This window comes from Mobula birostris, chromosome 13, assembly GCF_030028105.1.
Source record: "Mobula birostris isolate sMobBir1 chromosome 13, sMobBir1.hap1, whole genome shotgun sequence".
Classification (NCBI taxonomy): domain Eukaryota; kingdom Metazoa; phylum Chordata; class Chondrichthyes; order Myliobatiformes; family Myliobatidae; genus Mobula; species Mobula birostris.
The window spans coordinates 38,670,127-38,742,215 of record NC_092382.1 but is presented as its reverse complement, the minus strand read 5'-3'; the positions used below and the strand labels follow the sequence as shown (position 1 = coordinate 38,742,215).

At 46.9% G+C, this 72,089-nt stretch overlaps 1 protein-coding gene across 5 annotated transcripts; it reads left to right on the top strand.

The window, feature by feature from the left end:
• Positions 1–27,739: 27,739 nt before the first annotated feature.
• Positions 27,740–61,592, top strand: LOC140206734 (NACHT, LRR and PYD domains-containing protein 12-like). 5 transcript variants are annotated; one of them, XM_072274929.1, is made up of 12 exons: positions 27,740–27,822; positions 38,338–38,430; positions 39,957–40,111; positions 42,153–42,324; positions 42,424–42,474; positions 50,696–52,433; positions 54,934–55,020; positions 55,176–55,346; positions 55,502–55,672; positions 55,826–55,993; positions 59,932–59,976; positions 60,670–61,592. In XM_072274929.1, exons 2-12 carry the CDS (start codon positions 38,370–38,372, stop codon positions 60,755–60,757), a joined length of 2,907 nt encoding a protein of 968 aa, XP_072131030.1. In that variant the 5' UTR covers positions 27,740–27,822; positions 38,338–38,369; the 3' UTR covers positions 60,758–61,592. The 5 variants fall into 5 exon arrangements, with proteins under 5 accessions (XP_072131030.1, XP_072131031.1, XP_072131028.1 ...); XM_072274930.1 differs by lacking the exon at positions 27,740–27,822 and adding an exon at positions 28,718–28,841; XM_072274927.1 differs by lacking the exon at positions 27,740–27,822 and having other exon boundaries at positions 38,283–38,430.
• Positions 61,593–72,089: the final 10,497 nt, after the last annotated feature.

The window sequence follows — 72,089 nt, the reverse complement described above, 5'->3', positions numbered from 1 at the left end:
TGCTGCGTTCACCAGCAACTTTTATGTGTGTTGCAACAAAAAACGTATCGGCCGCTGCAGTGTCCTTCAGTCACCACATGGTGGCTCCCCGCCTCTCAAGGATAATTCAGCTGTAATTTTGACATTTCTCGCTGTAGATTAGTTCTTCGCCAGTCTTCGCCAATCTTCCGTTCTCGTCACTCTCGCCAGAACGTTAATTGAAGGAAATAATTCATAGACAACAGAAATAGCATCTGTAGAGTCAGAAACCAATGTCTTTCGCCCCGCCTAGTGCACAAGCGAGCTATTATTAAACACACGATCACACTAATGTTTCATTAATTCCATCTTAATCTTCATTTTCCAATCTGTTCCGTCGTATCTGAACCAGACCCACTTATCTGCGGATAATCAAAGAACCTCTTTTGGATGGAAAATTATATTAATCACAATAACCATCAGGAAGCGAGCCCCGTGTGACAGGAGAGCGGGAATGTGAGCATTTTACAGCAGCGCTGAGTCGGTCACATCAGAGGTCGCAGGTCACAGAGAGCCTGAAGGATCTGATAATCGGCATGTCAGTAGATTTGGTGGAGGGCTCCATTCTTTAACAGCAGCTTGGTAAAGCAAGTCAGAAATCGGATTACACTGGACATGGAAGAACTGATTTATAATTCTGCTCCAGAATGGAATCGTCTCAACTGCAGGTTTCAATAGTTTAGTGTGAAAAGTAACCAAGGAATTGCACATTTCCGGACCTTTCAGTTTTCATTCCGTGCGCTCACCTTGTATTGTAACGACAGCCGCAATGACATGGATAATTCCTCCAGTTTAACCCCATGTCAGGGTGCTGGAAGGTGGATTTTGATACTGTCCTCCAAGCATTTGCGGCGCGGCGCGTATGCTGGGTACATCGCATGTCGCGCGGTTTCACTGGGTAACTGATAGCTTGCATATCGGCCGGGACTCCACCTTTGATTTAATGTCATGTACAGCAGGAACAAATCCATGCGGGGTTTTATCGGGATTATTGTTTTAATTTACGCTGGCAGATCAGTGCACATATTTATTACGTGAGTGAGACATGGACGTGACTCCGTTCAATGCAGAGGTAATTTTAGCAACGTGGAGAAACTGTAATGGTGTCTCTATCGCATGTTTCAATGAGGGGCGGACTTTGGTGGGCAGAGAGATTCTCTCCTCGACCTGTTCTTTTACGTTGGGTTCACCTATGTAAAGAACAGATTGGCTTCAATGATGAGAGCTCCGGCCAGTCTGTTTGGAGAGTGGATGGTCAGCTCTTTCCAAAATTAATTACAACATGAGGACTCCACTTGTAAAAAACAATCTACGTTCAATTTAGTGACACAATCTTAGCCACTGTTTTACTGCGCTGGGGTGGAAGGAGAATCGATGTACGGGATCATCAGAGGTATGAGAGATTTCTGTTACAACTGTAGGTTGGTGAATGTCGGTTGCGACCATCCGCCCAACGACAGCTTCTCGAAAAAGCACAGGGGGACATTCGAGCCGTGGCTGTGTTGTGATTCGAAGCCCCTTCACTTTAAAGACTGGAGACAGAAACCCCTCGGCTACACTACCCGTGAGCAGATTACATGATGATCTGAAATTGATTGCACACGGTTCATGTATTGAAGTTCCCAACAGAAAAAAAACACGCATGGAAAGCAGTGAAAACCAGGTGGAAAAGTGACAGGTAGGGGGAGTTGTCAGCAAGAGGGATAGATGGGGCGGGGGGGGGGGGGTGGCAGGGTGAGCGCAAGTGGAAATTATGAAGTAAGGTAACCCGAATATAACGCTCTGACGGTCACTTGCGATCGTAAAAAGTAGATCCTGTGTCTCTGGGAATCATTTTGTGTCTTAAGACTGCCAATGCGAGTAATCTTTGCATTTGGTCTGCCACGTGGGAATTAATGGAGACTTACTTTGCTTTCTTCAGGTTGCTGGTCCGAGGTGTTCGAGGGCGGTAGTGTAGACAGCGTCACTGAAGGCCGTCCACTGTTCCTCAACGCTGGTCCCGTCATCCTGTGGTGTGTCTGGCAGTCTGCCTTCAAGGTCATCGACGAGTTCTTCTGCAACCCTGCTACTTTTCAGCTTGGAGACATTCAGCCTCTTTGCAATCTTCTGCCCTTGGGGTCTTCTCATGGGCAGAATGCGAAGCCTGAACTTGGACACAATGAGGCGGTGGTCGGTCCAGCAGTCGGCACCACACATGGCTCTCGTCACTCTGACACCCATCCTGTCCCTCTTCCTGGTGATGATGCAGTCAATCACATGCCAGTGCTTCGAGCGTGGGTGCATCCATGACGTCTTCTTGCGGGTGGGTAGGCGGAACAGGGTGTTGGTGATGACAAGGTCGTGCGTGGCACATGTCTTGAGGAGCAGAAGGCCGTTGTTGTTACACTTGCCAGTGCCGTGTCTTCCGATGATCCCTTCCCAGGTTTGGGAGTCTGTCCCTACTCTGGCATTGAAGTCCCCGAGAACGATGAGCTTCTCTGACTGTGGGATTGCTGAGATGAGGGCGTCGAGTTCTTCATAGAACTTGTCTTTAATGTCATCTGGGTTGGTCATGGTGGGAGCGTAGGCACTAATCAGCGTAGCACTCTTCTTGTTTGCAAGTGGGAGCTGAAGTGTCATCAGGCGGTCGTTGATGCTCTCTGGGTGCTTGGTGAGTTTACGGGCGAGGTTAGAATTGATGGCAAATCCCACGCCTGCTTCTCGTCGTTCAGCGCTGCTGCGACCGCTCCAGAAGAACCTGTATCCACCACTACGTTCTGTCAGCTGGCCCTTGTCTGCTAGGCGTGTTTCGCTGAGAGCTGCTATGTCCACGTTGTAGCGAGCTAGCTCTTTTGCAACCAGTGCAGTTCTTCTCTCTGGTCTGTCTGCCTTCACGTTATCTCGCGGAGTTCTCACGTTCCATGTGCCAAGGTTGAGCACCATCACTTTCTTCTTCACTGTCGTAGGTCGACCGCTATGAGGGATCCCCACCAGCCGCGGTAAGCTGGCCAGGGTGAAGTGAAGCAGACTATGTTTGACGCACCTTTTCTAGCCCCTTCCTCCATGGAGGTGAGCAGAGCGATCCTAAAGAGGGCTGCTCAGACACCCAGGGGGCTGCCGAACTGAACTGCTGCTTTGGTCCAGTACAGAGCGACCCTATGCCCTGGGCCGCCTGTGTGCAGGTTTGTGTCTGCAGCTTCCAGTGTATCCGTACCTGCCGCTTCGCCACTCCCCCATCGCCACAGGACTTTAGGCTGCGCGTTGGGTTTGAAGTCATGACTTGTGCTTGACTTGGATTAAAGTGAGGGAGAGTTGCGCAGGTCGTCAGCCTCACTCTCTCGTCCCGGCCCATCTGGACCCAGTGGCAAGACATAGTCGAGACGGCTGGAGATAGGTCAGGATGCAGTGGATGGCCAGCAGTGTTCTGTGTGTCTCACTGTGCCCTCTTAGCGCTCCACGACGCATTGCTGAGAATCGCCTTTCTGCCCGTTGAACCAGTGATGGTTTCCTCCGCGCAGTCCGCCGAATCCAGACTTCACACGCTAGGTAGACAAGCCCTGAGTGTTGTGGGTCTACGGCAGTTCTTGCGGCGTGCTCGCAAGCCTCCCTACCCATTGTTGGGCATCCTCATCCGCCTTTGCAGCCGTTGGGAGATGTCTCCTCTTCCGCCTGCTCCGCCGTTGGGATGATCACCTTGGTTACCGGCCTATGGAAGTGGGCTCGCAGCTCGCCGCCGCGCTGGCCGTACCAGGCGGCGGGGGCGGGCGGCGGCGGTCGCGACGAGCGGCAGGCCAGCTTCAGGCCTCGGGCCTCGCCCCCTCCGCCCGCCGCCGCCTCGCACTGGCTACACGCCGCCGACGGTGCGGTGACGGCGGGCGGCCCCGGGCCGGGCCCCGGCCTCGGCCTCACCAAGAGGCGGCATCAGGGTACGCACCTGCTGGGACCGCAGCTGCTGAAGGACGGCGGCCATGTGGTCCACCTCCAGGCAAACGTGGTGGATGCCGCCGCCAGAGTATCATTGATACTCATTTGGTGTGACCACGTTAATGTAACAATTGAATCTGCACGAGCACTCGCAGACTGTGAGTCGTGATAGGACATGCAGAGTAAATTTGATGGCTCTGGGTAGTGTAGAGAAAGCTCAGGTGTATTTTTCCCTAAACGTGCTGCCACATATAGACAGACAGGAAAGGCAAGCTTTTGTCACGGTGGTTTTCAGGAGTTGGCAGGTCAGGATCCAAATGTGCAATACGCTAGTGACACCAAATCGGAGTTTTATGTCCAGCCTTAATTAGCCGGCTATATGAAAGATGACAATACTTTTGGATGTAGTGAAGTGGCAGTGTGTGGAACTGTTTCTAGCACAGAGAGGACTGCCAGACAATCCACGGGGTGATTTTGTTGTTTGTCGTTGAGGAGGGCAAGGAGTGACATTGGAGAAATGTGCAATCATGAGGACCTTTGTTAGATTGAATGCATTAGAGTTTTCTTTCTTCCAGAAAGCTTGACAACTATTCCACACAAGTGGTGTATCTATGTAAAACGAACAACCAGGCGAATTGGCTGAGGCAGGGGACATAACAACATTTAAAGACTGTTGCACGAGTCCATAGATTGGAATAGTTTAGAAGGTTTTGCGCAAACGCCGGTAAATGCGGCGAGTTGGGAAGAGCATCTTAGTTGACATAGAAGAGTTGGACCGAATACCTGCTGCTGTCCTCTATAACCCTGTAACTCTATTTGATCACGACACAGGAACACGCACATCTAATCGTCCGGCTGTCGGAGTAAACCCAATAATCCCACTCCGTCATTGGAACAGAAACCAAGATTAGATGAGTAGGGTTAGTATATTAACAGGATTACGGTTCTGAGTAGCCGACTGCTGTTTCAATTTCCCTTTCACTTTCTTTCCCGTGGCCGATGATACAAGTGTGTCGAACGGCCGCCTGCAAGGCTAGACACGAACCATCTCCGTTGATGAGACGCTGAACCATCACCAGTCACTTTCGAAGTGTTGGACAGCTGTTGTGTTGCATTTATCGAAGCTTTTCAGACTGCGGTATTCACCAACCAGTCTCATTTGGTCACAATCATAATGTGTAAAAATCCGTCATTTGTCCTGCAACACTTCTAAACACGGTGGACTCTGAATGAATTAGTTTTCAGATTCCGGCCGAGCAGCAATAAGAGAGCAGCGGCACCGATCAACAGTAACTGGACAGGATGTGGTGCAGAGGAGGAAGGGTCTAAACAACATAAATATGCTCGCCAGTTTCCCATCGAGAGGTGCTGACCGATCGTTTGTGATGTTTCCTTACTATTTATTGATCGTGCAGAGTTAACTACAGCGGATTAAATATGAGATATGCAGTACTGCTGGAGAGTGAACCTGTGTACTCGTTTGGAGCGAGCACGTTAACGTAACGAGAGAATGTTACCGTCAGTTCTGTGGGAAAGGGTCTGAAATCAAAACGAGTATATAATATTAGGATGGGACCATCACCCTTAACGCTTGGTTAGATTCATCAGGAAAAATGGGAAAGAGGATACATCATCAAAGACCTGTAGGCAAAAATAGCCGAAGCAATACAATAAACTTCAGCGCGAGAGATCCCCACAGAGAATAATAGATCCATTTATTGAATGGTGGAATGGCGTGTTTGTTGAATTAATCTGAGGCAGCAGGAAGATCAGATCGGCTTGGAGGTATGTTCCCTCCAGGAACACTGAGCGAGAGCTGGAGTCACTTCCTGGGGTTGCGGTGGGGGGAGGTGGGGATAGGATCCGTTTGGAATGTGAATCATTGCAATTCTTATTAGACCCGGTCGACGTGGAGCCATAAAATCCCCTCTTTTTTGTTAAGTGACTCTAATTAACACCACCTGTACACACATTTTTCCCACTGAGGATTCTGGCTTTCTATAAAACGGGAGGGTTTCAGGATCTCGTCTGTACTCTGACGTGAACGACAAGACATAATCAAATTCAAACGCAATTCGTTGATGACTCGAGCCCCGATGCTACAGACGAAAGATGTTTGCTACCCGATTCTAGCGGTCTTTGCTTTGCCCGGTGAGTTAAAGTTACACATTGTCTAACAGTTTCCGACCATTTCGCAGCTCGTTGCTTTTCTATATTGCAGTGGGTACAGATAATGCATCGTAAAGTACCGCATGTAAGGATATTAAATAATCCAGGGAGGTTGGGCGGTGCAGTAACATCGGTCTGTGCAGAGCGTGGGTACAACAGCTCGATCTGTGCAAAAGGAATATCCTCATCCCTGATGCCGACAACAGATCATTCAGTAAGGGAGATTTTGTGAATGGCCGTCAAACCCTGAAAAAAATTATTGTAAATGTATTGTTCCATTTGACGCTGCATGCAATCTTGTACATGCACACACTTTAAACTGTAATATTTCGGGATTCTGCGTCTAGAATCTCTGTGATCCGCTGTTTCACCAAATGGCTTCGACTACAATGGGACGGGAACATCTCCGGAAACACAATTGCTTTCTCGCCACAACCTGTGCGAAATCTTGGAAACCAAAGATATATGATTATTTGTTATTATTTTGAGAAATAACAGTCTTCAGTATCAGTACTTCTGAACTTAAACCAACCCCTGATATTCCACGTACCCTTCCGATCAGCATTGTGCAATGAAAGCGAAGAGCCTTCCTTACCAGTTGGATTTTCATGTGAGTACCGTCTCTCCACTGCGCCCCATTCCTCATTACCTCTGAAAACGGGTGAAATAATAAAAACAAAATAAATAAAGGGGAAAAAATGGAATTTGCTCTGACTGCCCACCTTCTGTCAATTAATGAACAAAAAACAAATGTTGTATTTCGGTATGAATACTCTTTCTTTTACCCGGTCGCTCGGAATTCATTCATGCGTCTCCCTCCAGCAAATCTAAGAAGTGGCAGCGATCCACTCCGAATGTAGTGGTGTAGTGTTAGTTCGAAGATATATTTATACACTTATCCTACAAATAATTACTCATAAGATATCTGTGTTTGACAAAGCCTTTTTCATAGTGTCGTGACTCGGCTAGCCGTCATTGGTCTATATGGGTCTAGCTGGAGTGACAGCTGTTCCCACTCTGGGGTCCACGGCCCTTCAGTAAGCAGTAAGGGTCCATCTCATTAAAAAAAGAGTGGAGAACACATGAGCAGCAGGGACAGGAGAATACTTGTTCCTTTACTGACTTCTTTTAATTACTTTTACAGCAAACCTGTTGACAATTATCATACTTTCCCGGCGAAATTGCGGACTTTCTGAATGTATCTGCGCCTACATGATGATCATGGCCGTGTCAGATTTATCCGTCATCGTCATCCACGTCGTTCTGCGGGAAATTTTAATTCCACGTTTTCCAAATACCTTTCTGAATTACACGAGCTTCCGTGCCCCACTGGCGTATCTGATAATTGTCAGTCTGGATCTGTCAAAGTGGTACACAGTCGCCTTCACCTTTGACCGATTTGTTGCCATGTGTTGTCAGAAGTTTAAAACAAAGTACTGCAGAGTGAAAACTGTGCAAATCCTTGCAGCAATAATTCTGATCCTGGTATCTTCAGAGAATATCCCCTATCTGTTTGTACTTCAACCTCTGCTAAGAATTAATAATATTTCATGGGGTATTGACTTCAATATGGATGTCATGAGGTCGTTAGCATTTGTCGCGTTCACCCGATTTAAAGTTTTCCTAGGTACAGTGTGCGCCTTTGGTTTAATGTTTCTACTTAATGGGTTGACAGTCAGACATATCTTGGTCGCTAGCAAATCCCGAAAAGGATTCCGAAATCACAAGAATGAGAATTCTCGTGACCCGGAAATGGAAAGCAGAAGAAAGTCAATAATTTTACTGTTTAGTGTATCGGGCATCTTCATGTTACTCAGTCTGACAACGGCTGTGAATCATTTTATTGTCGGTTTCAGCAAGCGTTCTGATCACGACTATTACTCAACTGCATACATAGTTTCTGAAACCGGACACGTACTCACCCGGCTCAGTTCCTGTACAAACACCTGTATTTATGCAGTGACACAAACGAAATTCAGGGAAGAGATGAAAATGCTGATAATATTTCCCTGTAGGTTTATTCTGTCATTGACCAAGAAAAATGTACGTCAGGCCAAGCCTTCCCGTCCTACGTAATGTTCGGTTTCATTCCATTCTTGCTCTTTCAGCCGGCACAATTCCATCAGGGATCCGGATCGCCACCGGCAAAAAGCGAAATTAAATTAATGGTTTTAATTTCCCGTGGCGTTGTCTGTTGGCATGGTTTCTTTGTGGTATGGTATTGATAATAATATGTTCACTGTAAAAGGAAATAGTTTAATGTTTTGTGTCGCTAGAATTTCGATTCTGAACCTAAAGTTTCATCGCAGCTATTGCGAATCACAGAAAGACATGTGGTCAAAATGATGTTCTGCTGAGCCGGAGCGACCGGTTTTCCATCTTAGTCGCCAATCAAACAACAAACAATAAAAATTAATGATTCACAGATTATTTCTTGTTAGATCCTGATAGAGCGAGGAATCGGGGCAATTGCCTTCGAATCCTGACGGCAGAGAAGACTTTCAGTAACGACAGAGGTCAGTGAGAATATGAGCAATCATGTCTCTGTAATTCATTGAAGAAATCCACGAATACATTTATGTTGTCCCTCTGCATAACCTGATTTACTCTAACGTCGGTAACCTTCTGGGATCTGACATGTGGCCATCAGTTAGCTCTGAAAGAAAATGCAGATCAGTACCTGTCAGCCTGTTTCGGACGCGAGTGAGTTCACCAGGTGAATTTCTGTCGGGGACGAACGTTTGTAATTTTTTCCTCATAAGAACTAATTATTTGGCAGCAAGGGACGGCCATCATTGATCAAAGTGACCTCAGTTGTTTCTTTTGCTCCGAAATGAGCTGCTTCCCGCTTAGCCTGAAACAGTGCAAAGAATAAAGAGAAAGTAAACAGATTGTACATCAGTATCCATTACAGTGAATGGCAGTATATTTCATATCTATTTCAAAAAGTGAGTCACAAGAAAAGGCACTGGATCCAGTGATAACGGTGGTAACATGCTAAATATTTAAACAAACACTCGCACGACGGATTCCATAGTGGAAAGGGTCAGTGTGAGGTGATGGAGAGTGGGGGCAGATCGCTGGGTACAAAAGTTTGATCCCAGATACTGCTCTTTAAGTAACTGTTTTTTTTATCAAGAGCGGAGACGACACCTTCGATGCAATACTCTGTGAGACTGGTTCTGTATTCCCCAGAGTTCAAACAGACAGAGGGTGATGGAAATAGAGGAGACTGTGCAGACTCCCAGCCTTTGTCAACAACACAATGACTGGTAACACTAGCAGTCGGTGATTCTGTACAGAATCTCTCACAGACTGATGCTGATATCAGTTCCTGTATCTTACATTGCCTGTTCTCATATCCACGGACACAAGACTCATTTGCGAGTTCCCCAACTCATTATAACTGAAATCCAACTCTTATAGAGAGCGGTTTGTATTGAGTGATAGCGAGATCATTGACAAGAGATTCTTGACACCGTTCCAGCCCAATCGAGGGAGTGAAGATGGGAGCAGAAAAAGACTAAGGAAATGTCGCGATGTAATGATGCAGCTCTATAAAACTCTGGTTAGGCCACACTTGGAGTATTGTATCCAGTTCTGGTCACCTCACTATAGGAAGGATGTGGAAGCATTGGAAAGGGTACAGAGGAGATTTACCAGGATGCTGCCTGGTTTAGAAAGTATGCATTGTGATCAGAGATTAAGGGTGCTAGGGCTTTACTCTTTGGAGAGAAGGAGGATGAGAGGAGACATGATAGAGGTGTACAAGATAATAAGAGGAATAAATAGAGTGGATAGCCAGCACCTCTTCCCCAGGGCTCCACTGCTGAATACAAGAGGACATGGCTTTAAGGTAAGGGGTGGGAAGTTCTAGGGGGATATTAGAGGAAGGTTTTTTTACTCAGAGAGTGGTTGGTGATGGAATGCACTGCCTGAGTCAGTGGTGGAGGCAGATACACTAGTGAAGTTTAAGAGACTACTAGACAGGTATATGGAGGAATCTAAGGTGGGGGGTTATATGGGAGGCAGGGTTTGAGGGTCGGCACAACATTGTGGGCCGAAGAGCCTGTACTGTGCTGTACTATTCTATGTTCTATGTTTTATGTTCTATGTAAACAGCTGACCTGCACTTCCGTTGGAAATATAACACAATATTCTCTATTCTGTGGTTTCTCCGCGACAATGTTATTCTGTATTGAGTGCTCTGAACTGAATGGCACACAAGGAGAGGCTTTCACTGGGACGAGATACTTTCTGCAATCGTAAATAAATGAGGCGTGGGTTACGGGATTAAATTCATTAGATGGACACTGATCGGCAGATCGTGGTCAATACTGAGGTATGTGGTGATTATCCCCAATGTGAGAGTAGTGCTGGACATCTCTACATTTCCGGACAGCATAAGTGAAATTTCGATTGATCCAAGAGTATGTTTGCCTAAAAGAAATCGTCCGCCGACAAGAGCAGACGATCTGGAAGCAGCAGGAAACCAATAACTGCCGTCCGCCGCTCTCATTCAACTCTGCGCCTCGGTGTAGCGACTCCACGCGTGTAATCGTCCTCCCTCTGAACCGCGGATTCTCCTATCCAAACGGATTCGACGGATCTCCAACCCGATGCTGCAACTTCCTGTCCCAGAGCGTCTTAGACTTCGATATCCAGTATTCTCTGTATTCTAGACACAGTAACAAGATCGTCTTCTTAGTCTGCTATTGACTTCTCTGACCTGGGCACCGCTAATAAAGTCAGCATTTACAATAGATATGGGGTTTCACCGCTGACAGGCGCCGGGTCTCCGACCATCCGGGATGCGTAGAGGAGGCAGTGGATCTGATACCTCACCTGCGACAAGGATTGTACCCGTGGAATTCAGGACCCTCGTCCCGGGGTTCGGCTAGAATGGCGGAAGAGCCACTTGTCCATTTCCATTGCGGCCTCTCGGAGCAATTAATAGATGAGCTGGTTGCACGGGAGTTGCCCACCGACCTCTAAAACCACATGAGACTGGCTCTCCGTATTGACCGCGATCTTATGGAACTAGCCTCATCACCAATGGCTCCAGACCCCACGTGGTTAGAGAGAGATTCATTAACCTCCTCAGGAGACCGAGCGTCGGTGGAGGAAACAAAAACCTGCGTAGCCAATACGGTGAAGCCGACCACCAAGGCATCGAATATCAACTGAGTCGCCTCGCACCAGCCCCTCGTTCCATTGCCATAGCCCATCTCTCTCCCGCTGTCCTTCTCCACAATCTGTCGGTGGAGGAAACAAAAACCTGCGTAGCCAATAGGGTGAAGCCGATCACCAACGCATCGAATATCAACTGAGTCGCCTCTCCCCAGCCCCTCGTTCCATTACCATAGCCCGTCTCTCTCCCGCTTTCCTTCTCCACAATCCGTCGGCTCTACACGCCTGGGAGGCTTTGGTGGATTCCGGCGCAGCAGAGTACTTTCTGAATGGGACTATGAGTGTGCAGCTTGGACGCCAAACCGAATCTTTTTCTCACGCCACCGACATCGTGGCCTCTGACGACCCGCCCTTGGGATCTTGTGACAGCCTGGCGCCCACTCGGTTCGTGCGCCACCAGTCCATTCAATTCTTTTCACTTTGGGTTACTCTTGACTCCCAACTCAAGGCTGTCGCTTCGCCTGGTCGTCCAGTGCATTGCGGAGATGGAGACCCAGCTGCCGGGCTACCGGCCTGCAACCTCAGCTGATTTCACCCCATAAATCCGTGGAGACGGATGGGACTGTGGCCCGCACCAAACCTACACGGGACTGTCCCAACTTAGCTCTCGCCTGCAGTGATAGAGAAATAAACATCCTGTCACCTCACAGACATGACTGTGTAATCTAAATCTTTCGGGGCACCTCCCCGTTCCGTGGCACTTTGTTCTCCCTCAACCCGGCAAAGTTGTGTTTCAGAATAAACTCTTTGAGTTGCTAGGACTCAGCTCTCTTGTCGCACTCTGGTTCCCCCAATCTGAAACATCTAATGACTAAATACAAGACAGTTCCTCGTGATCTTGACCACTGAATGCCGGCGTTAAGCAGGCACGGGAGATATTGAATGATGTCATCAACAAACAAAAAACCGTCCAGCTCGAATTCTTCCAAATAATTTTGGTGACTTTAATCAGTCTTTAAAACCATTGACGCGAAACTTCAATCAGGCTTATTTGAAGAAATCTCTGCCCATACCCTTTCTCTTCACCATTTGCACCTTGGACTTCAACTACTGCAGAGAGTCTTGTCATCTTCAGAAGTTTTCAGATGACTCTGCCGTAGTTGGATGCATCAGCAAGGGAGATGAGGCTGAGTACAGGGCTACGGTAGGAATCTTTGTCATATGGGGTGAGCAGAATTATCTGCAGCTTAATGTGAAAAAGACTAAGGAGCTGGTGGTAGACCTGTGGAGAGCTAAGGTACCAGTGACCCCTGTTTCCATCCAGGGGGTCAGTGTGGACATGGTGGAGGATTACAAATACCTGGGGATACGAATTGACAATAAACTGGACTGGTCAAAGAGCACTGAGGCTGTCTACAAGAAGGATCAGAGCCGTCTCTACTTCCTGAGGCGACTGAGGTCCTTTAACATCTGCCGGACGATGCTGAGGATGTTCTACGAGTCTGTGGTGGCCAGTGCTATCATGTTTGCTGTTGTGTGCTGGGGCAGCAGGCTGAGGGTAGCAGACACCAACAGGATGAACAAACTCATTCGTAAGGCCAGTGATGTTGTGGGGATGAAACTGGACTCTCTCACGGTGGTGTCTGAAAAGAGGATGCTGTCTAAGTTGCATGCCTTCTTGGACAATGTCTCCCATCCACTACATAATGTACTGGGTGGGCTCAGGAGTACATTCAGCCAGAGACTCATTCCACCGAGATGCAGCACTGAGCGTCATAGGAAGTCATTCCTGCCTGTGGCCATCAAACTTTACAACTCTTTCCTTGGAGGGTCAGACACCCTGAGCCAATAGGCTGGTCCTGGACTTATTTCCTGGCACAATTTACATATTACTATTTAACTATTTACGGTTTTATTAATATTTATTATTTATGGTGCAACTGTAACGGAAACCAATTTCCCCTGGGATCAATAAAGTATGACTATGACTACTACTATACGATGGGAGGCAGGGGGCGGCTATAGGATTGTTTCTAGTTCGCGAACCTGGTCCTGCTAAGGACTCATCGGAGGGTCTGAATGGTTGTCACGGACTTTACAAAAACAGTCGTAGGAGAGCGTTTGCCCATCAAGTCATTCAGAGTTTTCTCCATTCAGAATCCCTGGCTGAACCGTTTGCTGAGGGCCACACCTGAATCACTGACAAATGCTCGACAGCGCTGGCAGGGCTTGAATGCTGTCGCTTCTTATAAAGTGAAGCCAAGCGACCGAGGTGATCCAGATAATCACAATGCCCTCTAAGCTTGCACTAGCCGTCAGACAAGGAGCACCTTCAAGAGCTCCGACAGCTTTCGATGACCCGATGATTTCAGTCTCATGCCCGACATGACAGCGTCATTCAGGAGGGTGAAAGGACGGTAAGCATTCGGTCCAGACTGAGTACGTGGCCGAGTACTAATGACCCGAGCTGATCAACTGTCTGGGGTTTTCACTGAGGTCTTTAATATATCGCACAGACAGTCTGAGGCAACTACCTGGCTCATGCAGGCTTTAATTATACTGGTGACTGAGAAGACTGTAGACATCAGCCTCAAGTACTCTCGGCTAGTCGCAATTACATCCACTATGATGAAATGCTTTTGTTAGGAAGCATATCAACTCCTGCCTGAGAAGAAACTTAGATCCGCTCCAGTTTACCTATGGTCACAACAGGTCCACAGCAGAGGCAATTTAATTAGCTCTTCAGTGAGCGCTGCAACACTGGGACAGGGAAGACGCATGCATCGGGATGTTCTTCATCCACTGCAATTCGACATCCAATACTGTCATCCCACACGTCTAATGAACAAGCTTCAGGACCTTGGCGTTACTATCTCCTTGTGCAATTAGATCTTCGAGTTCCTTATCTGCAGTCCCCGGTCAGTTCAGATTCGCAAAAACATCCCCTCCATAACCTGCATTAGCACAGGTGCGCCGCAGGTTTGTGTGCTTCGCCCCTGCTCTACTTACGTTATGTTGATGACTGAGGCTAATCACAGCTTCAATGCTATGTTTAACCCTACTGTATACACGACTGCCGTTTAACGAATGAATGGCCTTGATAAATCAGTATATAGGAGAAAGGTTGAAAATCTGTCTGAGTAGTTCTACGACAGCAACTCTCACTCAATGTCAGCAAGAAGGTGGAGCTGATTAGTGACTTCAAGAACAGGACACCGAAGATCGATGAGCTAGTATTTGTCGGAGGGTCAGAGGTGGAGAGGGTCATCACACTTAACGTCCTATTTTCATTTAGGAGGATCTGTCCTTTGTCCAGCATGTCTTCAAAAGTTATCGAAGAAAACCTGAAACATTGTCAAACTTCCATCAGTTATTTAATATATATTATTTCTGTTTTGCACGATTATTCATCTATTCGATAAACGTACACTGTAATTGATTTAAGTATTTATTATTATTTTTGTTTTTTTTTCTCTTCTATATCATTTGTTGAATTGAACTGTTACTGCTAAGTTACCAAATTTCAGGTGATAATAAAGTTGATTCTGATGCAGACCTGATTTTCCGAATTCCTTTCTATATTTGCCCTCCATTAACAATTTTTTTAACCCTTGAAGTTTTTTTTTTTTAACTCCACAAACATGGATTCGACATTCTCTGACCATATTGCACCTCTTGCTAATGATGTAATTCCATTTCTTACGAATGGAGACACACCACCGCCTATACGTTACTGACCTTCCTTTCGATATTTAGTATTTCCTTTAAACTTCCAACTATATCCTTCTTTCAGCCAAGACTCAGCCATGCCGTCAACATCATAAGGACCAGTCTCTAATGCGCCACAAGATCGTCGACCTTAATCCGAATGATAGGTGCATTTAAATACAGCACCTCCAGTCCTGCCTTCCTTGCACATATAAATTTTGCCTTTGTGGTACATCTTAACTCTTTGTTCTTTCTGCAGTTGGTCATATGGTAGCAACCGACAAAGTTTTAGCAAACCCATGGACTGTGCCGTGGCGTGTAGACCACAGTCAGAGCAGTTGTCTCCGTGAATATTGCGGATTTGGATCTCAGCTTAAAAAGCAATGGAAGCACAGGGCGAGGAAACATCTCCATTCAGCAGAAGTATTTTGGAGGGGAGGATGCAGGGATTGAAAGAAGCGACGTTTATAGATGCAAAATATGAGAGCCTGGGTCATGAACTGAGATGTACAACGCTTGAACAGAGTTTTGCCCATTAGACCACTCATCATTACAATTTCACAATTAGAAGAGCCGCAGTGACATAATCATTTGCAGAATTTTAACCGTTGAAGTTTTCATACCCACAATGCGCGACAACAGCATACATTTCAAATGGGTGCTACACATTCGAATGAAAGCAAAAGTTAAATATCGTTATATAAATGATCTTTGGAGAGGGACTCACCAGGAAGAGCAGTGATAGCGACGACGGGGTAAATCACTTGAATGATTTTTATTGACTGTGGCTCTGACTGTGGTCTACATGCCACGGCCACAGTCCACAGGTTTACTAAAGCTTTGTCTGTTCCTACCATATGACCAACTGCAGAACGAACAAAGAGTTAAGATGTACCACAAAGACAAAACGTATAAGTGCAAGGAAGGCAGGACTGGAGGTGCTGCATTTAAATGCACGTAGCATCTTTGTAGACCCATCACACCCTGCACATCTCCTGTTTCAACTCGTTCCTTCTGGTAGGCGCTTTAGATCACTGTATGCTAGGACAAATAGGTACAAGAACAGTTTCTTTCCGAATGCCTTCAGTTTTATGAACACTTGAATTTTAGTCTATTATAAACCAAGTCCACCTGTACATGCGCAGGTACACCTCATTGCACATAGTGCAGGACCGGCTGCTCACACAAATATTGTGAGAACTCATTGACGGGCGCTTGACCGCCGACGTTATCCATCCGGGCATGGATAGTTGTTATTGTTGAGGAGCACACCCGGACGGATAATGGTGATCTGATGCCCTCCACCAGGCAGTCCAAGTATAAGCCTTGCCCTTCACACAAACGGCCCACCGGCTCCGCCCGCTCGCTACCCGATGGCTGCGGTGGGCTGTCATGGGCCCTGCTGCGGGCTGTCGTGGGCCACCTCGATGCACAGGCAGCGGAGATCGCTCTGTAGCAGGCCGTGCGGCTTGCGAGGCACTGGTCGTACAAGTCGCACGGGCTCTTTCTCGTCAGTTTCCTCCTCCGCCTCGGAGACAGAAGCTCGGGTTTGCGGCGTGCGTGGCGACGCTGGAACGCCGTTAGGGCTGGGGGAGTTAAAGTAGCTCTACCATCTCCGCCTCGGCCATCGTTAATGTGATGTCGTGCGAAGATGCTGCAGAAAGCATTCTGTCGTCAGGGCCTTTACAAAGGTGGGGAGGGCAAGCTCTTCCTGGGCCTCAACAGGGAACTGCGAATAGCCATGCGAGCACAGTGGCGGATATCTTCTGCGAAAGTCCCCAGACTTTCTCCCAGACGACGCCGTCTACTGCCCAGCTTTTCTCTCGTTTCTTCCTCCAATGGCCTCTGCCCGAAACTCCGCTCCAGTCAGCGGTAGGCTGAGGAGGGATCGCAAGGTATCCCAGTCCAGGACATGGTGCACCGCAGTTTCGGTGAAGGTCCACCCGTTATACCATGAAGAAAATTTGACTTGCACGAGGCAAGGCTCCATTGAGGATGATACCATTGTACCTGGGGATTTTCTGGGTGGCGTTAACTTCTGATGCCCGTTGGGATTTTCTTGCTCCGGCGGCGTCTGTGGTCCGTACCATGTTGCCCGTGCTCCAATGGCTGCGGCGTATGGGGTTCCCCAGTTCGAAGCACGAGAGAGGCGGGTGATGCGCTCCATTGTGTCCTCCGGGTTGGAGAGCCTAGGTGGCTTGCCCTGTCGGGGTTCATTGGGAAGGCACGATGCTCAGTTCCCAAGTCTTCCGTCGGTTCGGCGTCCCCTGTACGGGATCCCGGCCCCAGGGTGTAAGAGAGGCATACTGTGCAGTTCCTCGACTTATTTCCCCGGTCTTCAGGTGCTCTCTCCGACGTTGCAGCCTCACCGTTAATTTCTGTTCCCACTCCTGACATGAATGTGGCGAGTAACATATTAACAGACGAGAAAGCTCCGTTGAGGTCAACTGCCGTTTTCATTGTGATCAGCACAGAAAGAGCTCAGGCTTGATGACCTGCGGAGAGAAATGTTCAGTCTCATATTGACTGGAGAGTTTACAGTCAGTGTTACCTGCGAACACGCAAGCGAATAACGGTGTTACACAAGATGAAATGTAACAATAAATGACCGAGAACTTCCCACCATAATTCCACGAACGCATTTTAAAACAGGAACAATAAATTGTTGCATCTTGACTCGGAGCAGCACATGAAGCGGTAATCGGCCCAGCAATACTCATCTGGACACAAAGCGACAAAACCAAACCGCGACAGACAATTTGTGTCCTGATTCAGAGTACCGGCAAACGGCCAGCAATACTCATCTGGGCACGAAACAACGAAACAAAACAACAAAAGATAATTCGTATCTTGACTCGGAGTAGCGGGAAACGGCCGGCTATAGTCTGCTGCACAAGAAAACGTCAGAATTCCCGAAGCAACCCCAGGCACTGATAAAACTGAGAATCCAGTATTCTCGGCGACCTGGAACGTGCATTGTCGCACCGGCTCTGGTGACCGTCCCGCGCTGAGTCGATGTCCGCCGGAGTTTTTATGCTGCCGGTTCAGATGAGAAGCAGGTGCCTTAATCAAGGAACCCCGTAGAACACAGGGAAAAGGGAATTAGAATAAAATGAGGAGTCAATGGCCCAGACCGCGATTGTACCCCCGCCCCCATAGGAGCCTTCAGGCGTACCAACAGGCTTGACCGGACTGTTGACAACTCGGGCGGGTGGATGGGGTTTGGCAGGAGGGTATAACGTCTGATAGATACCGGTCTCTCTTTTGTGCAAATCAGTGAACGCTTTTCTTGCTCAATTACAGACAAATGTTCAGGACTGCTTACTTTTCTTAGCTGCACGAGTGGTTGGTTTGTTTTGGCTACTTACATCACTGGTCAGATTTCTTGCTTTATCTTCAGTAGAGAGTCACCGCATTCTGCTAATCACTCTGGAGATTTACTTGACGACTGAGCCATTCTTGTGACCGCATTACTATTAAGGAAACGGCCCCAAACCTTATGTAACACAGCCACAAAAACAGCGTCATTGTTGAAAGCTGACATCACTAATGCATTATACTTTTTGTGACTTTCAGAATGGTCTGTGCATACATTTTGGGATCATTCAGAGCCCCTTCTCCATACTTCTCAACGGCAGCCAATCCCTGGTTATAGGCATGTGTTTCCAGAAGTTTCTTCAGCTCCTCGCGGCCATCTTGGATTCCAGACACGAAGTTATACATTTATCCAAGTTCTCAGTTCTATCAGCATCTACTAAGTTCCTGAATTTCGTATGAAAAATCTCTAGATGTTACTCCATAAGTACTTGTTCATATTTATGAGCCACCTCATCCTTCATTTATTTACTATCCTTAAGAAGATTTCACAATTCTCTGGTTTCAATAGCACAATCATGTGGAGGCAGGGAAAGAGCCCGTTGTTTGCTGAACACATCTCCCAGATCGTGGTACACTGCAGGAACCTTGGAAAAGTCGGGGTGATTGAAGACAAGTGGAGTGACAGAACGGCTATCTTCCCAGTGGACCAATCAAAGTGGGATTTGTGGTGGCTTAACCGGGATACCCAAGAACGATAGGAGCTTGCGGAGAGGAAATCACGTTATATTTTACCTGATCCCGATGGCTCCCAGGCAGAATAAGAAACAGTGGTGGTGTGCAGTGAGTGACTCGGGCCAGAAGTCTAACGTCCAGTGACTGGGCTTCCAGAGGGGTACTCAACGGTTCCCGAGAAAGTCCGGCCTGGGAAGCTATATCTTCATTCAGAAGGTATCCCTCAGCAGTGGAGTCCACTGCAGCTCACAGAGGCAGGGATTGTTTGTTGTAACATAAAGTAGCCAGGATCTGCATCGGGGTTCTGGGAACGGAAGGGACTATCGTCTGGATCACCAGTGTCCCCCTTTCTACTGGTGAACCTTCATTCTTTGGCCGATGGGGCCAAGTAGCATAGAAGTGGCCGGACTGGCTGCAATATATACACTCACCCGCTCTCAATCTCCGGAGTCGCCTAGCGGGAGAGAGGCGCTTCCGGCTCAGCTGCATGGGTTCACCTCTCCCGGGGTGGTGGAAACGGCCGGGCTGGGAGCCACCCGAGGAGTAGGAGGAGGAGAGAGGTTTGTTCTTGCGGGAGGCGGAAATGAGTGCCGTGGAGTGTCCAAACGTGGTGGACAATCAGATCTTTCCCTTTGGCTTTCTCGGAGACGATTGTTCAACCTGGTAGCTAGGGAGATCAACGCATCTAGGTTGTTGGTTTAATCTCTTGCCACCAACTTGTCTTTCACCCTGTCGCTGAGACCATCCCGAAATACCCCTTGGAGTGCCTTGTCGTTCTATCCCGAGTCGGCCGCTAACGTTCGGAACTCCGTGGAATACTCGGTAGCTCTGCGTGTGCCCTGACGGAGAGAGAGGAAACGCTTAGCGGCATCTTTACCACGGACGATGTGGGCAAACACGTTTCTCATTTCCATGATGAAGCTGAGGAAGGAAGAGCAGATCTCCAGTGGATTATCCCAGACAGCTGTAGCCCACGCTAAGGCACTTCTCCGCTCCTTCATATTGGAGTCTTCCCTCATCCGTGATTTCTATCGGGCTCACCCGGTCAAGCCTGGTGGCTCGCCTGGAGGCTCCCGTTCTTGGGGGGGGGGGCGTATAGTCATGGTCCCGATCGTTAATCCCCTATCTTACTCCTAATTTCCTTTGATTATGCCTTGATTCCGACCATTAATTTCACATGTATTGCTAATTCGCTGAGATGACAGCACACCTGGTTTCTACCAAGAACTGCAGTATAAGAAGCCCGGCGTCACAACCACTAGACGCCAGTTCGTTTGTCTTTTTTCCTGTGAGATAATTACGTTCCCCGATCGCTCAGAACCGTTCGTTCTAAATCTAGCTCCTGTTTCGAGGTTTAACTATGGGACTCCGTTTCTGTGAGTCAAGGCTCCGTGTCAAGACTCTGAATCAAGGCTCCGTGTCAATGTTCCGTGTCAGGGCTCCGTGTAAACATTCCTCCTGTTTGCTCTTCGACGTTTACGCCTGTGTAAGCATCTAGACTCAAGCTCCGTGTATGCACTTGGGTTCGCTGCCTACGTTCTTGTAACATAAATAGCGCTGGCCGCCGGGAATGCTGGGCCGAGTTTTCGACCCCGACCCTTGGAGAGGTACATAATATATTCATAATTTATTTAGAAAGGATTCGGTAGAATTAGCTAAAAAATAAAACTGGGTGAAATTCTAAACAAATAATTAAATAAAACCGTGCAGATTCTCTCATCAAGTTCGTGTAAAGGACAGAAAATGATAAAGTTTGAAAAGTTAACTTTGACTCCAGTACGTTAGGTACGTACGTGGGGAAGAACACATTTTGATGACGCAGGCACGCAGCGGAACAGAGAGACAGAGAAAGGGAGTAGGGGAAAGAAAGACAGAGAGAGAGAGAGTTTGTCCATCATGTCAGGAAACCTATGGGAGAGAGTTTTTAAACTGGTAAAACCGTTGTTCTGCGATGGGTCCATTCGCTCCACGTCATAAGTTCGGTCCAGTGGTATGAACAAGCGACTGAAGTTGTGGTCTTCGTTGGTTGCAGTGGATGCCCATGAGGCCGGGTCATTCCCCGCGCTTTGTACAGAGAGTTGAGGTACCGCCTTCCTGGACGTTGGAGTCACTGATGTGCCGACTTTCTGGGCATCATTGGTCCCGTCCTCCTAAAGGGTCCTTCCCTCATTTTCCCGCCATGCTCCAATTTCCTTCAAATCCTTACAAGAGAAAATCCGCAGATGCTGAGAATCAAAATAATACACAAAATGCTGGAGGAACTCAGCACATCAGGAACCATCTATAGAAAAGAGAAAACAGTCGACATTTAGGCCGAGACCCTTCATGAGGATTGGAAATGAAAAAGAAAGAAGTCTGCGTAAGAAGGTGGGGAGGAGAGAACGAAGTACAAGGTAGTAGCTTAAAGGTGAAATAGAGAGCGCGGCTGGTGAGGAAAAGAACTGGCAAGTCGATAAGTGAAAAAGTCAGTAGATGACAGGTCATGACGAAAGGGAAAGAGGAGGAGCGCAGTGGCAGCTGATCGGCAGGTAAGGAGATAAGGTGTGAGAAAGTAATGGGAGCGGGGAATGCTGAGGGAGAGGGGGCGGGCCAGTCACCGGAAATTCTACAGATCGGTTTGGAAACCTCCCAGACGAATTACAAGACGTTGCATATCCAACTTGAGCGTAGCCTCATCGCGGCAGTATGGAATGCGATAGACTGACATGTATGAATGTGAATGGGAAATAGAATTGAAATGGATGCCACCGGAAGATTCCACTTTTTCTGGTGGATGGAGCGTGTGTGCTCGGCGAAGCGGTCTTCCAAACTACGTTGGGTCTCACCCATATACAGGAGGCCACACCGGAAGCCCAAATACAATATAGGTCTTCTATAGACCCACAGGTGAAGTGTCACCTCAGCTAGAAGGACTGTTTAGGGCCCTGAATGCTTGTGAGACAGGAGGGTGCAGGGGCAGGTTTGGCACATGTGAAGTTCACAATGAAAACCACAAGAAAGGCGTTCAACGGGGAGGGCAGAATGGATAAGGGAGTCGCGTAGGAGCGCTCCCTGCGGAAAACAGAAAGTGTGGAGGTGGGGCTGAGGGAAAGATGTGTTCGGTGCTGGGACCTGGTTCGAGATGGCGAAAGTTACGTAGAATTATGTGCTGGGCGCAGGAGCTGGTGGTGTGATAGATGAGGACCAGAGGGAACCTTTCCCTTGTGGGGCCGCAGGTGGATGGGCTGAGGGCAGATGGAAGATGGGTGGAAGAAATGCGGATAAGGGCAGCATTGCTGGTGAAGAAAGGAAGAAGGAGGACGTATCATTAGTTCTGAAATAAAAAGCCTCATCCTGAGAACAGATGCAGTGGAGACGGAGGAACTGAGAGAAGGGATGGAATAGGTATAGTCCAGGTAGCTGTGATAATCAATGGGTTTATATAAGGTATCAGTGGATATACAGCCTCCTGAGATGCAGGCAGATAGATCGAGAAAGGGGTTCAACGTGTCAGTAAATGGACTAAGTAAATTTGACCCCAGGTGCAGAAAACAGCACCAATGCAGCCATCAGTGCAGTGTCAGAGGAGTTGGGGAGCGATACCGGTGTAGGCTTGGAACATGGACTGTTCCACATTCCCGAAAGTGGGAAATGGGTAGGTCCAAGGTTCATTGTGCTTATTGCAAATGTTATTGTGTATCGGAGTGACATGACTTCAACACTTGTTTGGGCTTTGTTGAGATGTACCTGGAATATGGTGTAAAATCCCGCTCCCCACACTAACACGGGTTATACAGACCAAAGAACAAACTGCCGGAGGAACTCAGTGGGTCGGGCAGCATCTGTGGAGGGAAATGGACCGTCAACATTTCGGGCCGAGACCCTCCCTCTGCACTGAGAGTGGACGGGAAATAGTCCGAGAAAAGAGGTGAGGGGTGGGGATGGGGCAAGAGCTGGGGAGTGAGAGATGGATCCAAGTGAGGGGGAGGTCGGAAGGTGGAAATAGTGACAGGGGTGGAAGGTGAGTGGTTGGGGCAACACGGGGCTGCAAATGATGGTGTCGACCCATTGTCTACTCTTGTGCCAAAATGAGGCCACCCTCGCAGTGGAGGTGCAGTTCCTTAACTTCTGGCTGGATGCCCTCAACTCATGGTATGAATATCGTTTTCTCCTTCCGGTGATCAAAACTTCCAGTCCCCACACTTGCCCAATTCATCAGTCTGACCATTTACTTCGTCCCACCTGCCTATTACTTCCCCCTGGATACTCTCCAACTTTTCTTCAGTCCTGAAGAAGGGTCACAGCCAGAAATATCGGCTGCTTACTCTTTTCGGAAGATGCTCCTTGAACTGTTGAGTGCCTTCACTATTATGAGAGAATTATTTTCATAGAGGATTAACAAAGAGGTTAGAGGGTATATGTTATTTAGAGTACAATGAAGATTTACCAAACTAATCCCTAAAGTGTTGGGATCATCATATAAAAGAAAATCAAATGCGAAAACCCGTTCAAATGGAGAATCGAGGACTGACAGGCGAACGCACTGAAATACATAACATTATTAACCGGTGAATTGAGGGTGGACTGTCTGAGACTGAGATGAGGGGAACTGCCTCCACTCCGAGGGTGGTGAATATATGTAAATACCCACTACAGAGGGCGGTGAAGGCACAGTGAGGGACCTCACATAAAACAGAGGCCGGCAGATGTGAGGAGACTGAAGGATCGAGGAAATGAGGATCGGACAGAAACACGTGGCTGAGATGGGAGAGCAGCCGTCATCTTGTTGATGGTTAGAGGGGCTGAACGGCCACCTCCTGCTGTTTCTCACTTGACGTTTCAGTGTTGCTGTCCAGTGAGGCCGGAGGAATGTGAATAGAAATTAGTGTTTGTTAACATAGAGTGATTTGAATAAACCCTGCACACCTCCGTTCTGGGTATAAATTCTATGTCAGGCAGGCATGGGGACTGAGCTCTTGACTCTATGTCCAGGGAGAACAGAAGGGGGAAGTATACAGAGCAAAGAGCTGAAATGTAGCTACTGTCAATATGAAATACTGTGGAAAATGCAGCATGTGGGTGGGACAGTACGTGAGGGGCGAGCAGCGGAGTCACCGGTTCAGGTGGAAGAACATGTACTCGTCACCTGATCCCGTTTCCCACTGTATTTTACTACAGATTTGCAGAATCTGCGGGGTTTTTTTCAATGTATGTGTAGTTTCATTTTCCGTCCATTCAGACAAGAAAGTGAGATCCAGATCTGTCACGTCCACTCATTGAAGCGCAACCAATGTTTCCCGATGTATGATCTTTTTTTTTAATGAGAGAATTAAGCTTTTTCCAATTATCTGGGCTTCTCAAAATTTTGTAAACTTCTGTTAAGCCTCCCCCTAGAAGTTCCAAAGCAGCAACCCAGGTTGTCTAACATTTTTACACAATTAAAATGGGCTATCGGTTTATCAGTTTTGTATTCTTTTTTTTTATTTTTGCACTACGTACTTAATTTAAATATGCAATATATACATTTACTGCAATTCTTTTTTTTCGATATTGTTATGTATTGCATTGTGGTGCTGCCAAAGAGTCATTTATATGCATTTATCAGAAAATGAAGTTTCTCTCCAGAATTTCCAAAGGAAGACCCTAACTGTCTAATATTTCCACACAATTAAAATGGAGACTGTTTATTTTTGTCATGCTCCGAGGTTCACTGAAAGTCTTGCATTCCGTAAAATCCAGGCAGATCAATACATTACTACAGTATATTGAGGTGAAATCGGGATAATCAATAAAGTGTAACAAATCATTGTGGTTGCAGAGAAAGTGCAGTGCCGGTAAACATGTGGTGCAAGGTCACATCAAGGTACATTGTGAGGTCAGTAGTCCATCTCTTCACACTGGGAACATTCACTTCGCTTATAACAGCAGAATGGAAGCTGTCTGTGAACCTGGTGGTACGTTTCTGTATTTTTTTTTATGTTCGACCCGATGGGAGGGTGAGAAGTGAGAATGTCCAGATCTGTGGGGATCTTTCACTATGATGCCTGCTTTACTGAGGCAGCTGGTAGTACAGACAGAGGCCATGAAGGGGCGACTTGTATCTCTGATGTGTTCAGCTGAGTCCATGGCCAAAAATATCCATTTTAAATTCATCAGTCCACAGGACTTGTTTCCAAAATGCATCAGGCTGTTTAGATGTTCCCTTGCAAACTTCTGACGCCGAATTTTGGCCGCAATAATCAAAGATATGTTTGGAGAAAAAAGGGTGCAGAATTTCATGAAAAGTACACCTTTCCAACTGTTAATCACAGGGGTGGATCGACCATGCTTTGGGCTTGTGTTGCAGCCAGTGGCACGGAGAACATTTCATTGGTAGAGGGAAGAATGGAATCAATTAAATACTAGCAAATTCTGGAAGCAAATATTACACCGTCTGCAAAAAAAAAAAGCTGACGATGAAAAGAGAATGGCTTCTACAACAGGATAATGATCCTAAACACACACTTCAAAATCCACAATTGATCACTCAAGAGGCGGAAGCTGAAGGTTTTGCCATGACCTAAATATCATAGAAAATCGGCTGATAAACTTCAAATGAGCAGTGCATGCAAGAGTGGCCCGAGAATCTCACAGAACTAGAAGCCTTTTGCAAGGAAGAATGGGCGAAAATCCCCTAAACAAGGATTGAAAGACTCTTAGCTGGCGACATAAAGTGCTTACAAGCTGTGATACTTGCTAAAGAGAGTATTACTATGTACTGATGATGCAGGGTGTCCAAACTTTTGCTTCGGGCCCTTTTCCTTTTCTGTTATTTTGTAACTGTAAGAGATGGAATTCGAAAAGTAATCTTCCTTAAAATATTAAAGAAATGTGTCATGTTTAATTTCATGCCTTTTGGAAATAAATTTATCTTTTACTCGCTTAGCAATTCACAGTAAAAAAAAAAATGACCAGGGTTACGCAAATGTTTTTATGCCACTGTATATCAACAAAGTTTCTTCAAACCATTGTCTTCATTGTGAAGTATTGCCTTCCACCTTTTACCCCATTGAGTTTTTCAGGAACTGTGTTTTGTTAGCTAGAGCTACCAGAGGTTTAACTGAATCAAGACGAGGGGGGAGAAAAGCCGTCATTACAAGTTTAGTTCAACCGTTACAAAATGGCTGCTGTGTTAATCTTTGTCACAATGTAACTCGTAGCGTATGATGTTGAGTTTGGTATTTCCTTTTTCAGTTATCTTTTGGTGAGCCACTTCCTCCGTTTCCACAGTAACAACCGGCCAGAACTGCAACTAGAGTTGCACAGCTTTATCGCTCTTTGGTCACCTCCCCTCAGCGTAGAGACAGTGGCCACAGGAACAAATGCAACAGAGAGATAGGGAAGAAAGGATACTGTGAGCATTGACTGTATGGAATGTCTTACGCCATGGGCGCAATGAACTAAAAACTAACAAATTGCTGGTTGTGGCGATGGTATTTACACAAATCTGTTGAACAGTTTTGGATGCCCCAAATATTTCTGCAGTTAGTTTATATCTGTGTATTAAATAAAGAGGACATTTTGCTGTTGCAGGAAATTTAAAGCAAGAAGAATGAAATATAGGAAACGCTCGGCAAGTCGGTTGCATGTTGAACAGCCCCAATTGCGAAACTGGGCCTTTCACCATTTCTCCTTTCACAGCTGTAGCTGAGTTCCAAACATTTTATATTTTATAACATTACATTCAAAACATTTTGTTCCTGCTACACTGAGGGAAACATGGCAGCAAACTGAGCTGGGTAAGATCCCATACAGCAGTAAGATTGTGATCAAATGTGCTCAGTTTCGCTGCTGGAGACAAGCTAAAGTGTATCTGCATCCTCTCCCAATCTACCACTGGTGAATCAGCCTGACCACCGACCCAGGCAGAGAGTTATTGGGTTCCAGTTCCATCTCAGGTTATGAATCGGAAATGGCAGGAACGCCACGGCAAATCACCGGCACCAAAGCGTCGCAGGGCTGTGGGTTATCATATTACGATGCAGCCTCTGAGAATATGGGCAGTACATGGGCTTCCGTCCAGGGTGGTTACTATACAGGGGGTGACGACTGAAGACAGACTTAGCGAATGGATGCTTGTGACGAGTTGGATGTGTGTGTCAGTATTGAGACCTCTGTAATTAATTACTTAGGATACTTATTTAATATATGAATATACATTGCATGGTCAGCAAGTTTAATATTAAATTCGGAAGTCTGCTTGAGATTGCAACAGATTACAATGATTTTTTTTTAATATCTTGGTCAGATATGGAGACGGGCTGTGGAATGGCAAATGGTTTTCAACTTGGACAAGTGAGGGATGGTGCACTGTGGACAGTCAAACCATGGTGGGACTGCAATAGTGAATGGCGGGGCACCGGGTATTGTGGAACAGAGCAACATGGGTTACAAGTGTAGGTTTCCTGAAAGTGGACATGAAAGTGCAAAGGTTGGAAAAGAAGTCTTTAATCATGCTGGCCTTCATCAGTTGTGGCACTGAGTTTTGTTTATTTACATTTATATTTTTGCACTACTTATCAGTTGTTTTCGATATTGTTGTTTATTGCACTATGTTGCTGCCGCAAAGGCAACACATTTCATGACATATGCCGGGGATATTGAATCTGATTGTGATATTGCCATGGGAGACCAAACCCATCAGTCATATGAGCCCGTTTAATTCGGAACTGCAGCATCTGCGGGTTTGTTTCTGAGGCCCCGCCCACCGCTCCAAGACGCGAGATCACATTGCGCATGCTCAATCCCGGGCTGGGCGGTGGTTTTCTTTCCGGGAGCCGGCGGACGGATCTCTGTTTGCGGGGCTAGTACATCAATTTTCCAGCGGTGAGTATTGAGGCCGGTCCCGAGCGGGGACGTCTGATGTGTGAGTCCCGTTCACATCTCTGGCGGGATCGATCAGGGTTGTTGGATTCACACACCGAGCCGCCTGAGATGAGCCACCGCTCAGCCCCTGGTGCCTTGGTTCTACAAGCGGGACGAGGCAGTGATGCCGAGACTACACCATCCGTTCAGTTGTAACTGGGGAACTTTACCTACATCACGTGGTCCGGTAGCGGATCCAAACTTCACCTGGATCGATGCCTGGGGTCCACAGTTATTTTACATCATTCTGAGACACAGAGCGGCCATTAGGCCTGCTGTATTTTTGTAGACAGAGAAGGTTAAACAGAGTAATTGGACTTTCGGGACACTAATCCCCGTCTATGTGTAGTTTAATCTTTAGTCCATTCAGGCGACGGTGAAATCCTGATCTGTCATGTCCTCTTGGGGGAATTTCGACTTTCTATCCCATGCTAGGATTTTCCACAATGCGTCCAGTGTTTCCCTATACATGACCCGATTATTATATTTATTTATTTATATGACTATGTTTCATCATATTTTTCATTTATATGGATTTCTCGAAAAATGAAGTTCTCCTCTAGATTTCCCAAAGGAAGTCCCCAGCTGTCTAATATTCCTGCTCAATTAAAATGGGGAAAATCTTTATTTTTGTCATATACCGAGGTTCAGTGAAAACCTTGTGTTCGGCATTATCCGTGCAGGTCAATACATTACTGCAGTACACTGCGGTGAAACAGGGCAAAAGAATAACAGAGTAACAACTCATTATGGTTACAGAGAAAGTGCAATGCATTTGGACATATGGTGCAAGGTCACATCGAGTTACATTGTGAGGTCAGGAGTCCATCTCATCAAATTGGGGAACATTCAGTTTGGTTAAGGATCTGTCCTTGAGCTTGCTGATATGTTTCTGTTTTATTTGATCTCCGACTCGATGGGAGGCGAGAATTGAAAATGTCCAAGGCTGTGGGGATGTTGGCTGTTTTACTGAGGCAGTGGTGAGTACAGACAAAGACCATGAAGGGGAGACTTGTTTCTCTGTTGTGTTCAGCTGTGTCACAGTTCTCTGCTGTTTTCTGTCCAGCATGTATCTCATCAGCTCAATGGTATACATATATCAGCAACGCTTCTTCTAACCGTCGTCTTGATTGTAAATCATTGTCTTCCACCTTTTACCTGGTCGAGTTTTCCAGGAGTCTTTTTTTTATGAGCTGGACCTACAGAGGTTTAACGGAATACAACAGGAGTCAGAGTAAAAGTAGCCATTACAATTTTAGTTTCCCCGTTATAAAATGGCTGCAGTGTTAATCTTTGTCACAATGTAACTCGTAGGGTATGATATTGAGTTTGTTATTTCCTTTTTCAGTTACCGTTGTTGAGCCACTTCCTCCGTTTCCACGGTAACAACTGGCCAGAATTGCAACATATGTTGCAGAATTTTAATCGCTCTTTGGTCACTGCCTCTGAGCATCGAGTCAGTGGCTCAGGAACAAATGCAACAGAATGATAGTGGGAGGAAAGGATGCTGTGAGCATTGGCTCTATGGTTGTGGCTATGGCATTTGCACCAATCTGTTGAACAGTTCGGCAGGGGGGCATTAGGTTCCAGTTCCACCTTAGTTTATGAATGGGAAATGGCAGGATCACCACGGCAAATCGCCGGCACCAAAGCATCGCAGGGTTGTGTGTTATTATATTGGGAAGGAGTCTGTCAGAATATGGAATGGGCTGTATAGGGGCATCCGTCCACTTGGTAACTATATAGGTGTTTATTGGAAACTTCTCAGTCTGCAGTGAATCTGCAGATCTGTGCGATTGTACATTAGTTGTGGGGAAATCACCGACTACATCACCCATATCACCCAGTGGGATGTCATATCTGTACAGCGGGATCGATGACAGGAAGAAGAGGGTGATGACTGAAGATAGATTTAGCGAATGGAGGCTTGTGACGAGTGGGATGTGAGTGTTAGTGTTGAGACCTCTGTAATCCATTATTCAGGGCATTTTCTTGAATATGAATGTGCATGACATGGTCAGCAAGTTTCATACTAAATTCGGGAGTCTGCTTGATATTGCAACAGGTTACAATGATTTTTAAGGAGATCTTGATCAGTTATAGAGATGGGATGTGGAATGGCAAATGGTTTTCAACTTGAACAAGTGACGGATGTTGCATTTTGGACAGTGTGACCATGGTGGGACTGAAGTAGTGAATGGCGCGACAACCTGGGAGTACAAGTGTACGGCTTTCTGAAAGTGGACGTGCAAGTGTAAAGTTTGGCAAAGAAGGCTTTAACCATGCTGACCTTCATCAGTTGTGGCATTGAGTTTTGGGTTATGGGCATTATATTGTAGTTGTATAAATTGTTGGTGAGGCTACAGCGAGTATCATATACAGTTTTGTTCACCCTGTTATAGGAAAGAGATTAACTAGCTGGAGAGCGTATTGAAGAGATTGGTGAAGATGCTGACTGGACTACAGGGCCGGGTGAAAGGGAGGGATTGACCAAGCTGGATCTTTATTCCACGGAGCACAGGAGAATGAGTGTGACATTGTAGAAGTTTATAAAATCAGGAAGGAGCATAGATAATGTGGCTGGTCGTTGTGTATTCCCCAGGATTCAAGATTCAGGTTGTTTAATGTCACTCCAGTGTACAAGTGAAAGGGAAAACAAAACACATCGGATCTGACGCAGGAACAAAGCACAAAAACACAGAAAGATAAAAACCACAATTATAAAAACACTCAATACATATGATAGCTTAAAGCATTGATCGCATGTCCATGAAATGATGATAGGCAGAGGGGTATCTGGACATAGGATGACTGACAGGCAATCTTAAAATAGTGGTGATGGGGGTGTGGAGGAGTGAGTTAGTGGGTGGAGGTGTTGATTTGCCTTACTGCTTGAGAAAATAACAATTTTTGGGTGTACTGGTCCTGGAGGTGATGCCATGTAGCCTCTTCGCTGATGGGAGTGGGAAAAAATAGTCCATGGGCAAGAGTGGGTGGGAACCTTCATGCCGTTGCCGACCCCTTTCCCTCATGCACTATACATAGAGATCTCTTTGCAGCCTCCCCAGAAAGTCGAGATGTTGGGGAGCGAGCTTTCCTGATTCTGTGAATTGTGTTCTGGGACCATGAGGTTTGAGATGCGCATGCCCAGGAGTTTGAAACTGCTTCCAGTTTCCACAGCTATGCTGCTAATGTAAAGATGTTTGCCAGTGGTGCAAGTTCTCCTGAAGTTGATAACAATCTCCTTTGTCTTGCTGACATTGAAGAAGAGGTTATTTGTATGGCACCAAGCCTTGAACTCTTTTCTCTTTATGCCATCTAATTGATATTAGTGTTGGACCTCTCCATTGTCGTGACAACGGCGAACTTGACCATGTGATTACCCGGGTATTTGGCCGTGCAGTCCTGTGTGAGCAGTTTGTACAGCAATGGGCTCAGCACACAGTCTGTTTTGAGGATGATCTGGAGGGAGGAGCAGTTGTATATCCTGACTGTCTGAATCCGTTTTGGTTAGCAATTCCCACAGCCAGTTGCAAAGTGGTGTGTTTAGACGGAGAAGTAGGAATATGTTCACCAAGGTCTAGACATGTGTGCACGCTGCGGGTGTAGTTGGTCTGGCATGTTTTTGGTCCGGAAACCGTACAGTGGTAGCATCTTGACAGAGACCTTGCGTCAGCTGTTATTAGAGAAAGTGGCTGCTCACCTTGGGGTGTTGGAGGGGTGAGCTTTCGTGGCTGACTTATTCTGTGTGCCTGGAACTATTGTTTAAAACGTCGGGGGCGGGGGGAGGTCACTGGCACAGTCAACACCGTTTTTTTCCTAAAGTAGTCTTGAAGTCCAGTCAAATATGCCAAGGTTTGTTCCCCGGGGTCGGAGAGTCCAAACCGAAAGGGCACAGATACAAAAAAGCTGAGAGACCGGAGAGACCTGAGAAGTAATCTCAATACACAGAACTAGTGTGTATATGGAATGAGCTGTTCAGTGTCTGCATCGTTGGATATCTACCTCACCGTGTCTGGAAATATCCGCTCACTGTCGCCTATATGTGAAAACTCACTGTCGCCTGTATGTGAACAGTTGTATTTTAAAGAAACACTCAAGATGCTGGAGACCTGAAATGTTTGAAGCCATTCTGACACAGGTTGGAGTTGAAGCTTAACATTGTTCCTCTCTCCACAGATATTCTTTATGTGTTGAGTGTTTCTTGTATTTACAGTTTTTTTTTTAGAACATTACATTGGAATGATCCTGGGAAATGGACTTGTGTAGTAGGCTCAATTTAAATTTGTTCTATTACAGCACAGAAACCGGGATTTCGGCCCATCTAGTCTGTGCCATTCTTTGCCTTGATCCATCCACGTGCACCCAGACCATAGCCATCAATACCTCCCTCATCCATGTACCCATACAAACTACTCTTAAACGCTGCAAATGAACCTGCATTTATTGCTTCTGCTGGGAGCTGGTTCGCATTCACATCACCCTCTCGAGTGAAATAGTTCCCTCTCAGACTCCTCTTAAATATTTCAATTTTCACCATAAGTCCACGACCTCACCCAACCAGAGGGTCAAAAGCCATATGCATTCACCCTATTTATACCACCATATGATCATATAACTCCAGCATGGGTTACCAAACCTTTTTTTATGCCATGGACCATTACCATTAACCGAGCGATCCTAGGATCTTTCCTCATTCTCCTGCGCTCCAGGAATAAGCTTTCTAACCTGTTCAACCTACCCTGTAACACCGTCCCTTCAATACCAGCAATATCTGTGTCTGCCAGGGCTCCTGCATCCTCTACAGTAGACTGCCACAAGGTCCAAGGGACACATTGTAAGGCCTTGGGGAATTGTCTATCCTAATTCACCTCAAGACGACAAGGTCCTGTTGTGTAATCCGTATACAATCCATGACTTGATTAACTTCCCACATTTCTATATTTGTCTCCCAAATAAACATAGGCAGAAAGAATTCATTGAAAATCTCCCCCATCTCTTTCAGCTCCATGCCTAGATGAGCACACTGATCACCAGGAGATTTTTTGTGAAGGTTTGCAGAGAAGTAAGGAAGCCACAGGTTTTCTCAATAAATCATCCTGCCTCCAAATTGTCTATTATTCGTGGGAATGTGCTCATTACAGTTGTTGTTTACAAAAATTCTGGAATGAAAAATTGTATCTATGAGGATCATTTGGTGTCTCTGGACATGTTCTCGATAGAGGGATGGTGATTTCCGGATCAGGAAACTCAATGAAATCCTGAGCTCTGGATAGAGTGGATGAGGACAAAATGTTTTTAAAAGTAGGGGAGTCTCGGGTCTGAGATCACAATCTCAATCTATACAGTTGTATCTGGGGACCTTCCCTTCGATCCTGCTGTCCAGTAGCAGGATCTGAATTTCACCTGTATTAATGCCCGGGGTTGACCGTAGCTGCATGTCATTTGCAAACACAAGAATATGATGGAATGTTTAACCACTTAATTGAACAAAGAACGAAACGTCATGGTTATCACCACAATGCATTGTGCGATGTCTCTTATAAATATCCCAGAGTTGACATTTGGAACAGACAGGCCGCACCCAAAAATGATCTTTGATTTTGGACCAGCTTCTGCTGGAAGTTCTGTAGAAAATGAACTACCAACAAATTTTCTTGATGTACTTCGAGGCAGGGTTGAAACAATCAGTGAAATTTTAAATTGATTGAGTGTTCGGTATTCATCTTTGTTATAAGGAAACTCAGAGCATGTGAGGTTGAGTCTGTTATTTATTTTTTTCATTTAGTTTTGCTGAGCCACTTCCTCCATCAGGGTAACAGCTCACCAGAGCTGCAAGAAGTGTTGAACATTTTTATCGCTCTCTGATCACTGCCCCTCAGCAGAGAGACTGACCTCCGGCGCGGCTGTGGATGTGAGGATATCTTGAGCATATGGAGTATATGATGTCTGCGTTGGAATGGAGAGATAACTAATAAATGTAGGGATTACATTCATACAACTCTGTTCCGAATGTCGCAAGCATCTTGCAATCAGTCAACAATTCTGCATCATGTACTGCATCTTTTTTTCTTGTACTGAAATTGCAATGTTTTATTTGCAATTTTATATCAAGACATTTTGTTCCTCTTACACCACGGGAAATACGATGGGCAATTGCGCTGCTCCAGATCCCACTCAACAGTAAGAAAATGAACGCATGTGCTCAATTTATCTTGTGGAGATAAGTTAAAATGTATCTCCCCACCCGCTGGTAACCTACGGCCCGGGATTCCTGGCTTATTAAGGTATCATCAGGTTCCAGATCTATTGTGGGATGGAGGGGAGTGTAAGTTTTGGAACTGGGAATAGCCGAGACACTCAAGAATTTAACCGACACTAGGAGTCCTGGCATGGGGACTCCAGCAATATAGAACTGGCAGTGGTTGGGCTCCAGCCCAGGTTTGTGCTTCGACAGATGGGGTAAATGTTTCTACTTGTGCAATGAAGCAGAAGTCTCTGGTCCGGTGGCTGGATATTGGTGGTAGTGAAATAACTGACTACACCTACCAGTGTGAGATATGGTGAAGATGTACTAGAGGGGCCGAGTGGCCTGCTCCTGTTTCTGTTCTCTGTGAGTTTAAAGATAAGACATAAACAGACATTGCTTGGGTCTGCAGGATGTCCCAGTGGGTGTTGTAAGGACCGGTGCTTGGAGCCCAGTTGTTTCCAAACTGTGGCAACAATTTTGTAAGTAATGCTGAGGATTGATAAGGCACTGGTGAGGCCTCACCTTGAGTATTGTGAACAGTTCTGGGCTTCTTATGTAAGAAAAGATTCGCTGACAATGGAGAGAGTTCAGAGAATGATCACAAGTATGAATCCGGGAATGAAAGGGTAATCATATAAACAAAGGTTAGTGGTTGTGCGTCTATGCTCGCTGAAAATTAAAGGGATGAGGGGGAAATCTCATTGAAACCTTTTGAATGTTGAAAGACCATTCTAGGTCAAGGGCAAAGTCTAGGACAAGAAGGCACAGCTTCAAGATAGAGGGGCGTCCATTCAAAAGAGAGATGCAGAGAAATTTCTTTATCCAGAGGGTGGTTAATTTTTGGAATATGGTACCACAGGCAGATGTGGAGGCCAAGTCTTTGTGTGTATTTAAGACAGAGATTGATAGATTCCACATTGGACATGGCATCAGAGGTTACGGGAAGAAGACCTGGGAATGGGGCTGAGGAGGGAAAAAAGGATCAGCCATGATTAAATGTCAGAGAGGGCCCGATGGGCCAAATGGCCTATTTCTGCTCCTATATCTAATGGTCTTACCTTTATTATTGTTATATACCAAAGTTCAGTGAAAATCTTGTATTGCAGATCATCTATTCAGATCAACACATTACAACTGTACATTGGGGTGATATAAGGTAACAGTGTAACTGGGCTTGGAGGTTAGTTGTTCTCAAAATGTGTCAACAATTTGTCTGAGGGACAAATTCAACATTTCCAAGTCATTGACAGAAAATGTATATTTATCTATTATAAATTATGTAAAATTTGTATTTCCAGATTATTAATGACACAGAATCGCATAATTTGTGTTCCGTGTGTTATCTGAATGTACTTGCCTGTGATGCTGTTGCAAGTTAGTGTTCCTCTGTACCTGTACCTTCCCATACTTGCGCAGTTGGTAGTAAGTTCAGCAGAATCTGTGAAATCTCAGTGAGATTTGATTCATGATGATCATCTTGGCATCTCGTAAGTAAAATGTTAAAAATATAGAACACAGAAATCTACAGTACCTATCTAAGAGTCTCTTAAAAGACCCTATTGTATCCGCCTCTACCACTGTCGCTGGCAGTGCATTCCATGCACTACCAATCTCTGTGTGAAAAAACTATCACTGACATCTCCTTTCTACCTACTTCCAAGCAGCTTAAAACTTTGCCCCCTATTTCGACCCTGGGCAAAAGCCTCTGGCTATCCGCACGACCAATGACTCTCATCTTATACAACTCATCAGGTCACCTCCTGTCCTCCGTCGGTCGAAGGAGAAAAGGCCAGGTTCACTCAACCTATTCTCATAAGACATGCTCCCCAATCGAGGCTGCATCCTGGTATATCTCCTCTGCACTCTCTCTATAGCACTCAATCCCATGGTGATGAATGCCAACACACTATAATAACAACGTCAACCTGTGCAGCAGCTTCCAGTGTTCTATCGACCCGGACCCCGAGATCTCTCTCATCCTCCACAATGTCAGGAGTCTTGCCATTAATATTATATTCTGACTTCAAATTTGACCTACCAAAATTAACCAATTCATATATATTTGGATTGAACTCCATATGCCACTTCTGCCTCCTACCGATGTCGCGCTGTAACCTCTGACAACTCTCCAGAATATTCACAACACCCCCATCTTTTGTGTCATCAGCAAACTTGCCAACGCACCCTTCTACTTCCTCAGCCACGTCATTTATAAAAATCACGAAGACCAGGGGTCCCAGAACTGATCCCTCCGGAACACCCCAGGTCACCATCCTCCATGCAGTATACGAACCGTCTACAACCACCCTTTATCCTCTGTGGGCAAGCTAATTCTTGATCCAGAAAGCAATGTCTCCTTGGATCCCATTCATCATTACTTTCTGAATGAGCTTGGCATGGGGAACTTTATCAAATGCCTTACTGAAATCCATATACACTATATCCACTGCTCTACCTTCATCAATGTGTTTTGTTGCATCCTCAAACAATTGTCAGGTTCGTAAGCCATGGCCTGCCCTTAACATAACCGTGCTGACCATCCCTTATCAGATTATGTTTCTTCAAATGCCCATGAATCCTGCCTCTCATGATCTTTTCCAACAACTTGCCTACTACTGAAGTAAGACTCATTGGTCTATAATTTCCTTGGTTATCTCCACTCCCTTTCTTGAACAAGGGAACAACATTCTGAACTTCCAAACATCCTATTGATGATGCAAGGATCATCGTGAGTGTTTTAGCAATCTCCTCTCTCGCTTCCCACAGTAAAAGTCTCGGCGACTTTTCTAACTTAATACCTTTCAAAAGACCCAGCACGTCCTCTTTCTTAACACTCAAGCGGTTCAGTCCTCTGTAAGCCATTCCCACAAGTGCCAAGATCCTTTCCACTGGTGAATACGGAAGCAAAATTTTTTAGATGATCGGCAGATTGAGAACCATCTGCTGAGAATATAGCCGTGTAATCTAACCAAATCAAGTTGCCGTTGCTGGCGGTCCCACCGATTTGTTATAGTTGCATGATGTCCCTCAGCTCCAATAATGATTGTTACGAATGTCGGTGATATGCATTCGATCCCTTATTAGCAATCAGCAAACATACAATCTTGAGGCTTTGAAACTGAAGTGTACCGAAGTGTAAGTTCTGCATATTTGAGTGGATAATAATGGAGGTATGACATCCGTCAGTACCCAGCTATGTACTGCACAGAACAACGCACAAATATGTACCTGATTCCCTTCGCGTTTACCACACCCCTGCTGATGCGACTTGTTATATAAAAAAAATCATAAATACGCCACACAGAATACAATGGAGATAGAGAACAGATACATGTCTCCTACACACAGGCTCAGCTCTGATAGAGTCTCCCACCTAAAATATTAATAGTCTGTCTATTTTTTTTTGAATAATACTAGCATTTTGTCATATTTATGTTAAAGATTGTTATTGTCATCTTGATTTTTTTGGATGTATGGCGGGTCTACATTGTAATTAACAGGGTGCCATGTAATTGTCTGATAATAGCCAGGTGATATGCTCAAAGTAATCTTGACCGCAGTTTAAGTGCTAATAACGGTTGTAAAGTCCGGCTGGAGATACTATGGTGGTTCAGGACAAGATGTCGTGACGCTGTGGGTGAATTTGCATTATTCAGGATGTCAGAGTGTTTCTATGTAGACTCAATCCATAATATTGCCATAGGTATCAATGCCAGGCGACGTTAAACTGAAAGGAGACGGTGAGAGTCAGGTGTGACTGAGAAATCTGTATAATTCAGTGACGAGAGGAATACATGTCCCATTGGTCAGCAGAAATGCTTCACCCCACACTGTTGTAACACTTGTCCATTACACACTATAGCGCCACCAATGGTAGGAGGACCAAATCAGTGGGTGCTGTCTGCTCAACCTGCCTTGCCATTCCATTGACACATCGCTCCCGGTCCAGAAAAACAAGATTGCTACCAAAAAGGGAACTGCCTGCAATATAGCCAGTAGATACCCTGGAGAATCTCGGCCCAGTGTACAATCCATGCATAGGGCAGGAATGGGTATTGCGTGACTGTGGAAGGATGGGCGCAGGTGGATCAGACCATATCAGGGCTTCAGTGGACAGGCCCATGATGTTTAGAAGTGTTTGCCTCAGTTGAAAATCAAGACAGTGTTCTCCTTTAAACCCCAATGAATGTTTGACCCTCCTGTTATTTTTATTTTTTTTATTACAGAGCAGCAAAAACTTATCACACCCGTCCTAAAGATGGGTCAAGGTGCGAGCAGTGAAGAAGTTCCAGTGACGTCAACATCGGGAAAGGGCACGGGTATGTTGGTGAATTATTTTAATTTATGAATACTCTGCAGATTCTGCGTCTGGGTTTAATTCATATATTTGTGAAAACTGAGCAGAGAGATAAGAGAGAGTTAACATCTCTGGGGAAACACAGTCACACATGGAAGGAATACATGTACCGTCTGCTCCTGCTCCTCGAACAGATTGTGATGCACATGAACATAGCGAGTTATTCCAGAAGACAAGACATTCTGCAGATGCTGAAGGTTTTGGGCAACAAGAAGACACACAAAATATTGGTGAACTCAGCAGGTCAGGCAGCATCCATGGAGAGGAATAGCATATGACGTTTTGAATCAGGACCACAAGGAATAGAAAGTAATGTGGCAATAACTAGAATATCTGTTCCCTCATTTGCAGTCCGATGAAGGGCCTTGGCCCGAAACGATGATTGTTTATTCTCATCCATCGATCCTGTCCGACATGCTGAGTACCTCCAGCATTTTGTGAGATATCCCAGAGGTTTACTGAGGAAGCGGTTGACCAGGCAGGCAGACAGTGACCTAGAGCAAAGCGGTGCTGTTGGGCAGTACCAGGAGAGTGAGGGTGATGGGTTACTACATTGTCAGAAATAAGTAGAGTCCTTTCCAAACAGGGAGGTATATTCCCGGGGACACGAAAGAGCAGCCTTTCACAGATGGAACTATACCCCTGGCGCCCCCCCCCCCCACCTCCCGGCCCAAGCCCGATCCTTCCCCGACATCTATATAGATTAGATTAAGAGCACACTCAGTCCTCTTTTTATTGCCATTTAGAAATGCATACATGCATTAAGAAATGATACAATGTTTCTGCAGAGTGATATCACAGAAAACAGGACAAACCAAAGACTAAGAACGACAGAACCACATAATTATAACATATAGTTACAGCAGTGCAAAGCAATACCATACTTTGATGAAGAACAAACCATGGACACGGTAAATAAAGTCTCAAAAGTCTCCGAGTCCCCGATAGCAGGCGGCAAAAGGGAGAAACTCCCTGCCATAAACCTCCAGGCACGGTCAACTTGCCGGTGACTTGGAAGCAGCCGACCACAGCCGACACTGAGTCCATCCGTCCGAACACTTCGAACTTCTGACCAGCCTTTCAGATGCAGCCTCGCGAGCGCACCCTCTGCCTAGCGCCTTCGACCTCCCCCGGGCCGCTGAAACACGCAAAGCCGAGGCTTTCGGGGCCTTTTGCTCCGGAGATTCCTCATACCACATAGTAACAGCGGCCATGAAGCGGGCATTTCAGAAGGTTTCCAGATGTTCCTCCGTGCTTCACGTCTTTCTCCAAAAAATCAAAATTGTGCACGGTCCACTACTTGACAGATAGCAGACATCACCACCGAAGTGGCCGCGCGCGCTGCCGTCGAGCCACCCTCTGCTCCTCCTCCCATATATATTGGTCTGTGTTTGGCGATCTTTAGGTTGCAGAGAGAAAGTTACTAACCAACGTGGAGTCAGTAATTTCTTTAATGCTCCTCATTTTCCTTCACACGTCCGATCTCAGTGATTACCGAGCTCCTGGCAGGTTGGGACGATTTCCAGCTGCTGCAGTTGACGGACTTCTACCGGGACAGGCTGCAGCAGGCGATGGAAGGAGGGGTGCACGGAATGAGCCTGGCGTTAACGGCCGAGAATCAGTTCAGCGGAGAGGAACATCGGGTGAGTGGGAGGGAGAATATTGTACATACAATCACAAACCTGTGAATCTGAACCAGTGATAGAAAGCGGTGAAAAAACCCTGCGAATGGTGGGAGCTGCTCGATGTTCAGAGTGAGTGAGAAGTAACAGATCTGTGGGCTTACAGTAGAAAACGTCGGTTTTTACAGTAGGTAGGTCGCATCCGGAGTTTCTCCGATTAGCGGACGATTTCCCTCCACGCCTCTCTGAGGTAGTGGGGGAACCGCGTACGAGGCAAGTTACAGCAGTGGTTTGCCATTGCCTTCTGCCGGGTGAGTTTCCAAAGAGATCACCAGCTCGTATCCCAGCACGGATGGAAAGCGTGCAGGGGTGCCGGTTGGATTCGAACTCGGGACCTTTTATCCCGAAGTCCGACGCTGATGCCATTACGCCACCGGCATTATGACAGGAAATTTCAGTCTGGGAAGAATGTACAGCGTGACAACAGGATGTCAGTGAGAACTGGGACATCATCAGTGAATGCCACAGAAGCTCTATTGTGTTCTGTTCTGGGTGGAGATAATTCTGATACAATCCGTAACTGCAAACAGTGTGGATTGGGGAGTGCTACCATTCTGTAATGTGTAATCACTGAATAAACTTCCACTAGAAAAGACAAAGGAAAAGCATTGGGTGTCAAAGGAACACTCACAATGCGCTGGAGGAACTCAGCAGGTCAGTCAACATCAGTTGAAAATATTAGTCGATGTTTCGGGCCGAAATCCTTCGTCAGGACTGAAGGAAGAACTTTGGGGAGGGTTTGAAGAATGCTGGTAGTTGAAAAAAACAGTGTTTTTAAAGACAAAGGGGTGGGGGAGGGGAAGCAGGGAGGTGATTGGCAGGAGAACAATGCGAAGTAGTAGAAGGAGGTGGAACTATGAGGGAGGGGATGTGAAATAGAGATGGAGGAAGGGAGGGGGAGGGAATTACCGGAAGTTAGATAATTCTATGTTCATACCAAGGAGCTGGAGACTACCTAGACGGTATATGAGGTGTTGCTCCTCCCACCTGAGTTTAGCCTCTTCATGGCAGTAGAGGAGGCCATGTATGGGCATATCTGAATGGGAATGGGAAGCAGAGTCGAAGTGGGTGGCTACCGGGAGATCCTGTCTGTTGTGGCGGACGGAGTGGAGGTACTCGACGAAGCGGTCCCCCAATCTGTGTCGGGTTTCACCGATGTAGAGCAGGCCGCCCCGGGAGTACCGGATGCAATAGATGACCCCAACAGCTTCGTAAGTGAAGTGTTGCCTCGACTGGAAGGACTGCCTGGGGCCCTGAATGGTGGCAAGAGAGGAGGTGTAGGGATAGGTGTAGCACTTACGCTTACAGGGATAAGTGCCGGGTGGGAGATCCGTGGGTATGGACGTGCTGATAAGCGAGTCGCGGAGGGATCGATCCCTGCGGAAAGCGGAGAGGGGTGGAGAGGGAAAGATGTGTTCAGCTGTGGGGTCCTGTTGAAGGTGGCAGAAGTTGCGGAGGATAATGTGCTGGATCCAGAGGTAGGCGAGGACAAGGGGAACTCTGTCCCTGTTGTGGTGTCGGGAAGATGGGGTGAGGGCCGAAGTGCGGGAAATGGAGGAGATGCGGGTGAGGGCATCAATCGGTAATCCGCTGTCATGCTGGCAGTGAAGGAATGAAGATGAATCACATCATCTTTTCTGCAACTTCTTTGAGACTACTCACTCTGTTATAAAATCCCTTCTGACTTCTTTCTTCCTCTGTGATCGTTATTTTCTAATTTCTGTTTTACACAGTCAAATACGGTAGGGAATTATTTATGCATTTGGAGCCACGTCAATGAAGCGGTCACAGACCAGCCAGGATCTCGTTGACTGGTGGACCAGGTTCACGGTGAATGTCCCTTCGTGTGCTCTGCACTCAGAATGTACAGTCCATGTCCAGACAGGATCAGCACCCGTCCGGGTGACTGCTCAGTGTGATCCCGTTACAGAGCACATCATTTACTTCTCATTCTCTGTGTGAATCTGTCAGTCCCCAATATGTTCACTGTTATTCTTCACAGAAAATCTCTGATCTCGCTGACAAGGGAGAGCGGGCGGACAGTTCTAAACTCCTCCTGAGCATGGTGATGGAGAAAGGCTCCCGCGCCCGGAGGGTGATGTGGGAAACCTTCGTGAAAATGCGGATTGGTGTCCCAAAGTTGGACAGGATACTGAACGAAATACAGGAACGTGGTGAGATAATATCACAGATAAACTTATTTTTGGATTTAAGCACTATCCACTTCATAATTTTACACATTTCAATTCCTCAAATTGTTTAAATCCGAACAGGTTGTGTTCCGGTCCATCGACTCGTCCCCAAGATTCCCAGAGAGCTGAAAGGTAAGCATAGATCCAGCTGTTTCCACCAAATGTTAGTATTGTGTAGAGACATATCGTTATTGAGCTACGGAGATTTGACCGGGTAAATGTTGGCTCCATAACACAATGCACATTAAGATGCATGGGAACTGTTTGTTGGAGGGAGAGTTTTCACAGGACAGTATGAAGAACAACTCAGAGAGCTGGGGAGATTTCTGAAAGGGATCACACCTCTTTGGGTCCTGGAACGACAGATACTTCCACCGGGGTCAGAATGGAGAAGAGGACGATCTGGAAGAGTGAAATTCTCCGAAATCTCTTCACTCCGAAAAGTGAAATCCTTCCAAGAAAGCCATCCAACCCTGGAACAGCCCTCATCCTGTATCACTTTTTCTAATTTCCTCAGATAGTAGAGGTCATTATTTTTTTTTTTTTAGAATCCGTAGTCCATTGTAGTTCTCGTCACGGAATAACAATGACAGCATTGATTTAATGAGAAATCAGGTAACACGTCAACTAGTCTGCTCAACCACAAAACAGCAAATGAATCCCACTCTGTTCACATCTCCACCCTCCTAGTGCAAGCACTGCGACAGTTATCCGGTTTAATTTCCCACTCAATAATCCTGGGGAGTCCATCAGGAGGCAGTGTTATTGAGTCTGAGATGGGGGACAAGATCCTCAGCTCAGTCCACAGAAGCTGAAATTCATATGTGTTGGTGCTGTGTGATGGACACTGTGGTGGTAATTAGGACAGAGAAACTAAGAATGTGCGATTGCGGCAATTTGCCTGCTAACTTATTCTTCACTGTTCTTCATGTTGTTTGCCGAGGGAACAGGGACGATAGTGAAATTCCCACACCCATTTCTGAATAGGAAGTATATTCTCTTCCTGATTATTGAAGAAAATCATTTCTACAATTGTCACATTCTCTAAAGTAACTATTTCAACAATCAATGTTTTCCTACGTTCCCTATCTCACCCAAGTACATTGAATGGAGAGCCCACACTCTCCTAGCAGGGTCCTGACAGACCGTGAGACCCCATATGCTCTCAGCGGTGTCCTGAGCCTGTGAGACCCCACCCATCCGTGACAGGGTCCCGACACACTGTGAGACCCCACACAACCCTTACAGGGTCCTGACACACTGTAAAGCCCCACACACCCCTAGCAGGTTCCTGACATCCTGTGAGACCCCACACACTTCTGTCATGGTCCTGATACCCTGTGAGGCGCCACACATCTCTGGCAGTGCCCGACACACTGTGAGACCCCGCACACCCCCGACAGAGTCAATACACACTATAAGGCCCCACACACCCGTGACGTGGTCCTGACACACTGTGAGACCCCACACACCCCTGATAGGGTCACTAAACTCTGTAAGGCCCCACACACCCCTGGCAGGTTCCTGCCACCCTGTGAGGTCCTCACGCCCCTGCAGGTTCCTGACAAACCGTGAGACCCCACACAACGCGACAGGGTCCTGACACACTGTGAGACCCCACAAATCCCTCACAAAGCCTTTGACACGTTGTGAGAACCCACACACCCGTGACAGGGTCCTGACACACTGTGAGACCCCACAAATCCCTGACAGAGCCGTTGACATACTGTGAGACCCTACACATCTCTGCGAGTGTCCTGACGTGCTGAGATCTTGCACACTCTTGACAGGCCCTTCGAACTCTGTGAAATCCTGAACACTCTTGACAGAGTCCTAACATACTTTCACACGTCCTTTCAAAAGTTTGTGTTCAGCTGTAGTGTAGCTGCAATGAACTGCTCCCACACTTCATCCAGACCCTGCCTTACATTGACATCTGCCTTTCCTTAATTCAGGACCTTAATACTCAGGGTATCTCCATCCCTTTCCATAACTGAGACAGATGGTCTTTATGTCCAGAATACTTTCCCACTGACACTCCAAACACTTGCCCAGCTACATTATCCCCTGCCTAGTGGGGTCGAAGGAAGATACAGATTAGACTAATAACTAAATAACTAATTACTAAATGTGTGCAAGATAGTTCTTTGCAGCAATACATAGATGCACCAACTAGAGAAGGGGCAGTGTTAGTTTTTCCTGTTAAGGAATGAGGTAGGGCAGGTGAGGGAGGTATGTGTTAGGGAGCACTTCAGGTCCAGTAATCACAATACCATTAGTTTCAATATAATTATGGAGAAGGATAGGACTGGACCCAGGGTTGAGATTTTTGATTGGATAAAGCTAACTTTGAGGAGATGCAGAAGGATTTAGAAGGAGTGGATTGGGACAATTTGTTTTATGGGAAAGATGTAATAGAGAAACGGAGGTCATTTAAAGATGAAATTTTGAGGGTACAGGATCTTTATGTTCCTGTTAGGTTGAAAGGAAAAGTTAAACGTTTGAGTAAGCCATGGTTTTCAATGGATATTGGAAGCTTTGTTCGAAAAAGAGAGGGATCTACAATAAATATAGGCTGCTTGGAGTAAATACGGTGCTGGGGGAATATAAAGAATGTAAAAAGAATCTTAAGAAAAAAAATAGAAAAGCTAAAAGAAGATATGAGGTTGCTTTGCCAAGTAAGGTGAAAATAAATCCCAAGGGTTTCTACCGTTATATTAACAGCAAAAGGATAGTGAGGAATAACATTGGTCCCTTACAGAGTCAGAGTGGACGGCTGTGTGCGGAGCCAAAAGAGATGGGGGAGATTTTGAATAATTTCTTTTCTTCGGTATTCACTAAGGAGAAGGATATTGAATTCTGTAAGGTAAATGAAACAAGAAGGGTAGTTATGGAAAGTATGATGATTAAAGAAGAGAAAGTAATGGCGCTTTTAAGGAATATAAAAGTGCATGAGTCTCCGCGTCCGGACAGGATATTCCCTAGTACCTTGAGGGAAGTTAGTGCGGAAATAGCAGGGGCTTTGACAGAAATATTTCAAATATCATTAGAAACGGGAATGGTACCGGAGGATTCGCATATTGCTCATGTTGTTCCATTGTTTAAAAGGGGTTCTAAGAGTAAACCTAGCAATTATCGGCCTGTGAGTTTGACGTCAGTGGTGGGTAAATTGATGGAAAATATTCTTAGAGATAGTATATATAATTATGTGGATAGACAGAGTCTGATTAGGAGCAGTCAAAATGGGTTTGTGAGTGGAAGGTCATGTTTGACAAAACTTACTGAATTTTTTGATGAGGTTACTAGGAACGTTGACGAGGGTAAAGCGGTCATGTTGTCTATATGGACTTTAGTAAGGCCTTTGACAAAGTTCCACACGGAAGGTTAGTTAGGAAGGTTCAATCATTATGCATTAATATCGAAGTAGTAAAATGGATTCAGCAGTGGCTGGATGGGAGACGCCAGAGAGTAGTGGTGGATAACTGTGTATCAGATTGGAGGACGGTGTGTAGCAGTGTGCCTCAGGGATCTGTACTGGGTCCAATGTTGTTTGTCATATATATTAATGATCTGGATGGTGTGGTGGTAAGTTGGATTAGTAAGTATGCAGATGATACTAAGATAGGTGGAGTTGTGGATAATGAAGTAGGTTTTCAAAGCTTGCAGAGAGATTTAGGCCAGTTAGAAGAGTGGGCTGAAAGATGGCAGATGGAGTTTAATGCTGATAAATGTGAGGTGCTACATTTTGGTAGGACTAATCAAAATAGGACATACATGGTAAATGGTAGGGCATTGAAGAATGCAGTAGAACAAAGGGATCAAGGAATAATGGTGCATAGTTCCCTGAAGGTAGAATCTCATGTGGATAGGGTGGTGAAGAAAGCTTTTGGTATGCTGGCCTTTATAAATCAGAGCATTGAGTATAGGAGTTGGGATGTAATGTTGAAATTGTACAAGGCATTGGTGAGGCCAAATTTGGAGTATTGCGTACAGTTCTGGTCACCGAATTATCGGAAAGATGTCAGTAAAATTGAGAGAGTACAGAGGAGATTTACTAAAATGTTGCCTGGGTTTTATCTCCTAAGTTACAGAGAATGGTTGAACAAGTTATGTCTTTACTCTTTGGAGCGTAGAAGGTTGAGGGGGGACTTGATAGAGGTATTTAAAATTATGAAGGTGATAGATAGAGTTGACGTGGATAGGATGCAAAAGCAACAAGTTTGTTGTAGTAGGTATCTTTAACTTTCCCCTGTGTTGCTGATGACCTAACATTCTCTGTCCCGTGTTTCCTAACTGCAGGAATATTTTAGGAATTTCTGATAGTGGGATTTGTTCTGGGAATAAGGTATGTAATGTGTGAATTAGAGGAGAGGCCATACTGCACCTGGTATTTGGATGTAATGTCATAGTCCGGTCCGTGAATTCCGTCTTCCGGTTCACGTCCGGTCCATAGTTCCTTGCTCCGGGATTTCTGGTTCCACCCAGTTTCTGTTGTGGGCACATGTTTCTCGTTTTGGGACTCAGACCTAAATACCTGTGCTAACCAGGGATACCCGGCTGGACTGCTCTGTTCCCCTCCTTGTCTGCACCCCCACCCCCGCCTGACTCTCCGCCTGGATACCTCACCTGACTCTCTGCCTGCTCACCTAGCCTGGATACCCCGCCTGTACCGCTGAAGCCTTACCGCCGGAGCAAGACTGGAGCCTTGTTAGGTCAAGATAAGGAGCTGTCTTTGGTTTTGTGGAATTGTGTCTCTGTGTCCACGCCCTCGCTAGAGAGTGAGGTGGGGGGGGGTCCGGCCGTTTGCCGCCACCTTGTGTTGGGATCCGTCTCTTCATGTTCAGTGTTCTTTGTCTGAGTCCCTGCCCTACGTCCTGTTCCCAAGGAGGGGTCCCGGCTCTGTGTTATGTGTGTGAGTCCCGGCCCCACGTCCTGTTCCCAACGAGGGGTTCCGGCTCGGTGTTCATTGCTCCTGTCTCTTCTAGTCCAAGGCTCCATGCTCCTGAAGTCCCTCGTCCAGTCAGTACCTAGTCCAGTCCTATCGGAGTCCTGTCCATGTGCCTTTAACTGTCCTTATGTCTCGCCCTACCCAGGAGTTCCACACCAAAGTCATGTCCAGTCCTATAGCCTCGTCTTGTCTTTGCCTAGTTCTGGAGTCCGAGCCCGAGTCAAGTCAAGGTTCTGGGTCATTGCCCAGTCTCTGGCTCGGAGTCCATATCCAAGCCTCGAAGTACTTTAGCCTCAAGACCAAGACCCCAGCCGGGAGACCTGAAGACCAAGACCCTAGCCAGCAGCCAAGCTCAAGATCCAAAACCCCAGATTCAAGACCCCAGCCAGCAGCCAAGCTCAAGATCCAGGACCCCAACCAACAGCCAAGCTCAAGATCCAAGATCCCAGACTCAACCCTCAAGCCTGTCTCCAAGCCTCTAGCCTCAAGAACCAGCCTCCAGACTGGAATGATGTTATGTCCATGCCTGGTTCTGGAGCCCAAGCCCGAGGCAAGACCCTGGTTCTGGGCCCTTCTCAAGTCTCTGGCTTGGGGTCCAAGCCCCAGTCTACGTTCTTGTCCCTGCTCCTTGTCTGTATCCTGTCACATCCCTAATCTAGTCAAGTCCTGTTTCTTGTACTTCAGTGTCTGTCTCGCATTTGGGTCCGTTCCCAGCGCCCCCATTGTGACATGTAAGCCTACAAGTTGCTTAGGTTTCAGTGGTGAAACCTTTGGGAACAGTGAACACGACTCCTCTTTATGAATAAGGAGAAGGCTGCAGCTTATAGAAACGTAGAAAACTTACAGCACAATTCGAGCCCTTTGGCCCACGATGCCGTGCCGAACATGTACTTATTTTTGAAATTACCTAGGGTTACCAACAGTCTTCCATTTTTTTTTCTGAGCTCCATGTACCTATACAGGAGTCTCTTAAAAGGCCCTATCATATCCGCCTGCACCACCGTCACCGGCAGCGCATTACACGCATCCACCACTCTCTGCATAAAAAAAAAACATCTCTGTATCTCCCCTGTACATACTTCCAAGCACCATAAAATTATATGCTCTTGTGTTAGTCATTTCATCCCTGGAAATAAAGCCTCTGACTATCTACACGATCAATGGCTGTCATCATCTTATACACCTTTATCAAGTCACCTCTCATCCTCCGTCACTCCGAGGAGAAAAGACCAAGTTCACTCCCCCTATTCTCATAAAACGTACACTGCAATCCCGGCAACATCCTTGTAAATCTCCTCTGCTCCCTTTCCACAGTTTCCACATCCTTCCTGTAGTGAGACGACCAGAAATGAGCACAGTACTCCAAGTGGGGTCTGACCAGGGTGCTATATAGCTGCAAAATTACCCCTTGGCTTCTAAACTCAATCCCAGGGTTGATGAAGGCCAAAGCACCGAATGCCTTCTTAACCACAGGCTCAACCTGCGCAACCTGGTCCTATGGACTTGGACCCCAAGGTCCTTCTGATCCTCCACACTACAAAGAATTGGGTGTGCAGTATTGGGTGTGGGAAAGATAACTTGGGGGAAGGCAATTAAGTGGCAAAGGTTTAGATTGGCAGCAGCTCTTGTTGGACAAATCCCCAACTGGCATGATTATATTAGCTGAGCAGTATTTGGGTCCGGCGTTTTCCAAAAAAGGACTGAAGTCAACGACGGCGGTGCCTGTGGATCTTGAAGAGAGATGTTGTACATTTAGTCTGAAAGGGAGAGATGAGTTTCACGACACTGCAATGAGACACTGGATTGTGGAGAATGAAGAGGTGTGTCAAAGAATCCATCGAGATATAGATCAGCTGCAGATGTCGGTGGGCAAATATCAGCTGGAGTTTAATCCAGAGAAATGTGAGTTGCTGCAATTCAGAAGACCAAATGTATGGGGGAAGTATGGAGTAAATGTCACGATCCTGACATTATTCATGTTTGCAGGGGTCTTGATGTCCATGTCCATAGATCTGGAGACAGGTAGGATGAGTTTATGGGGACATCATGCTGGCACCAATGTTGTGGGCCGAAGGTCCTATTCCTATGCTGTTCTATGCAGGTCCTGTGACAACTGAAATCCTGTAACACCTGCTACCGAAATTCCTAGTCTCTACTCTCTTCTTTACCACCAGATTTGTAATCAACATGGTTTTCAAACTTGTATTTAAATTCATAGACCAGTAGCATCTCCCCTTTCTCCCCTTTCCACAGACGTTGTCTGACCTGTACTCACATCTACACTCCCGTCCTTCTACAGCTGTGCTGCAGAGGGCAGGCCAACATGCTGCATAACTGTGGCAGACTGGAAGGCTCTACAACAGGTCATCAAAACTGCCCAACGCATCACCGGCACCCCCAGCCTACCTTCCATCAGGGACGTATATACAGAAAGGCTCCGGAAAAGAGCCAGCAGCTTCAGGAAGGATCCCACTAATCCTGCCTGTGGTCTGTTTGCCCCTCTCCCATGAGGGAGAAAGCTGCGTAGCATCCACAGCAGGAGCACCAGACTCAAAACCAGTTACTTTCCTCAAGCAGTAAGACTGATCAACACCTCCAATCACTAAGCCACCCCTCCACAACTAACAACCCCCACCCCACCACTAGCACGGTTTTAAAATTTTCAGTCAGAACCACCTGAGGTCAGAGTGACTCCTGTACCGTATATATTTATATTTTTGTGTTTTTCATTGCATTCTTTATCTGAGTTTTTTTTGTGCTACATCAGATCCGGAATAACAATTATTTCCTTCTCCTTTACACGTATCTATCTTGAATCTTAAATTTGTTAAGTATTTGCAACAAACACTTGTTAAGAGACATGAGACTGCAGATCTGCCATCTCAAATCATTTTCCTGAGGAACTCAGTGAGCTGAGCAGCATCTGTGGTAATGGGGGTGGGGTGGGATTGTCTGCGTTTTGCGTCAAAATGCTAACTGCCTCAACCTCCTGAACAAGACATTGACATTTTCTCTCCCAACCATCCACCCACAGTGCATGTACTGATCAACAAAGCTACTTCTTTGTATTTTGAATCAGTGACGGTGAGAGGGGAGGCGGGAAGCTGTGATTTCCCGACCCGTTCCTTTGACAGAATGCCCACTACCCTAATGAGAGCTCTGGAAGTAGTGGGAGTTGGAAATACTCACCTTCACATCACAGTTAATTTGAAATGTGATAATCAAGTGTTTATCAAATCAGCGCCTCACTGTCTCGTTCAGGGTCTGTTAATTGTATTTGTTTTACTGTTCATTTATTGATCAATCCAATTAATGCAATGGTTTTGAGCTAACTCTTGTGTACTTAAATACTGAGTTCTGAGTTGAGACATCTAACAGATTGATCACTGTCTGTTCCCATGGAAGACCTTCAACAGAAACACAAGGAGACTCTGCGGGCACAGACTGAAACACTGAGAGTGAACACGATCCTGATGAGGGAGAAGGAGAAGGTTTTCCAGCTGGTTGATCGATATGCTGAGCTCACGGTCATTTCTACTATTCGAGATCGGACACTGGTGGAACATGAGCTGCTGACAAGAGGCAGAGGCCACGAGGAGTGGAGACAGAAACATCTCCGCAGAAAGCTGGAAAAAATCCGGACGGATCAGATGTTTCAGAGCAGCTTTGCCCAAAGTAAATCCAAATCTGGAAGTTCGGCAGCAGTGGCCGGAGTCCAAGGGATTGGGAAAACAACAATGGTCCAAAAGATTCTTCATGACTGGGCCACGGGGAAAATATACCAACAATTCCAGTTTGTCTTCAGTTTCAAATTCCGGGATTTAAACTCCATTAACTGTAGAATAAACTTGAGGGAACTGATTCTGGATCAGTATCCTTACTTTGGGAATATTCTGAGAGACGTCTGGAAGATCCCAGAGGGATTGCTGTTTATATTCGATGGTTTGGATGAATTCAAACACAAAATTGATTTTGCTGACAGTCGGAGAGATACAGAACCCAAGCACCAGTGCCCAGATCCCGAGTGGTGGTGTGAAGTGTCGGATATTGTGTACAGTTTAATCCAGCACAAGCTGCTCCCAGGGTGTTCAGTGCTGGTGACCACCCGCCCCACTGCGTTACATTTATTGGAAAAAGCAGAGATTAGTGTCTGGGCTGAAATCCTGGGATTTGTTGGTGATGAACGGAAGAAATATTTCATTAGGCATTTTGAAGATCAGGCAGTGGCGGCAGCTGTTTTCAAACACGTGGAGGAGAACGAGATCCTGTACACCATGAGCTACAACCCCTCCTACTGCTGGATCCTCGCTCTGGCACTGGGCCCCTTCTTCACCCAAAGAGTCAGAGACCCGCAGCGAGTTCCCAAGACCATAACCCAATTATATTCCTACTATATTTACAACATCCTGAAAAACCACGGCCGTGAGATTGAGAACCCCCGTGATGTGTTACTCAGGGTTGGTCAGATGGCCTTTAGAGGACTATCCGAGAGGAAGGTTGTGTTTACGGATGGAGATTTGATCAACTACGGTCTGCAGCCTTCCCAGTTCCTGTCCGGGTTCCTGATGGAGATATTGGAAAGAGAGGTTTCTGCCCGGTGTGTAGTGCACACATTCCCACACCTCACCATCCAGGAGTTTGTAGCTGCAGTCGCACAATTCCTGAATCCACATCCCGGGGATATCGTGAAATTCCTCACTGAAACCCATAGAACGAGAAGTGGTCAGTTTGAGTTATTTCTCCGTTTTGTTGCTGGTCTCTCCTCCCCAATGACAGCTCGGGGCCTGGAGGAGTTTCTGGGTCCATTTCCTCATGAAACAACCTGCAGGGTGATTGACTGGGTGATGGAGGAGGTTAAACACCAGAGTGGAAACGTGTGCAGTGCAGCTGATAAAAAGAGCCTCTTGAACACATTGCACTACCTGTTTGAGTCACAGAATCGTTGGCTGGCTCAGGCCACACTGGGATCTGTGAAAACACTTTCATTCAGTGGAATGCCACTGACCCCGATTGACCTCGCAGTCCTGTCTCATGTCATCGGAACCTGTGATACAATAAAACACCTCGACTTACAGGACTGCAACATTCAGCGTGAAGGAATCCAGCGGCTCGGACCCGGGCTGCACAAGTGCCAGCTGTTGAGGTAATTTGATTTATCTCTCACTCTGAACTCTGAACCTGTCCAATTGTGTTGTTTCAATGTACAGGGATTGGGTAAAACTGTAGTAAATTAGATTGTGAAGAATTATGACAAATAACAGGGGGTCGCTCAGTAAGTCTCCAAGCTCAGAAGTGTTTTGTGCTTCCTTGTGAAGGAATGTTGGGGACTTCATCAGATCAGTGAACAGCAACCATTGGTTTAATGGTAGCAAATCACACAAATGACCATGTTTCTCGCTGCCTGCGACACGTCCATTGACAATGTTCATTCTCACTGTTACTGACACCCAGACCGACACTGACTGCAACAGGTTGGTCTGAAATTCACACCCCCTTCCCGGTGAGGGACAGCAGACTGTCAGCACACTGTCTCAGTGAAAGCAAAGAAATGCCATTGTGAGATTGCCCTCCCCTGCCCTTCCCTGTGTGTAACTATCACCTCAGTTCACCTGTGTGAGTTTGCTCACTACCAGATACCCACATGCAGGGGACACATCTCCTCTCACAGTTTGAGGCAATAGTTCAGGCACACCCCTCAAAAGCAATCTATTTCTGCATCCCCTCATCCAGTGGGATTACCTTTCCCCATCGGTATCCGCCTGTGGGACTCTCAACCCATCCTCCTGTTGAATCTCTCTTCCCCAAACCCCTTCCTCCTGTGGGATTTCTCATCCACATCCATCATCCACCTCTGGGATCTCTCTTCCCCATTCCCTTTCCTCCTATGGGATACCTTGTCCCTATCCCCCTTCCTTCTGTGGGATCTCTCTTCCCCAACCCACTTCCTGCTGTGGGACCTCTCATCCACTTTTCCCTTCCTCCTGTGGGATCTCCCTTCCCCATTCCCTTTTCTCCTGTGGGATTTCTCATCCCCACCCCCTTCCTCCCGTAGGATATCTCCTCTGCATCCACCTTCCTCCTGACAGATCTCTCTTCCCCATCCCCTTTCCTCCTGTGGGATCTCCCTTCCCCATTCACCATTCTCCTGTGGGATCTCTTTTCCCCATTCCCTTTCCTCCTGTGGTGTCATACTTCTCCATCCCCCTTCCTTCTGTGGGATCTCTCTTCCCCATCCAACTTTCTCCTGTTGGGTATATTTTCCTCATCACCCTTCCCCCTTCATGCTCTGGGACCTCTCTTCACCATCCCCCTTCCTCCTCCGGTATCTCCCTTCACAAACCCACACCGTCAGTTGGGATCTCTCATCCCCGTCCCCCTTCGTCCAGTCGGATCTCTCTTCTCCATCCCCCCTTTCTCCTGTGCGATCTTTCATCCATATCCCTTTTCCTCCTGTGGGATCTCTCTTCCCCATCATCCTTCCTCCTGTAGGATCTCCCTTCTTAATTCCCCTTCTTCCTGTGAGATCTCTCTAACACGTCGCCCTTCCTCCTGTTCGGATCTCTATTTGCCATCCCACTTCCACCTGAGAGACCACTTTTCCCCATTTCCTTCCCCATCCTTCTTCTTCCTGTCTGATCCCACATACCTATCTCCCTTCCTCCTGTGGGATCTCTCATCCCCATCCCCCTTCCTCCTGTGGGATCTCGCTTCCTCATCCCCCTCCTCCCGTGGGATCTCTCATCCCCACGTCCTTCCTCCTGTGGGATTTCTCATTCCCATTCCCTTCCTCCAGTGGTGACTGTCTTACCATCCCTGTTTATCCTGTGGGATCTCTCTTCACCATTCCTCTTAGTCCTGAGGGATTTCTCTGCACAATCCCCCTTTTTCCAGGAAGAGCTCTCTTCCTCATCCACCTTCTTCCTGTGGGATATCTCTTCCCCATCACCCTTCCTCCTGTGGGATCTCTCTTTCCCATCCCCCTTTCTCCTGTGGGATTTCTCATTCCCATTCCCTACCTCCTGTGGAAGCTCTCCTACCAATCCACCTTCCTCTCGTGGGATCTCTACCTCATCCCCTTTGCTCCTGTGGTATCTCTCATCCACATCCCCCTTCCTACTATGGGATCTCCCTTCCCCATTTCTCTTCCTCCTGGCGATTTCTCTTCCCCATCCTCCATCTTAATTTGCGACCTCTCTTCCACATCCCAATTTCTGCTGTGCGATCTTTCTTCCCCATCCTACTTCCTCCTGTGGGATCTCTGTTCCCCATCACCCGTCCTCCTGTGGAATCTTTCTTCCACCATCTCCTATCGACATTTTCCCATTCAGAAATCTTCCAACTGTGGGACTTTCTCCAGTCCTTCAATCCTGCCCCTTTCGATCCTCTCACATCAGGAACACTTTTCTAAACGTCGGGGAATAAAACAGAATATATGGAGTTTACGGGATCACACCGACAGACTAAATTACCTACGTTCGGTGAATACCCCGGAGCTGGGCAGTGAGGGACATTGACAGTGATGGGAACTCCGATCAGTGATTTACTGAAGGGTTTAGTGTTTCCTGAGATATCAGAGTGAGAAAAATTTCCTCAGACCAACCGTTTGAATCACTCTGTTCATCAATTTGTCTGTTTGTGTTTAGACTTCGGCTGAATAAACTGGGAGATTCAGGAGTGAAACTGGTGTCTGCGGCTCTGAGGAACCCGGACTGTAAAATACAGAAACTGGGGTAAGTATCAGACTATGGGGGATTGTGCTTAAAGTCACTGAGCGTCTGACACTGAACATTAATGTGATCAGTAATTGTGTTACTGATAAACGCTGAGGATTTGTACTGTCTCCTGTCTCTGTATGTCCTTCACCCTCACGCTCTCTCATCTCCAGGCTGAACCATGTCGGTCTCACAGATTCTGGTGCCGAGGATCTCGCGTCCGCTCTCAGTGCAAACCCATCGCTGACAGAGCTGATCCTAAATGGTAATAAACTGGGAGATTCAGGAGTGAAACTGGTGTCTGCGGCTCTGAGGAACCCGGAGTGTAAAATACAGGAACTGTGGTAAGTACCAGACTCTGGGAGATTGTGTTTACAGTCACTATGTGTCTGACACTGAATATTAATGTAATCAGTGATTATGTTACTGATCAACACTGGAGATTTGTACCATCTCCTGCTTCTCTGTGTACTTCACCCTCACTCTCTCTCATCTCCAGGCTGGGGCGTGTCGGTCTCACAGATTCTGGAGCCGAGGATCTCGCCTCCGCTCTCCGTACAAACAGATCACTGACGGAGCTCTACCTGAGTGGTAATAAACTAGGAGATTCAGGAGTGAAACTGGTGTCTGCGGCTCTGAGGAACCGGGAGTGTAAAATACAGAAACTCTGGTAAGTACCAGACTGTGGGAGATTCTGTTTAAAGTCACTGAGTGTCTGACACTGAATATTAATGTGATCAGTAATTGTGTTACTGATAAACATTGTGGATTTGTACCATCTGCTGTCTCTCTGTGTCCTTCACCCTCACTCTCTCTCATCCAGGTTGGCGAGGGTCGGTCTCACAGTTTCTGGTGTCGAGGATCTCGTCTCCGCTCTCAGTACAAACCGGTCACTGACGGAGCTGGACCTGGGATGGAACTCGCTCACAGATCGATCTGTCCCCGCTCTCCGCCTCCTCATACTGATCCTCCCGAGTCTGGAGTGCATCGAGTGAGTGTTTCGGTTAATGTTCAATGTGATAAAATATCAGTGGATCCATGGGTTTTCCGCGGATATTTGTCTGTGAGTATCAGAACCATAGAACCATAGAAACTACAGCACAGGACCAGGCCTTTTGGCCCTTCTTGGCTGTGCCGAACAATTTTTTTGCCAAGTCTCACTGACCTGCATCCGGATCATATCCCTCCATACACCTCTCATCCGCGTACCTGTCGAAGTTTGTCTTAAATTTTAAAAGTGAGCCCGCATTTACCACTTGATCTGGCAGCTCATTCCACACTCCCACCACTCTCTGTGTGAAGAAGCCCCCACTAATGTTCCTATTAATCTTTCCCCCTTCACCTTTAACCCATGTCCTCTGTTTTTATTTTCGCCCCTAGCCTCAGTGGAAAAATTCTGCTTGCATTCACTCTATCTATACCCGTCATATTTTTAAATACCTCTATCAAATCTCCCCTCATTCTTCTACGTTCCAGGGAATAAAGTGCTAACCCATTCAACCTTTCTCTGTAACTGAGTTTCTCAAGTCCTGGCAACATCCTCGTAAACCTTCTCTGCACTTTTTCAATGTTTTAATATACTTCCTGTAATTTGGTGGCCAAAACTGCACACAATACTATAGATTAGGCCTCACCAATGCCTTATACAACCTCACTATAACATTCCAAAGCTTGTACTTGTAGCCCCCTGGTAAGCCTCAGGCTCGCTCAACGCGCTTTTGTCTAGGGGAAGCAGCCTTCGGCCCCGCCAGACTGGGTAATCAATGAAGTTTGTGTGATGTACCCCACCCTGCCAATTAAATGATCAAATGATTTCACTTTATCGATATTAATGGAACTATGTAATTAATAGATATAAAATATAGAAAGGAAAGTAAAAGGCGCCAAACTTATCGAAGTTCAACCACTTCATGCACAAGAGTTGGAGCTCAAGTAACAGGCTCCTGTTTCCAGCATTCGATCCCCTCCGACCTCCTTGACCTGTCGCCTGGGACAAACTACGGTGGTCGACCAGACGCTCCAGATGAGTCTGTCTTCGTCTCCTCTCCTCGCCGAAGACCCTGAACATCGGATTCCCACTCGGAGTCCGTTCTGTCGGCCAGTTTACAGCATCGCGTCCACTCTCTCTGGTCCCCATCGCACCTTCTGCACCAAAGCCCACGCATTACAATAGCTTACAGACACACAAGAAAGAATAACATCTACTCTAATTGGTTAGCAAATAAATATAACTCTTTTTTATAACCCAAACAAGCTGATGGAGTGAGAACTTCCTCAGCGGTTAACATATCAAAGAAACGCCTTACATATTCAATACTTTGAATAATAAAGACCAACGTACCAAAAGCTCTCTTTACGACCCTATCTTCCTGTGATGCACTTATAGGGATTTTGTTTTGTATCTGTATTCCCCGATCACTCTGTTCTGCTGCACTCCTCTGTGCCCTACCATTTACCCTGTATGTTCTACATTGGTTTATCCTTCCAAAGTGTAATACCTCACGTTTGTCTGTATTAAACTCCATCTGCCATTTTTCAGCCCATTTTCCAGCTGGTCCAAATCCCTCTGCAAGCTTTGAAAACCTTCTTCACTGTGCACTACACCTCCAATGTTTGTATCATCAGCAAATTTGCTGATCTAATTTACCACATTATCATCCAGATCATTGATATAGATGACATAATAACAATGGACCCAGCACTGATCCCTGTGGCACACCACTAGTCACAGGCCTCCACTCAGAGAAGCAATTCTCTACTACCACTCTTTGACTATTTTCATAGAGCCAATGTATAATCCAATTTACTGCCTCTCCATGTATCCCAAGCGACTGATTCTTCCTAACTAACCTGCTATGCAGGACCTTGTCAAAGGCCTAACTGAAGTCCATGAAGACAACATCCACTGCCTTCCCTTCATCCACATTCCTGGTAACCTCCTTGAAAAACTCCAATAGATTGGTTAAACATGACTTACCAAGCACAAAGTTGACTCTCCCTAGTAAGCCCCTGTCTATCCAAATGCTTGTAGATCCTATCTCTTCGTACTCCTTCCAATAATTTACCTACTACTGACGTCAAACTTAGCGGTCTATAAAACTTACCTGGGACAAGCTGTAGTAGCTGGATCCCTGGCACAGATCACTTTTAGATCCTTTTTTTTAAACAATGGAACAACATGAGCTATCCTCCAATCCTCCAGTACCTCACCCGTAGATCCCGACATCTTAAATACATCTGCCAGGGCCCCTGCAATTTCAACACTAGTCTCCTTCAAGGTCTGAGGGAATACTCTATCACGTCCTGGGGATTGATCTACACTGATTTGTCTCCAGATAACAAGCACCCCCTCCTCTTCAATCTGTATAGTTTCCACAACCTCACTACTTGTTTGCCTTATTTCCATAGACTCCATGCCAGTTTTATTAGTAAATACAGATGCAAAAAAAAAAAACATTGAAGAACTCCCTCATTTCTTCTGGTTCCACACATAGCCGACCACTCTGATTTTCAAGAGAACCAATTTTATCCCTTACAATCCTTTAGCTCTTAATATACCTGTAGAAGCTCTTTGAATTATCGTTCACCTCGACTGCCAAAGAAACCTCATGTCTTCTGTTAGCCCTCCTGATTTCTTTCTTAAGTTTTTTTTGCACTTTTTATACCCCTTAAGCACCTTATTTGTTCCCTGTTTCCCATACATGTCATACATCTCTCTCTTCTTTTTTATCAGAGTTCCAATATCCCTTGAGAAATAAGGTTCCTTATTCTTATTCACTTTGCCTTTAATCCTGACAGGAACATACAAACTCTGCACTCTCAAAATTTCTCCTTTGAAGGCCTCCTACTTGCCAATCACGTCCTTGCCAGAGAACAACCTGTCCCAAACCACGCTCTTTAATACTTTCTCATTTCTTCAAATTTGTACGTTTCCAAGTTTAGAACCTCAGCCCGAGGACCAGATCTATTTTTATCCATGAACATGTTCAAACTAATGGTGTTATGATCACTGGAACCAAAGTGTTCCCCTACACACAATTCCGTCACCTGCCCTAACTCGTTTCCTAATAGGAGATCTAATATTGCATCCTCTCCAGTTGGTACCTCTATAAGTTGATTTAGAAAATTTTCCTGAACACATTTTACAAACTCTAACCCGTCTGGACCTTAAACATTATTTGAGTCCCAACCAATATGTGGAAAATTAAAATAGGGATCAAGCCACGCCCCCAGCAGTCTGCCTTCCCCACAATACTCTTTGCATTGAAATAGACACACCTCAGATGATGTTTACCACCACACACAACCCTTCTATTTGTGACTTTGCATGGACTTCTACCATCATTTATTTTCACCCCACTCCACTACCTGCGCTGACACTCTGGCTCCCATCCTCCTGCAAATCTACTTTAAACCCTCCCCAAAAGTATTTACAAACCTTCCTGCACGTATATTGGTCCCCTTGTAGTTCAGGTGTACAGGTCCCACCTCCCCAGAAGAGGTCGCAGTGATCCTGAAATCTGAAACCCTGCCCCCTACACCAGTTCCTCAGCCACTTGCTCATCTTCCAGAGCATCCTATTCTTACCCTCACTGGCGTGTGGCACAGGTGGAAATCCTGAGATTACTACCCTCAAGGTCCTGCTTTTCAACTTCCTACCAAGCTCTCTATACTCACTCTGCAAGACCTCCTCACTCTTCCTTGCTATGTCATTGGTACCGATATGCACCACAACATCTGACTGATCACACTCCCACTTCAGAATGTCATGCAAGCGATCAGAGACATCCTTGACCCTGTCACCCGGGAGGCAACAAACCATCCGGGAGTCTCTGCCACGACCACAGAACCTCCTATCTCTACCTCTAAATATCGAGTCCCCTGTCACTAACGCTCTCCTCTCTTTCCACTCTCCCTTCTGCACTGCAGAACCAGACTCAGTGCCGGAAATCGAGCTCCCGCAGCTTGTCCCAGGTAAGTCATTACCGCCAACAGTATCCAATGCGGTATACGTGTTGTTCAGGGGAATGGCCACAGGGCAACCCTGCTGTGCCTGCTCTCTCCTCTTCCCTCGCCTGAAAGTGACCCAATTACCTGTGCGCTGCTCATTTGGTGTAACTACCTCCCTGTAGCTACTATCTATAATCTCCTCATGCTCCCGAATGATCCGCAGGTCCTCCAGCTCCTGCTCCAGTTCCCTGACGCGGTTTGTTAGGAGCTGCAGCTGGATGCACTTCTTGCAGGTGTCGTTGTCAGGGACACCGGGGGTCTCCCTGACTTCCCACATCCTGCAAGAGGAGCATTCCAACATCCTGCCTGGCATTCTCCCTACCTTCAACAAACAAAACAAAACTTACCGGAACCGACCCTCGCCTCTGCCTGTTGAGCCAAAGCCGTCCGACTTTGCTCCCTCTCACTCCGCTGACCGCTCTCAACTTTGCCCGCTGTGTTATATGGTGGCATTTGTTGCTCTCCATCACGCCCCTGCGCAGTCTAACGTCTTTTTTCCCGAGCAGTGTAAAAACAATGGCTACTCTTCGAGATTCCTTTACACCTTCACTCTCAGCCTTTTGTTTCTGGTGTTGTTGAAACATTAACCCCAGTCCCCCATTACTGCCATTGTTGTGTAATCTGTTTATTTCATCTTTATTCTTCCATTTTTTTCAGTCTGACCGTGAATCGGTTCAGTCGGACCGGGGAGAAGGAATTGAGATCTCTGCATGAAATCAGACCCAGACTGAGAGTGGATCTGTAAACATCTGAATGTGTGAACATCCTCGCCGCGGGATGGGAACATTTTGGCCGATTTCCCGCGCTCCACTTTGACTCCTCCAACCCCTTTAACTTCTCCTTCCCCTATAACTCCTCCCTCCCCTGTAACTTATCCCTCCCTTTTAACTCCTCCCTCCCTTTTAACTCCTCCCTCCCCTTTAACTTCTCCCTCCCCTTTAACTTCTCCCTCCACTTTAACTCCCGCCCTCCCCTTCAACTCCCGACCTTACCTATAATGGTCGCGCACCAGTGTAATTCTCAACGGTTCTAACGGAACTGGCTCCAGTCTCGCTCTCTGTAACGTACAGAGCGGTCCCGCAGTGATATATTTCCACCTCCTGTCCAGCGGCGCAGCTTCCGCTGGATGTGCGGTTTTGAGACTCCCACACGTAGGACCCCGGGTCATTACACAGTCAAGAAGAGTCTGGGGGCCGGAGCTCTGTCTGGGACAGCGGTGTCCCGGGGTGGGATTATCCCGCGAGAGAATCGTTTTGCCCCCTTTGCTGAGGACGGTGTATTCGACAGTCTGGCCGATATAAGCATGTTAAAAGAGAAAAATACCTCGGCAGTGACCCTGGATCTGCAGCATTCTCGGACACAGCCCTGAAGTGTGATCTTATGATCATCGGTTCCCCGATGCAGAGTGACGGTGAGAAACGGGACTGATTATTCAAACTGTCACTCGTTGTCGCCGGTTAGTTAATTGTGTGTGACTGTGAGTGATTCGGGAGCAACTTATTTATTATCACACGTCAGCAGCTCAAACATTGTTTAATTTATATTTGTCATGATGAAATCAATAAATCGCTGTAACTTCCGGTCCTTGTGTCGAACTTGAGTTTTATTTGAGGTTTCTGCTGCCCCCGGCACCCTGTGCACTGTAACAGTGGGTCGGAGCTCCTCACACTGACACAGTAGCGTCTCAGCTCCAGGCTGAGGGAGGTCGGACTGGCAGAATCTGGGTGCCCAGGATCTCATCTCCACCCAACCCCCTTTCTGGCTAACTGACCCTCCCCTGACACCACACAGACAGTTAAAATCGATGTGATTCCACCCCGCAAACTGTTAATATCAGACGTAAGTCCACTGAGGTCCCGAGTATGAGAGGGATGGGGGACGGAATACCGGAGTTAAACACGGAGTGAAACTCCCTCCACACCGTCCCATCACACACTACCGGGGTCAAACACAGAGTGAAGGTCCCTCCACACCGTCCCATCGCACACTCCCGGGATCAGGCGCAGAGTGAAGCTCCTTCCACACCGTCCCATCACACACTCTCGGGGTCAGACACACAGGCCCCTTCCCCCCACACACACACAGGAGATGAAGCTCTGTGGAGACAGAGAGAAGTAGTGGAACGGCGGGGAGGAATACAGTGTGCACGGAGGGTGGCGGGGGCACACACTGGCAGGGGAGTACAGGTGAATATTAGAACCCTAGCGATGAATAGTCACATCTGTTTTCTAGGTTCGAGAAGTAGCCCAGGATGAAATCGAAGATGAGGATAATTTTGCAAAAACGGAACGCCGTCCCTTCCAGTCCGCTCACACGGGCCGCGCTGTCAATCAAACGCCGCCCTTTGCCATTCATCCCCACCATCCGCATTTCTAACGGTCACACCCCTTCCCATTCACCCCACCGTCTGCCTTCCAGTTCATTTCCAACAGGACTGGCCGCGACGCCTGAATTCCGTGTTTGGCAGAACTCAGGGCTGCCTTTACAGAATTCGACGAGAGCGCCGATGGGTTTATTTGTGGCACGGAAAGAGGAGGGTCGTGAGGACATTTAAGAGTTTGTAAAACTGACGATACTCAGGAACTGAAAATGGTTTCCCGGGAGAAAGTGATGGGCTGATTGACAATGGGTGGAATTAAGATAGCCGCGGTCATCTTGTTTCTCATGGCCGACAGGGAGGGAGTGATGCACTGACAAGAGAGTGGAAATGACAGGTAGAGTTAAAATGACCGACAGGGTGGGGATGGCGCACTGATTAAAATTTACCACGGGGTTGGGGAGTTATGTGCTGATTAAAAATAGGATTCTGGATTAAAGCCAAAATATAAAATTATTACCAGGGAAGGAGTGACATAACATTGTCACCAGGGAGGCAGTGACGCACTGAGAGAAAGGGGAGGGCAGGAATAGAGTAACTCACTGACATGTCAGAGGGAGTGGCGGCCCGACCTGAAATAGTCCCCGATTCCTTTGTTACAATGGCCGGCAGGGAGAGAGTGACAGACAGACTTCAAAGGGCCTACAGGGAGGGAGAGACGCACCGGGTAAAGTGGTCGAAATGGTGACAGTGGCGCATTGAGAAGAGGGAGGGGGTAATGGGTCGATGTAAAATGATCGATTGGGAGAGAGTGACGCTCCGACATAAAATGGCCGGTACTTCGCCTAAACTGTCTGACGGGACAATTTAGGGTTAGTGATATCTTGTTTAAAGTGAGCGCCGGGAAGGGAGGGAGTGAGACGCCGATTGAAAACGGCCGTCACCATCGTTAATGTTGTTGAGAAAAAGGGGGAGATGTGGTGAGTGAAGGAGACCCCGTTCGGCCGGGTTGAAACGGGACCAAGGAGGGAGCGACGCCTTGGTTAAAGTGAGCGGCAGAGAAGGAGTGAAGGACACGTTGACCTCAAATGGCCGACGCTTCACTGGAAATGTCTGCTGGGGAGGGAGTGACGGCTTTGGTAGAAGTGAGTACAAGAGAGGGAGGGACGCGCTGATTGAAGATGGGCGAATGCTTGGTAAATGTGGCCGCCAGGGATGGAGTGAGACCTTGACTTGCAATGGCCACTGTCGCACATAGAATCTATGGCGAAGGAACATGCGGTGCCCATGGATACAATCCGGGGATAGAGTATGTGATTGATTGTAATAACAGTGTTTTAATTTGTGTTTTATATAGTATTGGATATTGTGTATATGATTCAATTCGAATAATGTTGTTATTGAATGAATTAATGTATATATCTCAGATATTCACATGGAAGAGGGGTGAGAGGTTTGGGAGGAAGAAGAGAGATGGGACGAGGAGTGGACTGATGAGACGGTGAGCGTGGCGAAGTCAATGACTCAATAAGGGACGAAAAGGGGAGGGTCGAATGTCCCTGTTATAAACTAGAGGCCGACATGGATGAAGTAAAGACGGAGTCAGGAGGAGTGAAACGACAGTGGTGGAAGGAAACTGATGGGACGGGGAGGGAGGGGAAGTGATGAAACGGGGAGGGAGGAGAAATAATGGAAAGGGGAGGGTGGGGAAGGGAAGTGACGGGACGGAGAGGGAGAGGAAGTGACGGGACGGGGAAGGAGGGGAATGATGGGTCGGGGAGGGAGGGGAAGTGATGGGAGTGGGAGGTAGGGGAAGTGATGGAAAGGGGAGGGAGGGTAAGTGTAGGACGGGGATGAAGGGGAACTGATGGGACGGGGAGGAAGGGGAACTGAGAGGACGGAGAGGGAGGGGAAGTGATAGGACGTGGAGATAGGGTAAGTGATGGGACGTGGAGGGAGTTGAAGTGATGGGACAGGGAGGTAGGGGAAGTGATGGAAAAGGGAGGAAGGGGAATGTAGGACGGGGAGGGAGCGGAAGTGATGGGACGTGGAGGGAGGAGAAATGATGAAACGGGGAGGGAGGAGAAGTGATGGAAAAGGGAGGGTGTGGGAGGGATGGGACAGGGAAGGATGGGAAATGATGAGACTGGGACGGAGCGGGAGTGATGGGACGGGGAGGGAGGAGAAGTGATGGAACGGGGAGGGAGGAGAAATAATGGAAAGGGGATGGTGGGGAAGGGATGGGATAGGAAAGGAAGGGAAGTGACGGGACGGTGAGGGAGGGGAAGTGATGGGATAGGGAAGAAGGGGAAGTGATGGGACGGGGAGGTGGTGATGTAATGGGACGAGAGCGAGGGGGACTGACCTAGCTTCCTCAACAGTGGAGGATAGGTGGGTGGTAACATCTCCTTCGCATATTAGATGGAGGGCAAGATAAAGGGAAAAGGGGGAGCGAGGGGCCGGGACTCGGACAGGACTGATGGGACGGAGAGTTGAGTGTCGCAACGGAGGGACAGGGAACCAACTCACTCAACGATGGAGAGAAGGATGGGGCGAGGGAGCGAAATTTCCTATCAGAAAATGTTCACCACCCAGGATGTGGTGGGTGGCCGGAGAAGGGGAAAGGGCATAGAGAAGGGAGGGTGTCATGAGTGATAAGGTGAGTATGCGAAAATTGGCATCGCAAAATGGCAGCCACCCAGCATAATGTGCACACAACATCGAGGTGGCGGGGAGAGGAAAGCGAGGGGTGGGATGGAAGAGGTTTGCGAATGATGGGATGGGAAATGGGGTGAGTGTAGGGGAGTGACACATTTAGTGGTGGAGCAAGTGGGGACAGGGTCACACACTGGCACAATATGGCTGTCGGCAAGAAGGTTAAATGGAGAGTTGGAAGAGCGGGGGCGACAGTGAGGGAACGGACAGGAGGGAAGGGGAGCTGAGATTGAACAAACAGAGAGGGAAGCGAGTGGACGGTGAGGAAAAGGGTGCGACTCATTCGGCGAAGCTGCAAGAGCGGTCGTCCGTGGTGTCCAGCACAAAATCGCCACCAGCAGGGTGAGAATGGCGGTGATAGAGGGGAGAGCGGAGTGTTCCAGGCGTGGCGGGATGCCGAGGATGAGAGAGAGTCTTGACTGGGGCCCGTCAAAGGCAGGAGTGGGCGCGGGATTGCTGGAGAAGATTGAAGGCCAGCTCTGGTGGTTCGGACTGGTTAGCGTGGATCACCACCATTCTCTGCGGGGTGGGACGGAGGGCGGAGGGAAGTGGTAGGGATCAGATTGAGGAGGGGAGGGAAGAAAGAGAAGGTGAGGAGAGGAGACGAGATGAGTAAAACCATCATCATCTCTGCGTCATTCATTACCCACTCCTCAACCTCTTTCCCAGACCGCTGTCTATCGCCTCTTTTCTCTCCATCTCTTTCCCCATCTCTCTCTTCCCAACTCTCTCTCCACCCTGTTTTCCTTTCTCCCCCTGTCCTTCATCTCTCTCTCTACCTTTCGCGCTCTCTTGCTCCCTCCAGTCTCTTTCCACCCTCTTTCACTTACCCCCTCTCTCCCATCTCTCCTACTTATGTCCCATCCTTCGCTGTCCACACCCCCGTGCACAGGGGGATCCTGCTCACCACCAGGTGCTCTGCAGTGCAGTACTCGATATTCCTGGAGTTGATGCTGACCGTGAGACCAGCAAAATCACCGTCATCCTGCTCACAAACCTCTACGAAGGGAGGAGGAGGGAGGTGAGGAAGACATAATTTGGCGGAGAGATATAAGAGGAGGAGAGAGCCAGACGGAATGAGCGGAGTAGAGAATGAGAGAGAGAAATGGGGTTAGAGTGAGAGCTGAGACACATGGACGGGAGAAAAGTGAGAAACAGATGAGAAGGGAGAGAGCGAGGGGTAATGATAGATGGCCGGGGGAAATGAGGGACACAGTTGGGAGTGGGAGAGAGAGGGGAATGGGAGTGTGGGGTAGGCAGAGGTGGGAGACAGAGACAGGGAGGAAGAGAAGGGGGCATGGGTGAGGAAGAGAGCGGGAGGGTGGAAGAGAGATGGGCGTAGAGAAGGGGGAAAGAGTAGAGGTGGGAGAGAATAGTCGTTAGAGGGAAGAGGCGTGAAAGACAGATTGGGGAGAGAGAGGTGAGACAGAGATGGAAGAGTAAGAGTGGTGGAACATTGGCTGGAGAAATAGTTGGGGTGGGGCGAAACGTGACAGGCATGAAGGGGGACGTCGGAGAGAGGGGGGAGAATGGTGGAACACCGACAGGGGAGAGAGAGGGGAGAGACAAAGGTGAGAGGCTGAGAGAAGTGAGAGACAGAGAAGGGTGAGGGGGGAGAGGTGGTGTGAGACGGAGAGGGTTAGGGGGTGAAAGGGGGAGAGAGGGTTGAGAGGGGAGAGGCGTGAGAGGGGAAGAGACGAAGAAGGCAAATGGGAGGTGAAAGACGGAGAACAGAGGGGAGGAGAGGTAAGAGATAGAGAAGGGAGAGTGTGTGGGAGAGAAGTGGAAATTTTAGAGTGTGAGAGAAGGGGGTGAGTTCCGTGGGGGGGGGGGGGGTGAGAGGGTGAGAGACGAAGGCGGCAGATATAGTGAGAGGGAGAGTTGGCCGGTAAGAAAGAGGAGCGGGGGCATTTGGGGTGAAAGGTGTAGGTAGAGTCGGTAGCTGCGGAAGAAGAGCATTGGGAGGAGAGAGGGACAGTGTAAGTGAGGGAAATGCGTTTAGAGGAGGGGTGAATGGAGAGAAATCTGTATTAACTCTGTCTTAGAACTTTAGCCTTCGATTAACGGAACGCACCTAATTTTGGTATGTGGTTCCCTGAAAGTGGGGTCACAGGCAGACGGGGCTTTGAAAGTGGCGTTTGGCATGCCAGCCTTCGTCAGTCAGGGCACCGCGTACAGAAGACAGGATCTCACGTCGCTCAGAGATTCTTCAGTGAGATCGCGGAAAGCTGGAAGGCAGGATGAATCTCCCAAAGCATGCTTGAAACATTTTACCGTGTGAGAAAGATATGTTGCACGATCATTGCTGCTATCGGTGTTCCCCGTAAGAGCATAGGCGAACTAAGGTTTGCAGTTTTGTGTGTGCAGCCTCTGGACTCGTTCAGTTACCGACAGCCTTGTGATGCCGATGTATCAGCGATATTGGAACAAAGTCAACCGGCAGTTGTAGCCGATGTAGAATGTGGATCGGAGAGCGATTCATTTTTCTGAATTCATCGCTCGCAATGCAAAGTCGCTATCAAAGTAAACGTCGATAATGCAGCGCGCTCGTCACGTTTAAAGGCTGCTTGTTTTTATTCCATATCAACAGAGCAACATGCTTTCAATTCAAACTTCAAAGTATTATACTGTGTTTACTAGAAATTACTGCAAATGTGAAGGGGACGCGGGACCGAATCGCCTTTGAGTTACCGGGGAGAGTTGTCGCCATCACTTGTAAGTTAGACTCACAACCACCAGGGAGTCAAAGGAGGGTCTCTGTGCGTTTCAGTGTACCTGTATATGTTTCCGAGCACTGTTAATCGTGAAGTGAAGCGGGAGATAAGAACCAACTCAGTGGTGTCCTTTTGAGAACAGACGGTTAAGGCTGATGCGATACTCCGCTCTGGATCAATAAGCATCGAAGCATTTAGAATCATGTTGCTGTAATTTGGAGCCGTCACTAAAGCAGCAGATGTTTTGAAATACCTGTATTATTGTTTGATGATGTAAGCATTAACGTGCAAAATACTTTGTCTCGTACCCCGTGACGGGTTAAACCAGCGGTCCCCAACCACAGGGCCGCAGAGCATGTGCTACGGAAACGATGTGATTTGGCGATATGAGTCAGCTGCACTTTTCCTCATTCCCTGTCACGGCCACTGTTGAGCCATTACGCATGCGAGGTCATTACCCGCGCATCATCCATGTCAGCGCGGGAGGGAGATCAACTCCTCGAGCTTGCAAATGACGGCGGGCTGAAAAGTCTGTTTGACATAACATCTCTGCCGACATTCCGGATCGAAGCCAAGGCTAACTATCCTGCGATAGCCACGGAAGCACTGAAAACATTGCTTCCATTTCCAACATATCTCTGCAATGAATGCAACGAAAACAGAACTGTGGAATAGACTGGGCATAAGGAACCTCCTTCGAGTATCGCTGTATCCCGTCACCCCTCGATGGCATCGTCTTGTTGCAGGAAAACAAGCCCAGGGCTCCCACTAATTCAGCGATATTGGTGTGTTGCAATGATTTTCTATGTTCATACGAGGAAAATATGTGCTGTGTGTTTAATATCCAAACGTTACTTAAAATGTTATGATGCTATTGAATTATAAGTGACCTATATAACCATATAACAATTACAGCACGGAAACAGGCCATCTTGGCCCTTCTAGTCCGTGCCGAACGCTACTCTCACCTAGTCCCACCGACCTGCACTCAGCCCGTAACCGTCCATTCCTTTCATGTCCATATACCTATCCAATTTTTCTTTAAATGATAATACCGAACCTGCCTCTACCACTTCTACTGGAAGTTCATTCAACACTTCAAGCTCCCCTGTCCTCCGCTGATAATTGACTTCTCACTATGTTCATGCGAGGAATATATGCGCTGTGTGTTTAATATAAAATTCGTTAGATAAACTCTTTTAGAAATTGAGTGTATTAGCTATTTAGCACCTATATTCCGGTCGTGATTAACACCCCCCCATCCCCCGAACAGAATCGCCAAAAACAATTTGCAGAAAAGAAAAATGGGCAGGTAACATGCATGCGCACTGGTGCCCGCGCAAGGCTTCATGGTCATTGTAGTCTTCGGCTGGGTAAACAACGTATTTGACTAACAACACACATCAAAGTTGCTGGTGAACGCAGCAGGCCAGACAGCATCTCTAGGAAGAGGTACAGCTGAGGCTTCGGGCCGAGACCCTTCGTCAGGACTCTACTTTTGTCCGTTGGCAACCCTACTCTCCTCCCCCGCTCCCCGCCGGTCAGCCGGTCCGCAAGAATATTGTCAATATTAAACCTGTCCGCAGTACAAAAAAGTTTGGAGACCCCTGGGTTAAACAACCAGCAGAAATGGAAGACACCTTGAAGTCTGGTATTGCTATTAACTAATGGTATTTATTAGTAACTACGCAATATAGTAATATAAAATCAGATATATCGAACAGGTTAGCAATGATATATATATATATATATATATATATATATATATGTGTGTGTGTGTGTGTGTGTGTGTGTGTGTGTGTGTGTAAAAATATAAACACCAAGCTTCTTCAAGCCTAGGGGTAACTGGATACAGTCTTACGGTAATGGTAAGGTTCAATTCAGTTCATGGTATTGAGTTGAGTAATGATGGGGAGAGAGAAGTGTTCTGGTTGTTCGAGTAAGCTGATGCCATCCATTCTTCCCGTTGTCCTCCGAAATCCTTAAGAAGTCACCGAATATGACCACAAAAAGGGGACCGTTTTCTGTGGTGGAGTTATCAACCCAGGCGAGGGCTGGGCACACTAATAACTTCCCACCGGTGACACCTTTTCCACATTGCGTGAGCCACTGATCGATTCTCCTGATCGATCCTCCAAAAACCCACCTTTCTGTGGGCACAGCAAAGCTCATCCAGTGTCCAAAGCCATGTGTCTGTCTAACAACCAGCTGACCTTGTGTTTATCTCACTATGCTGAACACCAGCTGTCCATCAAGTAGCTCCTCGCTTCTCTCTCTGGAGGAACTCAGAAGCTGGCAGTGTCCTTGCAGAAACCCCAAACAAACTGTGAGCAGTCTTCGCCCCTCTCTCTCTTAATAACAAGATGTTTGTGTTGGACAGCTCTCTCTCTCTTTTTAAAGGTACAGTCCATAACGGATGATTAAGGATCCAGTCATATCTCCCTCCTTTAAGGAAAAATTTTGATGAAGCAAAATTTTTAGTTTAACTGTAGATTGCAGATTTGAAACAATACATATATAATTGCCACATAACAGATCAAAACGTGTACTATTTCTAACTTAAGATCTGGATAAACAATCAGCTATAATGTTGTTAGTACCTTTCACATGTTTGAATTTTCGCTCATATTCTTGCAGGATTAGTAACCAGGTTAGTAACCTTCTGTTCTTATCCTTCATCTTAGTTCAAAAAGAAACAATGGATTGTGGTCCGTATAAACCACAAGTGGGTTCTGGGCAGGACAAACATAGACTTCAACATGTTGTGAAGCCAGGATAAGTGATAGCAACACACATAAAAGTTGCTGGTGAACGCAGCAGGCCAGGCAGCATCTCTATGAAGAGGTGCAGTCGACGTTTCAGGCCGAGACCCTTCGTCAGGACTAACTGAAGGAAGAGTGAGTAAGGGATTTGAAAGTTGGAGGGGGTGGAGATCGAAAATGATAGGAGAAGACAGGAGGGGGAGGGATGGAGCCAAGAGCTGGACAGGTGATTGGCAAAAGGGATACGAGAGGATCATGGGACAGGAGGTCCGGGAAGAAAGACAAGGGGGGGGGACCCAGAGGATGGGCAAGGGATATATTCAGAGGGACAGAGGGAGAAAAAGGAGAGTGAGAGAAAGAATGTGTGCATAAAAATAAGTAACAGATGGGGTATGAGGGGGAGGTGGGGCATTAGCGGAAGTTAGAGAAGTCGATGTTCATGCCATGAGGTTGGAGGCTACCCAGACGGAATATAAGGTGTTGTTCCTCCAACCTGAGTGTGGCTTCATCTTTACAGTAGAGGAGGCCGTTGATAGACATGTCAGAATGGGAATGGGATGTGGAATTAAAATGTGTGGCCACTGGGAGATCCTGCTTTCTCTGGCGGACAGAGCATAGGTGTTCAGCAAAGCGGTCTCCCAGTCTGTGTCGGGTCTCGCCAATATATAAAAGACCACATCGGGAGCTGCGTCGGGTCTCGCAACTCCTTTTCCACAGTAAAGTAATTTTCTTGGTGTACATTAAATTTATTTGAGAAATAAGCTACTGGGTGTTCAATGTCATCCACACCCTTCTGTAACAGTACTGCCCCAGCAGCTTCGTCACTAGCGTCAGTCGCTTTAGAGAATGGTTTTGAAAAATCAGATGCTTTGAGTACAGGATGATAAAACAGGATGATTTACAGGCGTTCAAATTCCTCCTGGCAAAGGTCACTCCACAGAAATCTTTCACTCTTCCCTTGGAGTTTCGTTAAGGGGAGAGAGTTGTCTGCGAAGTTCTTACAAAACGTACGATAATACCCAACCATATCCAAAAACTTTCTTAAAGCTTTCTTGCCCGTTGGAACGGAAACCTCAGCAATAGCTTGAACCTTGGTCTATGCAGGACCCAGCTGGCCCTGGCCTACTACAGAGCCCAGTTATGTAACTGTGGCATGTACAAATTCACTCTTATTGAGGTTCACGGTAAGATTGGCCCTGGAAAGTGTGTCAAGTAGTTTTTCTACCGCTGCAATATGCTCTCCCCACGTGTCATTCCAGACCACTAAATCATCAATATAAGCCCCTGTGTTTTCTGAACCCTGAATTACTGAATTCATCATCTTTTGAAATGTCCCTCGAGCATTTATCTTTCCAAAGGGTAAAACATTGTATTCATGCAGTCCAGACGGCGTCACAAATGTAGATATTTCTCGAACCCTCCCTGTTAAAGGAACACCTCAGTATCTTTTAACAGGTCAATCTCTGTAAGGTATTTAGCCTTTCCCGCTTTATCAATACAGTCATCCACTCTCTTTCCTTGTTTCTTTTTTCTTGTTTCCAATTTCTTGTTCAACCATTTTACTTTTCT

Excerpts from the sequence above, each read along its gene's own strand:
- LOC140206734 (XM_072274927.1), top strand. The coding sequence starts at position 38,298 with ATGTTTGACCCTCCTGTTATTTTTATTTTTTTTATTACAGAGCAGCAA. Across the intron at positions 52,434-54,933 it reads CACAAGTGCCAGCTGTTGAG|ACTTCGGCTGAATAAACTGG; the intron begins GTAATTTGATTT and ends GTTTGTGTTTAG. Across the intron at positions 55,673-55,825 it reads TGTAAAATACAGAAACTCTG|GTTGGCGAGGGTCGGTCTCA; the intron begins GTAAGTACCAGA and ends TCTCTCATCCAG.